The sequence below is a fragment of the Equus asinus genome, chromosome 4 (assembly GCF_041296235.1).
Source record: "Equus asinus isolate D_3611 breed Donkey chromosome 4, EquAss-T2T_v2, whole genome shotgun sequence".
NCBI classification, from domain to species: Eukaryota; Metazoa; Chordata; class Mammalia; order Perissodactyla; family Equidae; genus Equus; species Equus asinus.
In genome coordinates this window covers 120,432,750-120,504,838 of record NC_091793.1, presented here as the reverse complement: position 1 = coordinate 120,504,838, position 72,089 = coordinate 120,432,750, and the positions used below count along the sequence as shown (strand labels likewise).

Genomic DNA, 72,089 nt, shown 5'->3' with positions numbered 1-72,089 from the left:
ACAGGAGCTCAGCTATTTTCATGGCTCTTGCCTCAGAATCTTATAATACTTTATGGCTTCAGCTCCAGTACAGATCGGATTCCCGAATAGCGCTCATATTATAAAACCATGTAACACAGTTTTGACCTTATAAAAACATATAGTATGTCAAAAGCACCTTCAGTCCTGGGTTTTGTGGGGGGAACATGGGGTTATGCAGCACACCACCTGTTCCATCTAACATTTATGTAGTCCTTAATCTCCAGGGCATTTTTGTTTATAGAGAGGCCAAGAAGAGGCAATATGAGAGGAGAATTGGTTGCAGGGGTCATGGCACCATGAGAAAAATAAAATGGTGAGAGTTGAAGCCCTGGTAAACAGCATTTTATATTTGTCATCTGTGACCCATTTGTCTTTTGTAATCCTATTTATAAAAATAAACAATGTTATTAATAAGAGTACTTTAGCATCAAAGCGTCTTTTTGGAATTGTCTTCTTGGTGAGGTATTGCCGAGGCACTGCGGGGAGGTCCCGGTACACTCCATATCACAGGAGAACTAGACACCAGGGACTTACAGTTGTCCCTGAGGCCGATGGGATGAAATTAGACTCCTGGTAAATCTTCAAGGGGTCCTATAAACAAACCCACCTCTTACCAAGCCAAATTTGGAACCATTGGAAAATAAGTTATAGCAGACAAACTGGTGGATGTTATTAGTAACAAAGTTGATTGGAGAGTGTGGCTTTAGAAATTTGGCTAAGAGGGCTTGCTAATTTTTGGGCCCAGGATTGATAAGAATTAAGAACCCAGTCACAGGAGTGCTGGACCACAGCAAACTTTCCCCACACCACCTCTAGAAGTGACCACAGGGGGCACCAGAGAAGGCTGGGAAATCCCCAAAGGAGAGAGAAAATCCCAGAAGCTTTCTTTGTTCAAATTCACAGATCAGAAAAGTTGCTTCTCCTGTGAGGTCCCTCCCATGTGTTAAGTCCTGGGGAGAAGAGTGGACGTCTTGTCCTCTCTGTGGAAACACCTTCTTGTTTCCCACTAGTGTTAAGTTCGTTCCTAGCGTCCTTCCAACCTGTGTTGCTGCGCCTCTTCTCATTTTCTTTGTTCTCTTTCAACAGGGAGGGGGGTTCATGTTGTGTTGATCATGGGCAACCAATCAATGTTTTTCTCTACACTTCCTTCTTTGTGTGTGTGTGTGTGTGTGTTTTTTTTTTGAGGAAGATTAGCCCTGAGTTAACATCTGCCACCAATCCTCCACTTTTTGCTGAGAAAGACTGGCCCTGAGCTAAGGTCTGTGCTCATCTTCCTCTATTTTATATGTGGGATGCCTGCCACAGCATGGCTTGACAAGCAGTGAGTATCTCTGCACCCGGGATCTGAGCCAGTGAACCCCGGGCTGCCCAAGCTGAATGTGCAAACTTAACCACTGTGCCTCCGTGCTGGCCCCTCTTCTTTTTTTTATTGTGGTAACGTTGGTTTATAACATTATATGACTTTCAGGTGTACATCATAATATATTTCGAATTCTCTGTAGATTGCATCACGTTCACCACCCAAAGACTAACTACAATCCATCACCACACACACACCTGATCACCCCTTTACCCTCCTCCCTTCCCACTTCCCTTATGGTAATCACCACCAATCCAATCTCTGCCTCTATGTGTTTGTTTGCTGTTGTTTTTTTTCCTTCTATTTATGAGTGAGATGATATGGTATTTGACTTTCTCCCTTTGACTTATTTTGCTTAGTATAATACTCTCAAGGTCCATCCATGTTGTCATAAACGGCTGGATCTCATCCTTTTTTATGGCTGAGTAGTATTCCATTGTGTATATATACCACATCTTCTTTATCCCTTGGTCCCTTAATGGGCACCTAGGTTGCTTCCAACTCTTGGCTATTGTGAATAATGCTGCAATGAACATAGAGATGCCTATATCTTTACGTATTCATGTTTTCATGTTCTTCAGATAAATACCCAGTAGTGGAATAGCTAGATCACATGGTAATTCTATTCTTAATTTTTTGAGGAATCTCCATACTGTTTTCCAGAGTGGCTGTACCAGTTTTCACTCCCACCAGCAGTGTATGAGAGTTCCCTTTTCTCCACATCCTCTTCAACACTTGTTATTTATAGTGATTATGTCTTCTTAATTATAGCCATTCTGACGGGAGTGAGGTGATATCTCATTGTAGTTTTGATTTGCATTTCTCTAGTAACTAGTGATGTTGAACATCTTTTCACATGCCTATTGGTTCTTTGGAGAAATGTCTGTTCAGATCTTTTGCCCGTTGTTTAATTGCGTTGTTAGCTTTTTTGTTGTTGAGATGTATGAGTTCCTTTGCATTTTCTTCTAATAATTTATTTCAATAATATATAGTAGGCTTAGGGATATAATAATGATATTACTTATACCCATTTATGAGTGACCAAATGGAAACAAATACTTTATACATTTTGAGATCTATATATATAGTGACAAATCTTAATTCTCTATATTGAGGAAAGAAAAAGCAAATTCATACTTAGGTTGAAAACACGGAATATGTGAAAACCTAGGAACATTACATTGTTAAAAATATAGATGAAGTTTGATTATAAACATAACCTAGAAATTTGTGTTTCTCTAGAGGTAGTAATAGCTAGATAGAGGCAATTGGCTGGTTATTTGGGTAATTTTTTCTTTTCTAAATGTGATTGAACTCTTTTCTATGTAAAATTGTTTCTTGATTGCCTTTGGTTCCTTTGTCATAGTCTTACTATGGATTGAGCATTATAATTTTATGGTTTTCTATTTGGTTCTTCTTAAGTGCCTTAGGGAAAATCTTAGCCTGTGGCTTGACCACATTCTTCAGAGAAAAAGAAACTCTAAAACAAAATGCATAGCAGTCATAAAGCCCTGCAAAGCTCCCCACCTAACCTTTCACCACAAGTGGTATTTTCATTTATTTATTTCATGTGAGGAAGACTTGCACTGAGCTAACATCTGTGCCAATCTTCCTCTCACAAATGATATTTTTAACACCCGGTAGCACCCACTGAGTTGTTGATGTGGTGCCGAGTGACAGAGAGTTCTTTGAGGCCTGCACAAACCCGGCACTTATGGTCTTACACATACTTCTTGTTAAAAATTCTTCTATCTAGAAGAACACATGCAATTTTCTGCAAAAAGCGTGGCCATGGATGAGGTGGAAAAACAAACAAAAAGAAAAAGAAAATATGTACCTATAATTTGATGAAATGAGACATTAAATATGTCACCTGCAGGACAAATAATCATTTCAAACGCACACACTTAGGCTCTTAGTATATGAAAAGTAACTAAATAAATATATACCAACATGAAAATACGTCTGTGCAATGTAAGCGGTTTTTCAAAAGCAGTTTCTATGCTCTATCAAAAATGCCAAGTTAACCATTTTCCACCTGTCAGTTCGTTCAAAGCCTCACCTCCTACGGCCCCCTCCTTCCACATTAAGCTTAGGGCTTGTCTGAAGAAAACAGTGATATTTCTGGCCTGGCTTGCAGGGTAGTGTCATCTAAAATTTGGGAAAGAAAGATGTTCTCTCTAACCACAGTAACTTAATTTTTAAGGGATTAATTTCAGGACTTTACCAACCTCTATCCAGAATATTCTTCAGATCTAGTGTAAATCTTCTTCACTGTAACATTATGTTGTAACTTCGTCTTTCCTCAGTTAAGATAGAGGACTGAGCATTATATATTTCTTTCCATTTTGTAGAGAAAACTTATTAGGAGGTAAGTTTTTTTTCTTAAAGACTTTATTTTTCCTTTTCCTCCCAAAGCCCCCTGGTACATAGTTGTGTATTTTTAGTTGTGGGTCCTCCTAGTTGTGGCATGTGGGATGCCACCTCAGCATGGCTTGACGAGCGGTGCCATATCTGCACCCAGGATTCAAACTGGCAAAACCCTGGGCCGCCGAAGCAGAGCATGCGAACTTAACCACTCGGTCATAGGGCTGGCCCCAGGATGTAAGTTTTATGGCCCAGACTCTGCTTTTTCTGTTGTTTATCTCCACAACCTAAAACTGTGGCACTTAGAAGGTCAGCAATAAGTATTCAATGAATGAATGGATGGAGGGATAAATTATCTTTTCCAGGATAACAATATTCTTTTAAACTTTCTTCAGAGATTATATTCCACTCCCACTCACTCAGCCCCCTGCCTACCCCCAAATAGTTTCATTGTTTCCTCTGTATCCTGTCCAGTTGGTCCTATTAGATACAGTATTCTAGACCTTGAGAGCTGTGTTGGCACTGTGTTAATCACCATGATCATCATCATCATCATCAAAAACATTAAAACATTTATATTGTTTATAAAACAGTATAAACGGACTCCAATGAACACTCCATTCGAAGGTCTTCTTGAAGTCCTATAATCTGTTTTCATCCAAAGCAGATTATATTTTGCTTACAAATTAAAATCATTTTAGTTTCAAAATTGGGAGAAAGGAAATCTAAGAAAAAAGAGTGCTATTTCTTACTCTTGCAAAATATTTAAAAATTCAAGTTGTTTTTGTTTGGTAATTACTAGTGAAAAGTCAAGATCTGAACTGTGAAGAGAGGAAATGAAGGATTTATAGAAATTGTGTATTTAGAAAGTTTCTGGATACCTTAGCTGATCTTCAGGTCTGTGGTTGTTTTCATAACTTTACCAGGTTTTTATCTTTATCAAACCAAGACAAGGGATGGCTGATTTTCTGCCTTCATAGTCCTTTCTACCTCAGATGGAATAAATGAGCAATGTCACTCCATATAACATCTTTCCCTAATTTTCTCTCTGGGAATCTTTCCCACGTACCATGCTACCTTTCACCTGACATGTTACTTGGAGGAAGAGGGTTGTTTCCCAGAAGATCTATGTGCAAAGTCTTCTCAAATCCTAAACCTTATCGAGTCAAGCAAGGAATTGGAGACACTCTTACTTCTCCTTCATTTTAATATTGACAGCCAATATTGAGGATCAAAACAAATATTACTTATTATAAATTATAATTATAAATATCATTTTCTAAACAGTCTTGGAATCTATTTCTTATGAAGGAAATAAGTAAACAAATTTTATTTAGCAATAGAAGGTATATTTCTCCCCTAGAATTATTCCAGAGACTGTTGTGTATCATAACATTGGTATAATTAAGGGTTTGACTAGGTGTTTTTCTTTTGGGTTCAAGAAATTATTTATTATTATGTTCAGTTAATAATATTTCATCAATCAAACATACATTCAGGGTAGGATTTGGAAATTATAATCTTTCTGTCTTGCCTTACCATTTCTGAGAGATTGCTCAAAGAAGACAGACTTTACAAGACAAATTTCCTAAGATAAAACTAATCTTGGTGTTAAGGTCTTCACTAATTGTCATCAGAATGAATCAAGATATCTAGGGAATTAATGGACTAGAATTGAGAGTCTATAATAAACCTTTACATTTACATTTAAATTCAAGTGATTTTTGACAAAGGTGTCAAGACAATTAAGTGGCGAGAGGATAATCTTTTCAATAAGTAGTGCTGAGACAACTAGATGGCTACATGCAAAAGAATGAAGTTGGACCTCTTTTACACCAGCATAAAAACTAATTCGAAATGGATCATAGACCTGAGTATGAGAGCTAAAACTCTAAAATTCTTAGAAGAAAACACAGGAGTAAATCTTTGTGATCGTGAGTTACTCAAAGCCATCTTAGATATCACTAAAAACACAAGAGACATAAGAAAAAATAGATAAATTGAACTTCATCAATATTGAAACTCTTGTGCCTCAAAGAACGCCATTAAGAAAATGACAAACCGTAGAATGAGAAAAGATTTTTGCAAAACATATATATGATATGTGACTTGTATCTAGACTACATGAAGAACTTCTACCACTCAAAAACAAACACACACAAAAACCAAACCAACAACAGACAACCAAATGAAAAAATGACGAGGATCTGAATATAGATTTCCTCCAAGAAGATATACAAATGCCAATAAGCACTTGAAAAGATGCTCAACATCATTACTCATTCATAAAAGACACATCAAAGCCACAATGAGGTGCCACTTCATACCCACGAGGATGACTGTAATAAAAAAGACTGAGTATAATAAGCGTTGGCAAGGATGTGGAAAAATTAAAGCCCTTATACATTGTAGGTAGGAATGCAAAGTGGTGCAGCCACTTTGAAAACATTTTGGCAATTTCTCAAAAGGTTAACCACAGAGTTTCTGTAAGATCCAGCAGTAGGAATATACCCAAGAGAAATGAGGACATATGTCCACACAAAAATTTCTATTCAAATGTTCATAGCAGCATTATTCATAATAGCTAAAAAGTGAGTATAACCTAAATTTCCATCAACCGATACATAGATAAGTAAAATGTGGTATATCCATGCAATGGAATATTATTCAGCACTAAGAAATGAAGTACTGATGTATGCTACAACATAGATGAACCTAAAACATTATGCAAAGTGAAGGAAGCCAGTCACAAAGACCACATATTATATGATTCCATTATATGAATAGGCATATATATGTCCAGAATAGGCAAATCTATAGAGACATAAAATAGATTAGTGGTTGTCTAGGGCTGGAGGAACTGGGGGGAAATGAGGAATGACTGCTAACGAGTATGGGTTTCTTTTTGGGGGTGATGATAATATTCTAAAATTGATCATGATGACGGCTGCACAACTCTGTGAATCAGCTAAGAACCACTGGATTGTATATTGTAAAGGGTGAACTCTATGGTATGCAAATTATATCTCAATACAGTTGTTATAAAAAAGATATCTGAGGGACTGGCTTGCAATTCAGTTGGAAGGTCATTTATATTAAAGCCTGCCAACGGCTCCTCATGGACCCTGTGGAAGGGGAAGCCTTCACGCAGAGGCAATGCGGTGCCGAGGGGAAGCGCGTGGGCCTTGCAGCTGGATCGCCTGGATTTGAATCCTGACATGACCTCTTATTAAGTCATGGGAATTTGGGAATATTATTTACTTATTCTGTGGCTCAGCTTCCTCATTCATAAAATGGGAATAATAATGTTACTATATTATAGAGTTGTTGTGACGACTAAAGGAGTTAGATGCTTCAATAGTGCCTGGCACATAGTAAATTTTAGTAAACGCTATATAAGTATTTGCTATTATTATATAATCTACAAAATTTAAAACATGACTCTCTGGTGCTGACTTAATTCCAACTCTTTCTGCTTCCAACTTAGTGAGTAAACACATGAGAAAAGGAGCCAAAGTTTGAGTAAGGGAAAATAGATTTCCAAGGGATAGATTTCAGACAGATAATAACAGAACAAAATACAGAGGAAGAATAAAAGAGCATCCACATTTGCCTCCTCCTATTGCTACATTCTAAGAAATACTATCTTAGACTTTTGGTGGTGTAGGCAGTGTGGTCCATACTGAAGTTGAAATACAAGGATGCTCACTTGAAATTTATGTACTGTTGTAAACCAATGTTACCTAAAAAAAAAAAAGTCTTGTGTCTGTGAAATTTGATTAAATATATCCCAAGAAAGAGGCAAGGTATCTGCATGCACCTTTTGAGAGTTGTGGTTAGCAAATTAACTACTGACAGCTGTTGAGTTACTCAGGTTGTCAGCATTGGGTGGCTCCCACAATTCTGGCCTGAGTCACATTATAATGATCCAGTTCTTTATGATGGAAGAATGGAGAGAAAGACCGAAAGAGTATTAGCCAGAGGTGGAGTTATTAACTGGTGTTGGGAAGAGTAAGGGCCGCCTTCAGGGCTAAGGGCCTCAATTAGAAAGGATCACAGGGGAAAACTGCCCATGATGATTAATGTTCTTGGGTTAGCAGGAAGGTCAGGAGGTCAAGATTCCCACGTGGGGTATGTTAGTTGATTAGTATGATATGGTGACATAAGGGTACTAAGCCTAGTTCCAGGGAAGATTCTGTTAGCACTAGGAGGATCCATGTTAAGATTTGGGCCCTTTATATGGCTTAAATTGTTTTGAAGTATCTCACTTTGACCCCAGAGATCTTTCAATAGCCATTTCTGATATTCTGACGTGCAATTTATTCTTCAAAACCAAGGAAGCAATTCGTGACTTAAAAATTCTTTCGCTTTAACAATTGATACAATTGGCGGATTCATGTCCTCCTGATTTATATACCCATGGAAGAGACTGCTTCATCTTCCAGGTTACACATGAGATGTACGACTCACATTTCACATCACAGATGGGTGAGGAGTAGCTGGGTTATGGCTTCTTATTGATTGTTTTGCAGGATTTCTAATACTGTGGGGATCATTTTAAGTCCATTTTCTAACTTGGCCTTGATGGTCACAGTCACTTACTTAGTTGTTTATGTCATAACTTGGCCTAAAGCCTATGTTGGAAAGACCTGTGTGCCACTTGACTTCTCCTCTGTCACTGTAAAAGGGGAAACTGAGGAGTAAACCAAGACTTTCAAAGATACGATAAGATGAAACGTGTAAAAAACGTATATGTCTATTCTAGAGAAGATGGTAGAAAGGGTATTCTAGAAATGATCTGTAATTAGAACTTGTTAAATAGGAGACTAGAAAGAAATTCAGAATCGTCTGGATTTCAATTGACATTAGACAAAGGGAGAGCTACAGTGCGGGGTCCTCTTGGATGTGGCCTGCATCTCCCCTTCTGGACCCCCAAACCCTATTGGGCTGTTTAGAAGGTTTAGATGATTTTGAGGGATTGTGTAAACTGAACACCATTATGTTTAATTATTATATATATTTTACATAGGCACATGGTGTTTCCAAATGTAAGAAAAACATATGCTTCCAATAGAGAAGGAGGATAGTGTAAAAAGAAAGAACATCAAACTGGGAAGCATGGCTATCCGCCATTAACTGACTTCATGACTTTGCATAAGTGATTTAACCCCTGAGTTTTCTCTACAAATTAAGATATGGAGGGCTGGGAGGTTAGGGAGGGAGAATGGGTCGGTGGGCTAGATTGCTGAGGTTCATTCCATTACCAAGATACTATGGTTCCTTCTGGAAGTTCTTTGAAGCTGGGTCTATTGTTCTTTTGTTGTAATGGGGGTAGAGTGGTGCTATGACCTTTTAGGAAAATATGTGACGTTCAAAGAGCCAGCTGATTTTATTGTCAAGTCTTATTGGGGCTATTAGGATGGCCTTTGAGTAACTAATAGAGGTATCTAGTCCTCTCAACCTCCCCATACCCCATTTAGAGTGTCATTTAGCCATTAGGCTGCTTTACTGAAATTTTGTTTCTAAATTCCCTGGAAGAAAAGATAACCAGGAGATAAAATAATGAAGTCTTTACAGCATGAAAAGAGTTTACCAAGGGTAAATCAGAGCTTAATATCAGTTCAAACAGGTGATTCTCAAAGTGTTGTCCCTGGACAGCAGTATCCCAACACCTGGGAACTTATTATAAATGCAAATTCTCAGGCCCCCCTCCTTCACTCCAGACCCACTGTACCAGGAACTCTGGCTGGGGTCCTGCAATGTGTGTTTTTAGAAGCCGTGCAGGGGATTATGCTGCAGGCTACAGTCTGAGTCGCTGCCCTAATGATGATGTAGCTAACAGGTGGAATGCTTTTATTGGATTGCTTGGAGACTGGAAAGGGTGAGATCTTCTTAAAGTGGAACTCGAGGAATTGCTAGATCCACAGAATAGCGCTGATAGATCCATGAAGCAGGAAGTTCTCCCCATTTGAAGTGCAAGGCTTCCCATTCTATTCCTGGGCAGACAGAGCCAGCGCCTGACAACCAGCATGGTCAGGGTTCAGGCTGAGACCCAGGCTCACAGAGAGCCTGGAGCCTTCTGTTTCCAGCTCCTTTCTGCCCAGGAAGAAGTGTGATTGTTGCAATTGTGAAAAGAGCATGGATTCCAGTCCCACTTCTGATAGGCTCTTATCTAGCTGTGAGACTTTGGGAAATTATTTCATTCCTCTGAGCCTCAGTTTCTTCTTCTTGGAACTAACACCTCCTGTAAAGCATCGTGTGGTTTATGTGTCTCACAGACAGTAGGTACTCAAGAAACACTGGTTCCTTAGCTCCCTGGGTACCCAGGGTAGATCCTCAGTTGGTACAGAATGGAACTGATCGATGTCCATGCTGGGCTAGTTGTTAATTCCTTCACATATCAGCCCTGCTTGTAGGAATATAAGCACATTTTCTTATAGGACAGATGTGGATAGTCTTCCAAACACAAACCTGGTGTAAGTTTACAGTGTATTTAAACATGAAAAATAACGTTAATATTTAAATGATTGATGAAACAAGGCATTGCAAGTCTTTCTTTTGGAAATCGGTCAAGTTTAAGTTTTGGAAATATAGCTATTTCGCAGTGTCAACCTCTAGCAAAATCTTTTCTTGACATTGCCACAGAAGTCCTTGTCAAGAAATTAAATGAAGTGCCACTGACCATGGAGTCATGGTGCATTCTAAGAGGACAGATTGGCCGTGACCAGGCCTATGTGCACTTCCTAAGCAGCTGTTAGCCCAGGGTTGATTCATAGTCCCAAGAAGGTGCTGGGGCTGCGCCGTGCAGGATATTGGTACATTCATAATTTTCATTCGCCACCTTGACAACTTTCTCAAATATAAAATCCACTGCATAAAATTCTTGGATTCTCACCCTTAATTCTAAAAAAGTGAGTTGTAAAAGATCATTGTTGCTATGTCCATCAGAATATCATTTAAAAGCTTCACTTCTCCAGCCCCTTGTGCATTGCCTGCAGATTATCTACTTTGAAATTCTTCAGCAGGTCTGAGGAACTGTCTAAGGCAGTCGGCTGTCTCTCCTGTTGCCCAGGTGCAGTCTTACTCAAGGATCAGTGTTCTGTCAGTTAAACGCTGGTTAAATAAAACCATGTAAAATAGAACATAAGAGAAACAAATGACCTATGACGCATTTCCTCAGGTTGCAGCCTTCCCCTAATTTTTTCTAAAAGTGGGCCTGGGGGCAGGCCTGGTGGTGCAGTGGTTAAGTCTGCACATTCCCCTTCAGTGGCCCGGGGTTCGCTGTTTTGGATCCTGGGTGCAGACATTTGCACTGCTCAACAAGCCGTGCTGTGGCAGGCATCTCACATATAAAGTAGAGGAAGATGGGCACGGATGTTAGCTCAGGGCCAGTCTTCCTCAGCAAAAAGAGGAGGATTGGTAGCACATGTTAGCTCAGGGCTAATCTTCCTCAAAAAAATAAATAAAATAAATAGGTAAAAGTGGGCCTGTTCCAAGGCACTCCTTTTGGGGGGTACAGCTCATCCACTAGTGGAAACTATGTGCCATATCTGATTCCTGTTTCCTCCATGATCATATGCAGGAAGCCTATTTTTCAAACTTAGCTATCACTATTTACTCAATTTGTATTTTATGTCTCTTTAAGACATGTATACTTTAATATTTAAAATATTGCATTCCAAATTCCATCAGCCAACATTTCTCAAATGCCTATAACAAAAGAAATAGAAGATGAATTCTCTTCTTTAAAAAAATCATATGTGTTATTTAGGAAGGCAGAGTACATCCAGATGAAATGAAAGAAATTTTTTTTTGAAGGAATAAATTGGCAGGTGCTAAAGAACAATTTGCAAAAATGAACAATATTCAAGGGGGAACTAACTAGAAAAATGAACAGAACCAGGCAGGGTACTTAAAAAGGCTTCTGGGAGGCAATGAAATTTATTTTGGGTTTTGATAAAGACAAATTATTAGAGAAAAGTTGTGAGGGGACATGTTAGACAGTGGGGGTAATTGACTTTTGCTCAGGGGAAGGAAAAGAGACTTTATTTCAGATAGTTCTAGAACCATTAAAACATTAGCTCATTTCTTCTTACACTGTTAAGATTTATGAACAGGAAAACGTATTTAGCCAACAATCTATTATGTCTGCTCCTCACTTCTTCCTTCTAATTTATTGAAAATCCCACTTACATTTCCTTTTACAGAATAACCCCCAGATGCTATAATATTGACTGTTTTTAAATTTTTTTCCCTCTAAATTTTACTTGCTGAATAATTTTTCATCTAATTCATTTATGTAACTTTCGGCTTTCTTTTCTTAAATGACAGTAACTAATTGGAGACCAGGCAAAGGTTGTATACCAACTAAATGACTCCCTGTCTACCATCTGGGTTTTTTTTTTCCTCCTAAGTGGAACAAACTTCCTTCTGAAATAATTTATTGCAGTCACAAACTACCATTTATGGTTATTTTAGAGATAAAATTCATCCACTCAAGTTCATAGTGACATTTTATACGTGCTATCAAGTCAATGGTCTGGAGTGGAAACTGACATCCCCCTGTGTGCTCTAAAGTGGGGCGTCTTTTTTTTGCTTCTACTGCCTGTGAGAAATGGCTGGATTAAAGCAGGGAAATACTTCAACGATGTGGGGCAGAGGTGACTTCCTGTTTTGTTTTAGGGTTTGTTTCCTTCTCTTCTCAATGAAGGCTGTGTTTTCTGACAGTCTGCAATCCTTTCGCTCAGTGATTTCCCATTCAAAGGGCAGGGGCCAGGGCCTCTGCAGGTCATTCATTTACAACATGCCCTGAAAAGATGGCGGGGCGGGGGTGGAGGGAGGAAGAGAAGCGGCTCATTAGTGGAAGAAGCAGACCAGGAGGGGATCTGTTTTCTATTTTCTTCTCTAGTTTGGACTCATTTGTATGCAAATGGTTTTGTCATGATCATCATCATCATTATTATTACCTGTGCGGTGTAATTTTCCCACACATTTCTCTCAAGCGTTAGGGGAAATCGTTGATGAGAGGAGCTAAAGAATAAGTGCCATTTACTTTAGTGAGTAAAACAGAAAAAAAAAGTCCCAGTTCTTTAAAGCAGTTTTCACTCTTAAGCTTAATAAGCAAAACTCAAAAGTTCTAATTTTGCAAGGCAAAGGAAAAAAATGAAAAGAAAAAAACTGTTTCTTGCTTCTGGTGGCCGACTTGTAACTTTGCCCGGCATTTCTTCTCTTTTTATGAAAGGCAGCTCCCTCAACCTGGTTATTCAAAATGCAGACCTCTGTAGCCAGGAGCTCTGGGCTGATAAGGCTCCACCACTGCTCGCAGGGGTGGCGTTTTCTGCGACTTGGACGTTTAAAGTGACATCCCTTAAGTGTTTCTCCCTCAGGTCTGACTTTCTGCAGAGCGGGTGCTCACAGAGGTAAAGCTGTAGTTTGCTTAAAGGAAATATCTCCAGGGAGCGAGGGGCTCGGCTTGGGTTCCGAAGCGGGGAACTAGGGGGGGGACTCCTTCGTGGGGAATTGGGGTGGGCTCTTCAGTGAGGGGCTGGGGGCTCTTCTTTGGAGCCAGGGGGCTGCTGCCCAGTTTGGGGGTGCACGGCTCAAGTCAGAGCTGCCTTGGGTTACCGCATCCTCACTGCTCCTCAAGGCTTCTCTCCCCTCCGCCTCCAGCCCACCGACCCTCTCTCCCCCGTCCCGTATTCCCTTCCAGGGAAGCGAGCGGGCGTTGGAGGGCCGGGACTGCCCCAGGGGGCGGAGCTGCCCGTCTGGCCCGGAGGTAGGAAAGCAAAGAGCAGCGGGTCCAGGCACAGGCCTCCCGTCCAGACTTCTCCCGCCGGTCTCTCTCGCCAGCTGCGGTTGTCGCAGCAGCTGCTGCTCACACCAAAAATCGGATCTGTTCGCTCAGCCTACAAGACTTGCAAACTCTTGCTGCACCCTCCTCCCCCATTAGGAGTCTTTCCCCTCTGGTTTCCCTTCCTTCCTCTCCCGCCCCCACCTCGCCCCCGTCCTCCTCTTCACTTTGGAGAATTTCTTGCTTCTTTTAGCACCGTTTTGTAATCCAGGGGACGTGACACCCCAAAGCTCCAAATACCTCAGCTGAATCCTACTTTTGTTTTTATTTCTCCCTCGCTTTCTCTTGCTTTCCTCTCATCTGATTATCTGTGAAGTCTGATGCTTCTGCCAGAGGGAGCGAGGAATAAATAGATGCTGCTGCCCTAGAAGGCTGAGACGTCGGGAAAGAGCAGCCAGAGCGGCAGGGGCGGCGGCGGCTGGACTCGTCGAAGCTCGTGGGACCCCATTGGGGGAATTTGATCCAAGGAAGTTGTGAGATTGCCGGGGGAGGAGAAGCTCCCAGATCATTGTGTCCAGTTCCAGGGGGGAGGAGGAGACGGCGGAACGGGCCTCTCGGCGTCCTCGGCACTGCTGCATCCTGCCCTGTCCTGCCGGGATCATGGTTTGCGGCAGCCTGGGAGGGATGCTGCTGCTGCGGGCCGGGCTGCTCGCCCTGGCCTCGCTCTGCCTGCTCCGCGTGCCCGGAGCCCGGGCTGCAGCCTGTGAGCCCGTCCGCATCCCCCTTTGCAAGTCCCTGCCCTGGAACATGACCAAGATGCCCAACCACCTGCACCACAGCACCCAGGCCAACGCCATCCTGGCCATCGAGCAGTTCGAAGGTCTGCTGGGCACCCACTGCAGCCCCGACCTGCTCTTCTTCCTCTGTGCCATGTACGCGCCCATCTGCACCATTGACTTCCAGCACGAGCCCATCAAGCCCTGCAAGTCTGTGTGCGAGCGGGCCCGGCAGGGCTGTGAGCCCATCCTCATCAAGTACCGCCACTCGTGGCCAGAGAGCCTGGCCTGCGAGGAGCTGCCGGTTTACGACCGCGGCGTGTGCATCTCTCCCGAGGCCATCGTCACCGCGGATGGAGCGGGTGAGTCCTGACACTGCCCAGCCTCTCTCCCTGCCCTGCAGCCCGCTCACTTCTCCGAGTCCTTGTTACTCTCCTGTACTCTCTGATTCTGTCTTTTCTCTTCGGATCACGTCTCTTAATCTCTTAATTACTGTGAAGCACTATTCCTTTTGTCTCTCACCCAGTCACCCTTCCAGACGGATGCACGCTGTTCCAATAGGTGGCCTGTCTTCCTAAAACACTCCGTTTATTTAACTCCCATCACACTGCGGAACACTGACCCTTCACTTTCTGCTCTTTACATGTTGAAGTAACCACATCTTGTAAAGTGATGCTTTTTTCTTACTTTCTTTAGTGTTTTACCTACTTGCCAAGATTGCATGGTGAAAACAGAAAAGTGAAGAACCATTTTCTTCTAATCATTAAAAATGCCAAGATAATTGCAGTAACCTTACTCCAAACCACAGATGTTAGTGGTATGTGTTTGCTCAATATCCAATTTGAGCAATTACCTTCACCTTAAATTTCCCCCTCCTTTCAATGAGAGAAATTTTTCTTCCATTCCAGACTGAAATAGCTGTGAAACATTGCTATGCACTGCTAATTAGCTTCTGTGACTTACTCCAGCCGCAGAGCTGGCGAGTGAAACTGCTGGCCTCCTTTCACATTCCCACATGCCTTCAAGTCATTTTGTAAGTGACATATGGATGAAAGGAGTTATATTTCAGGCATGTTATCATCTACACTCATGTAATGTTATTTTTAATCCTATCCCTTATCGTACTCTTATGCTCTGCAAATAATTTGTCTTTAATACCTTATTTCATGTCCTTTCTCTGTGTGTGCATCAGCCACCCGTTAATTTTGATCTTTCTCTACCTTAAAAGTTTATTGCAGTTCTACATTTAATGGAATCAATCACAAGTTGTTTTCTCATTAGCGTCAGTTGGATTATGACTGTCATAACTCTTAAGACCCCAACTAAACATTGCTCATTATGGTCCATTCAATTATAACTGAATATCCTTCCTACCAATTAACCCAAAACTTGAATTTCACCCTTCATATGCTTTAAAAATAAACTCCATCTTTTATGATTGGCCCTCTTTCATATTCTCCCTGGATCAACTCTGTTCTTAGATGTGATGACCTGGTTGCCTCCTTCCCTGTTCATTTCTTGGGCATCAACCTTTTCGTCTGCGTCTCAACCCTCAACTTGCTCAGCCTAAGCTCATGTCTTTAGTCCACTTCTAGGTAGTAGTTCTTGGTTGTCAGGGAACTGATTTGGAAAAATTGCTTTCTGTGCACCTTGACCTGCTTAACATAAAGTGGGGGAGGTGATGGGGTCGGGGGATTGTCCAAAGATCTGCAAAACCAAAACAGAACAGAAAAATTCCAAGAGCTTTTTGATGATCACCTCACTTAGTTTATCACTCTTCGAATACATCTATTGCCTTGATTTTAATCAAGAACCAAGAACTGGCTGTATAAAGTAATGAGAAAGCAATGTATTTCTTATCAATCCTTGGGCTAAAAGAGCACTCTTGAGCCTTTATACTCACTAATGTCACAGGCCATGCAGGCTCTGGATGAGCTTGGTCAGTTGCTGCCTGGTCTGCCAGACTCTTAGAATCAGTTAAATGCTGGCTCATCTCAGGCCAAGGGCTGGGAATGAGGTGGTTATGGTTCATGCTGAAACGCATTCCTCCCCTTGAAGGAGAAGACATAGTCTGAAACCTCTCTTAGAGATGGACCTCAAATGAGAGAGGTTTGGCAAGGTTAATTGCTCTCAAAAGCCATAGTCAATATGGATGGGAAGCAGTTTCCTTAGGTGGCCCTGAATTCCCTATCATCGTGGACCAAACAATTGCCTCATTGAAGCGCTCAAACAGGACATGCATGGAAACAATTTGTCAGTCCATGGGACCTAATTTCTGAGCGTCTTTGAAATGCCATAATCTCTGCTCTACTGATAGCGTCCTTGCCAAAAAAATAAGTAGAGATAGGTGGCAGTTAGAAACATATTTTAGTGATGGTCTCTGTTCCCCCCTACCTTTACCATAATCTTCAGTGTGACTCAGAGACTGTGGTGGCAGGAGGGAGCTAAGGGGACATGGGGATGGGCAATGGAGGGGTGGAGTCTAGCCTGAAGGGTCCCCTGGCTTCCAAGGCCACCTTGCTGAAAATTACACTCCCTATGCTGGGTCAAACTTTCAGGCACCTGGAATTACTTAGAAACTACCACATGTGGCCAGTTTAATTTACAATGCAATAAACTACTTGGTTTAGTGGGATATAATAGTTCAAGAAGCAGGACTTTTTTCCTTCCTCTAAGTATAAACAGAGTCCCTCTGTCTTATGACTAGAATCTATCCAACTGAACATAAAAATGAGGTCTCTGAATAAAATGGGACCACCATTCACATCTCTTCAATGCCAAGAGGATTCGCAAATCCTATCATTCACATGGATATGTACCCTCATAGTGTGTTGTGACTCCGCAAACCAGTTTAGGGTATTTTACAAGGCAAAATCTTACTGCAATGGAGTATTGCTTCAAAATGCTTTTTGCTTTTGAAATACTGTGGGCAAACATACTTTTATTAAAGAAAAAATCATATCCTGACCAGTACTAATAAATTCATAAATTTATTCTTTTTCCGCATTTTATATTCACTATAGAGTTGTGACTACATGTACAATTGCTCCATCTGTGAATTCAGTTCAATTTAGTCATTCAGCCAGTTAATTAAGGCATTTGGTCAAATCTTTCATATTGTATGGTGAGTAAAGAGTATGGATTTGGAATTGGGCAGACCAGGTGTTGAATCTTGACTCTGCCTCATATCAACTGTTATAGGGAAATTATAAACCTCTCTGATTCAAAGTTTTCTGATGTGTAACATGAGGACAGTACCGCCTACAGCCCACTGGCATGGTGAAGATGAAATTAAGCAGCATATATAGTACCTGTACAGAGCCCTTAACAAATTGCTGCTGCTGCTGCTGCTGTTTTCCTATTATTATCATTGTTATATCAAATTGATATGTTCATTTTTGTTTGTTTTTTTTAAATGGTATGTTGGTCAATGCAGATACAGTCTAGAACTTTTAACAGTTCAGCTCTGGAAAACAAGCTTCACACGGGACCTAACTGGAAAAGCAGATCTTATTTCTTCTGAATATATAAGCTTAATATTTTATTTTATACAAATTGACCTGGACGTCAGGCTTAAGAACAAATCCCTTTGGGAGCAACAGGAAGAAGGAATGGGTCTGATGGATGTCTGTTAGTTACAAATAGTTTATCTCAGAAACATAGAAATTAAGTATTTAAGAAAATTTATGGTATGACATTGAACAGCTATTTATACAACTCCCAGGGTTCGCCATGCCAAGGTCTTTATAATCACTCCTCAGTCAATGCTGGTTTCCGTGGTTGTGTTAACTTGTCACTCCACCTCTTGCTCAACACATTTCTCCAGGCCCTCTCTCGCCTGGCCGAGCTGTGCCAACTTTCACATGCACAAACTGCTGTTTAATCATTTCTCCACTCTCTGAGGAACAGGCAGCCTTTTCTTTAGCCCTGGCTTACAAATATTTGAGGGGCCAAACGCCAAGAAGGAAGAATTATTTAGTGTGATAGGAGGAAAGTGGAATGGAAAGGAGAAATGGAAATTTTAGATTAAGACTAGAGAGAAAACATGATTCTAAGGATCCTTCATCATGTAGAATATTGAAAGGTGCTCTGAATGGGGTAGGAAAGAGTATCTCAGGGTGTTAGGGTATTTAATTTACAGCTAATGCATGATTCTGTTATCAGTGGTAATAGAATCTTACGTAGTCACCAAATCTTATTTTAATATTTCATTTTTTATTACATTCCCACCAAACTTCCAAATAGTTGTTGCAATAAATAGCAACTAAGTTGTACTTGGCCATTCTCTTTCTACTGGGTGAATAGAAAGAGGAGACCAAAAAGTACCATATAGACATATAGTTTTGAATAATTAAGAATTGGCTATATTTCCTCAATTTAAAGAAAACCACAGCTTTAGAGTTATAGTCTCTTAGTTGGAATTCCAGATTTTTCCATTAATGTTGTACCTTGAGCAAGTCATTTGATGTTGACATTAGGGATTGTGCAGAACAAAAGAAATACTCAGGTGAAGCGACTGATAACGGTAAAGCACAATGTAAGTGTTTAAGATCAACATGGTGATGGAGAGGACGTGTCATCTTCAGGAGAAGCATCATTAGCAGCAACAGGACAAGAACTAATAACATTTCACATGTTCTAGGTGCTGTTTTAAGGGTGTTATGCATATTGATTTATTTAATTATCATAATAACTACAGGGTGGGTACTATTATTCTGATTTTGCAGAAGAAGTTAAGTGACTTGTCCAAGTTCATACAGCTGTTGAGGGAAAGCAGATGCAAACCGGAACCTGTTCTATACCACGCTTCCTCTTTTATGAAGAAAGTGGTGATTCCTAACTTTAGAGAGAATGTCTTTTGACCATCGGTTTGCGGTTAAAGAATCCAGTTTTTTTCAGTATATTTTGGAAGCCCATTTATTCATAGCTTAAGAGAATAAAAGGCAGCCCTGGACAATGGATTCCAAGAGATAAGAGATAACAACTTCTCTGGACTTTTGAGATAGCAGGGAACACACATTCCAGATTCTCCCATCTAACCCTGACCCCTCAGTCTCGGCATGCCCCAGAGCGAACTCCTCATTTCCTTACCCTCCTACTGTCTGCTTTTCTACTATTTTCTATATTATTCAAGGCACCACCACACCCATCCTCCAGGCCCTGGAGTCAGTCACGTTTCCACCATTTCTTTCTACCCTACATTCAGTAGTCAAATGCTATTAGATCTACTCTGAATCCAGTTCCCTTCCCTCCTTCTTTAAGGCTACGGTCCTGTTTGGGCCTCACCATGTCTTACACAGATTACAGAAGTGGGATGATAATTGCCTCACTTACCTCCAGTATTGCGCCTCCATGTTCCAACAGTGAGATCTTTCTGAAACGCAATCTGTTGCTTAAAATCCTTTGGTACCTGCGTCTAGCCTTCATGATCTCATCCCTTCTTACCTGTCTGTAGTTTCAGTTCTCTTTGCTTACACTGGTCTCTGTTTTTAGCCCCACTGGGAGGCGTACAGGTCCCTTCGTGAACACTGTAGTTTCTCACCCGGTACCTCTGCACATGCTATCCTCTATCTGGAAAACCCTCCCCAACTCCCCTGGCTCCTTTAGGCTCTTCTTCTGGAAACTTCTATGACTCCTGCCTGAAATCCTTGGGGGCATAAAACCTACTAACAATACCTACTGTTTTAATTTAGGATAATTTTGTTAGAATTCCTACTTTCTGAAGACAATTTTTTGGGATTATTTTTTATTTGAAAACTTTGGTTTTTCTCTCGTATAATTCTAATAATTGACTTCTAAGCACTTTTTAAAGTATAGAAACATTTTCCTGTGAATAAGAATGAAAGAAGAAAACCAATCTCCTAGGTTCAGCTGTTTCAAAGGGTTTTTCCAAGAGAAAAATTTTATTTTTCATTTTTGTTTCAACTTTTCAACACTAAACAATTATTTTAAATGTGGGTCAACATAATTTCATCATTTACAGAGAGATCATTTTTGTATAAATCATATGCGTATTACATGTTTGTTAGACTTATTCAGGAATAGAAAAAATCTTTGCATATTACTGTAATACTTGGATACATTTATCATGAATAAAGTCTTTGACTAGAATAAAAGTCATTAAATTAATAGTGTTTGACTGAGTTGAGCCAAATGTTTTAGAATCAAGTATTTGTTGCCTGCGTATTTATTTATTTATTTGGTGGCTGCTAGCTTTCCTTGGATATAGGGATTATTTTTTGTTTTTCTTTTTGCTGGGGAAGATTCACCCTGAGCTAACATCTGTTGCCAATCTTCCTCTTTTTCTCTTTTTCATGTGGCCACCATCACAGCATGGTTGCTAACAGATGAGTGGTGTAGGTCCATGCCCGAGATCCCAACCCAGGCCTCCAAAGCAGAGTATGCTGAACTTAACCCCTAGGCCACTGAGGCTGGGCCTGGATATAGGTTTTTAAATACCAGCTGGTGAAAGTAATTCATTAATTGTAATTTTGGGTGCTATTTGTCCTAAAATAGTATTAATTCCTCCTTGTTTAATATATTCATGATATGACCTCTGAAGGAAAAAGAAGAAGAATATTATTTTCTACTAGGATAAATAGAGGCATTAAACTCATTTAACCTAAAGTATTAATATAAATATAAAACTCATATGAAAGTGCTGAGTTGAAGTGTCCATAAGAATATGTAGCTAGGCACAACATTGCTCAGCATGGCGATCTGCTAAGGCACTCAGTGTTATTCATTAGAGGCTGCTTTCTTAACTAGAACACAGAAGAACTTTATATAATTATGATTTTCATTACCATTTGTCATTCCCGTCTTCTGGGATTATAGGATGATGAAAAGAGTCAATGGCAATATCTAATTATTACCATGTGCATTAATTCCACTGGCTCGAGAAGTCCCTGGATGGTAGGCTTCCTTTCTCCTGAAGAACTGCTGAGTTTGCAGTTAGCAAAGAGCACAGCGAGAATGCTCTCTGAATGTTTTCTTTAGGCACTAAGAATTTGAATATATGCCAGTAAAGTGTGATACATCTATTTATTGAAGAGGCGTGTTTGGATCTTTTAGTCATCATGAGACAAGTGTTGGGTGAGTGCTAATATGTGCTCAGGCTTTATTGTGACAGGACGCTCATCATTCACAAATTTTGTGAAACTCAAATTTTATTTATTAAATCCTGGAATTTTATTCACAGTGGATGAGGATTCAAAAGAGTATATTGCCTTTCAATCACATGAAAGAGTAGACCTTGTTCTTATTCAACCTACAAATGATAGAGTGCCAACCTCATGACACCAATAAGAATCGAATTCCTTGAGATGCCTGGGTTCTTACCCAAATCAAATTTGTGACTGAATTAGATTTCTATATGAGAATCTTGAAATAATAATTAATGTGTGGTTCTTAATTTATTCTCTCACCTTTCAGATTTTCCTATGGATTCCAGTAATGGAAACTGTAGAGGCGTGAGTGGTGGTGAGTATATCATGATGTTCCTGGTTTTCGTTTGTGGTCAAATTAGTCTTTGATGTTAGCTAGATACTCAAGTCTTGATTGGGGAAGTTTGGCCCTACACTTTAAAGATAAACTTGTAAAAATTACTTCTTTATTTATATTTTAAAAAATTACATTGTGGTAAAATTGACCTTTTCTTTTGGTATACAGTTCTATGAATTTATTTTTTGTGTATGAGGAAAGTTGGCCTTGAGCTAACATCTGTTGCCAATCGTCCTCTTTTCGCTTGAGGAAAATTGTTGCTGAGCTAACATCTGTGCCAATCTTCCTCTGTTTTATGTGGGATACCACCACAGCATAGCTTGATGAGCGGTGCTAGGTCCACGCCCGGTGTCTGAACCTGCTAACCTTGGACGGCCAAAGCAGAATGCACGAACTTACCCACTATGCCACCGGGCCCCAACAGTTCTGTGAATTTTAAGGCGTGTATAGACTTGTGTAACTGCCACTACAGTCAGGATGCAGAGCAGTTCCATAACATCAGAAAAAACTCCCTCATGCTCTTCCTATAGTTACAGGCTTCCACCACCCTGAACCACTGGCGATCACTGATCTGTTCTCCGTCACCATAGTTTTGTCTTTTTGAGATTGTCATGTATATGGAATGATAAGAGCATGTAACCCTGTGATATTGGCTTCTTTCACTAAGCATAATGACTTTGAGATCCATCTAAGTTGTTGCATGTATCGATAGTCTATTTCTTTTTATTGCTGAATAGTTTTTTACTTGGATATATTACCATTTGTTTATCCATTTGTGCCTTGAAGGACGTTTGGGTTGTTTTCAGTTTTGGCAATCGTACAGAGAGCTATTATAAACGTTTGTGTATAGGTTTTTGTGTAAACATAAGTTATCATTTCTCTAGGTTAGATATCTAGGAATGGGATTACTGGGTTAAATGGTAAAGGTGCATTTAACTTTATAGAAAACTGCCAAACTGCTTCCAAAATGGCTCTTCAATTTTTCACTGGCAATACTTGTGAGTTCCAGTTGCTCTACATCCTCACTGGCACTTGATATTGTCAGTATTTTTAAAAAAACTTTAGGAGCCGGCCTGGTGGTGCAGTGGTTAAGTGCACACGTTCCACTTCTCGGCAGCCCAGGGTTTGCCGGTTCAGATCCTGGGTGCAGACATGACACTGCTTGGCAAAAGCCATGCTGTGGCAGGCGTCCCACATAGAAAGTAGAGGATGATGGGCATGGATGCTAGCTCAGGGCCAGTCTTCCTCAGCTAAAAGAGGAGGATTGGTAGTAGTTAGCTCAGGACTAATCTTCCTCAAAATAAATAAATAAATAAATAAACAAACAAATAGATAAATAAATAAACGTTAACCATTTTTAACAGGTGTGGAGTGATAGGTGATCATGGTTTTAATTTGTATTTCCCTAATGGTTAATGGTATTTTTCCTGGGCTCATTTGCCATTCATATATATCCCTTTTGGTGAAGTGTCTGTTCAAGTTTTTTACCCATTTTAAATTTGTCAGTTTTCGAACTGAGTTTTGAGAATTCTTTCAAGTATTTTGGATTTAAAAAACTATCTTTTGGTTTAATTGATTTTTCTCTATTGTTTTCCTTTTTTCAATTTTATTGATTGCTGCTCTTTAGTATTTCTTTGTTTCTATTTGCTTTGGATTTATTTTGCTACTTTTTAAATTTTTTTTAGTTTCTTAAGGTAGAAGCTTAGAGTATGATTTGAAACTTTTCTTCTTTTCTAATAATTTAATGCCATCAGTACCCATCTAAGAATGGCTTTAGTTGCAGCCTACAAATTTTGGTAGGTTTTATTTTCATTTTTCTTCAGTTCAAAATGTTTTATAATTTCCTTGAAGACTACCTCTTTGACTCAGGTATTATTTAGGATTATGCTGTTAAATTTGCTGCTGTTTGGAGGTTTTTATCATTATTTTTATGTTACTAATTTTTGTTCTAATTCCATAATGGTCAGAGAACATACTTTGTATGATGTCAAGTCTTTTAAATGTTTTAAGGTCTGGTCTATGACTCAGGATGTGATTTATCTTGGTGAATGTTCCATGTGCACTTGGGAAAAAACGTATTCTGCAGTTGTTGAGTAGAATGTTCTTTAAATATAAAACACATTGGTTGATTGATATTGTTTAGTTGTGTTATATTCTTGCTGATTTTCTGTTTATTGGATCTATTAATCATTGTGAGAGGAATGTTTGTCTTCAAATATTGTGAACTTCTCTACTTCTCTTTTCAGTTCTGTCCCTTTTATTTCATGTGTTCTGAGTCTCTGTTATTTGGTGCATACATATTGAATATTTTTATGTCTCATTGGTAAATTGACCTGTTTTGTGACATAATGTCCCTCTTTATCTCTGGTAATTTTCTCTGCTCTAAAGTCTATTTTGTTTGATATTAATATAGTGACTCTTGTTTTCTTTTGATTAATGTTTGCAAAGTGTATCTTTTTCTATCCTTTTACTTTTAACATACTTATATCATTACGTTTTAAATAAATTTCTTGCAGACATCTTATAGTTAGGTCATGTTTTTTTCGTTGGTGTTGGTTTTTTTATTCTTTCTGCCAATCTTTGTCTTTTAATTTGTGTGTTTATACCATTGACATCTATTGTAATTATTGATATGTTTGTAGTTACATCTACCATTTTATTATTTATTTTATGTTCTCTCTCTTTTTCATTCCTTTTTCCTATTTCCTGCTTTTGTTTGGGTTATCTGAATATCTCTCTCTGTCTCACTCATGTGTGCATGCACATACAGACACACCCATGCATGTGTGTTTTATATATATATGTATATAAAATCTCCCCATGAGATAATGTTATATTTTTTCTTTCAACCATTAATGTTTCTTTCAAACATTAAATTTGTTTTAAACAACTTGAGAGGAGAAGAATAGGCTATTGTATTTACACAGATGTTTATAATTTCTTTTTTTTTTTTTTGAGGAAGATTAGCCCTGAGCTAACATCTGCTGCCAATCCTCCTCTTTTTGCTGAGGAAGACTGGCCCTGAGCTAACATCCATGCCCATCTTCCTCTACTTTTTTATATGTGGGATGCCTACCACAGCATGGCTTGCCAAGTGGTGCCATGTCTGCACCTGGGATCCGAACTGGCAAACCCCAGGCTGCCAAAGCAGAATGTGTGCACTTAACTGCTATGCCACTGGGCCGGCCCCAGATGTTTATAATTTCTATTGTTCTTCCTTCTCTCCTGTTGTTCCAGGCTTCCTTCTGGTATCATTTCCCTTCATCTGAAGAACTTCATTTACATTTCTTTTAGAGCAGTTCTGGTGGCAACAAATTCTATCAGTTTTCCTTCATCTGAAAATGTCTTCATTTCACCTTTATTCCTGAAGGATATTTGCACTGGATATAGAATTCTTGTTTGTTGGTTCATTCAGTGCTTAAAAAATGTTATTCCACTTAACTTCTGTCCTCAGTTTCTCATGGGAAATTGGTAGTCATTAAAATCATTGTCCCCTGTAAGTAATACACCAGTTTTCTCTGATTGCTTTCAAGATTTTTAAATTTGTCTTTAGTTTTCTGGCAGTTTGATTATGATACATCTGGACATTGACTTCTTTGAGTTTATTCTGTTTAAGGCTAAGTGAACTTCTTGAATTTATAAGTTTATACCTTTTGTTAACTTTGGGAAGCTTTCAGCAATTATTTCTCCAAATATTTATTTTTATACCACATTCTCTTCTACTTCCAAGTCTGTGATGATATGAAGATCTTCGCGTCATGGATCTTTCAGTGTTGCCCCACAGGTCCCAGAGGTTCTGCTCATTTTTCCCTCAATCTTTTTTCTGTTCTTTAGATTAGATAATTTCTGTTGGTCTGTCTTCAAGATCATTGACTCTTTCATTGGTCATCCTCATTCTGCTGTTGAGCGCATCAAGTGAATTTTTTATTGCAGTTATTGTAATTTTCAAAGTTAAAGTTTCCAATTGGTTCTTCGTTATATCTTGTATTTCTTTGTTGAGACTGGAAAACCAATGATTTCCAGTAGTGGGGTACTATTTTAAGGATCACTCCCACTGTTACATTTGGTTGAAACAAACCAACAAGCTCTTTTGTGTGACAGTACAATTGGTGAACCAAAATTTCTGGCCAAGTGCATGTGTATGCTATCAATTTGTCCAGAAGCTGTGGTTTGGATAATACAGCACTTCAACGTGCGAAAGAGGAAAGAGGACATCAACAACACTATAAATAATATACAAAAATAGTTAAATGTGTAAAACTACCTAGAATAAATGTAGTGTTCCTGGGTTCAGTGTTTACTGTTCTTCTTTTATAAATGTTTTCCTGTTCCCTGGTATAACGGGAGTGATGAAAACAAACTAACAAACAGGCAGAACCAAGTTCATTCTGCTTATGAGAAAACACATTGACATATTCACATGTTCCGAAAAGAAAATATAATTTGTTCACGCTCAAAATTTTATACTTTGGAGAAATGTAACAGCTGAGGTTGATTATGATAAAACAGGAAATGAGGAAGACACAAAAACATTGTAACCCTCATAACTCCTCTTTCAAAAGTGTCAAGCTGTTTCTGTCCAGAATTTGGAAAAGAAATTCTTTCACTCTGGTTAATTTATCTTTTGCCTCAAAGCTTAACAATCTTCTTTCTCTTTTTTTGGAGATAATAACTCTGTCTGAGCAGCTTCCAATTTGTGTGTTTTCCTGCTGTAAACCCACTATCGTAAGAAGGAGTACATCCTCGCTAATCTCCATAACATGGAATATGGAGGAAAACAATTTTAGTTCTATTCCACTGAGTCACTTGGTCTGTCAAATCAACACAGAAAATTAAGGCGGGTATTCAAATGGTGCAAGGAAAAGATACGTTTTCACTTAAAACAATTTTGAAAAAGAATCCTCCCGGTTTTCTCCTTTGTGATGGTGACCAATTTTTGAGCTTTTATATTTGGAGAACATGAATTTCCCAAAAGAGGAGAGGTAGATGGTAAATTCTGACACAGATTGACTGTGGCCATGACCAAATTACTTAACTTCTCTGCATCTATTTCCTAATATAATATCAGATTATGTTGACCTCTGAGTTCTGGTATGTATTTCTGATCTATGTTCATATTAGGGATCCATTAGCAGTGTTCCCTGGTGTAAGTTGTGTACTCTCCCAGAGTTTTCACTAACATCTTTCTGACCCTTTTGCAAAGGTGCTTCAGAAGAACTCTTGTGGGCAGCTGAGTAACTGGAGATTCCTAATTGCCCACACCTGCCAGGCCTGCCCCAGCACCCCCGTCTTTTATTGGGATGGCCTATGCCTTTCCTTCTCCAGACTTCTTTTCTCCCCTTTGGCTTCCTACTAATTTTGGGAAGGAATCCAGTTATTTTCTTTGCAAATGTTTGCTGACTACAGAGGCTGAATCAACTTGGGGCAACTTCTACACTTTCGTGGAAAAAATCAAGATAGATAAAAAATAGTATTTTTATAATTATATAGTAGCATACAAATATACCCCCTTTTTCTTTTTTATCACTTTGCAGTATTTGACACTTTTGACAAGTTCCTAAGCATTTTCCTCCCTGAGCTATTACCTAAATTATCCTAATTCTCCTCCTCCTCTCCCCCAGCCATAGAATTCTCCAAGCTTCTGTGCTTCTCTCCTTACGATGATTTCTTCCTGTTGGAGTTCATCCAGCTACATAGGCTTAATTATCACTCTTGGGGCTACTTCTGATCACCCTGCCAGGTAGAGGACCACATTTCTCCTTCAAAAAGCACTTCCACCTGGGTAGCCTACTGGTACTTCAAATACAACATATTTGATCAGTAAAGTTATTTTTTCATTACAAATTTTCTCCTTGCGACTTTCTTGTTTATTATGTGGCACTATGGTTTTCCCAGATCCCCAGTACTGAAACTTCATGGTCAGTTTATTACTCCATCCACCCCACCATTCATCAAAACTTTAATGACCACCTCCTCGTACCAGGCGTACTATATGCTGAAGACATGAAATGAAGGAGTGAGCAGTTGACTGCATTTCCCTTTTCTTTGTGCTTGGCATTGAGTAGATACATGATGTTCTGAAAGATGGTGAAGCCCACTTTGTGTTTTTTGTTAATTGACCTCTTTAGAATACATCATAAAGCGTAACACTTCAGATCCCATAAGAGAAAACAGGCATTTTTCCTTGATTCTCTATATTTTCTATACCCTGAATGACTCTTAGATCCAGAAACTTTGTGAAAGGCAGTTTATTTAAAATTTTCCAAGGGCATAAATCCCAAAGGATTAAACTAAATTTCCTTTTCTCATTAATATAGTGTTAGTCCTCTCAATCTTAAGCAATTCCCTTTTACGGAGTGCAAATTACTATGAATTGAGACCTTTATTACAATATTTGAGGTTTGTTTTTTCAGCTAAATTGAACAAATGTTATTTTTGCTTTTGAAAGCCTTATTATATTATCTAAGTTCACCAATCAACTTCATTGCATTTTCCACATACTGTTCTAATTCAAAATAAAATCTAATATGGTATTCTTTGCTCTAAGTATATGTTTAGGAAATAAATATTATTTTAAGCACGTAATGAACAGCTGTTAAGTCATGACATACTTTAATTTATGGAAAAATGAAAGGAATTCATATAAATATGAATTTTTATGTTAATAGTACTTTATTCAGCTATAATTTACTTACTGTAAAATGCACAGTTCTTAAGTGTATGCCACATTGAACTTTGACAAATGTGTGCATTCATTTAGCTATCACCCACGTTAAGATACAGAACATTCCATCACCCCTGAGAATTCCCTTCAGCCCAGGCAATCACCCACCCCACTGTGAAGCAAGCACAGGTCTGATTTTTATTACCATAGATTAATGGTGTTTGTTCTTCAGGCTCAGGTCAATGAAATCATACAGTACATACATACTCTTTTATGACTGGCTGCTTTTATTTTTGCATAATGTTTTTGACATCCATTTAGTTCTGTGTATCATTTCATTCTTTTTTATTGTGGAATAGTACACCCTTATTTGAGCATAATACCAATATGATTTCTAAATTCCACCCTTTTTTATATAGTTCCCCCCCAAACTAAATGTAATACATCTAAATTAAAAGTTTCTATCTCTAGGAAAAAATTTAGCAAATTTTTATCCTCAAATTTATAGATGATTTTTTTGTTGGAAACTTGTCTCTTCTGTTTCATAAACTCCTCTTGAGTTTGCATAAGATATATTCAGATCTTTTCGGCTTGTTTATATATTATTATTGCTAATAATAGCTAACATTCCATGAGTGATTAAGTTTCAGGCTCTGTGCCAAATTCTTCATGTGAACTACTCTTTAAATTCTCACTAGAACCCTATGGGGTAGACAGCATTAGTTTAGAAATAGGTTTTGTAATTTGCTCAAGGCTGCACAGCTGGGAGGGGATGGCCCTGGGATTCAAATCCATGAGCCCTTAGTCACTATGCCATACTCTTTAGCACTATATAGTTTATTAGAATAGCCACGTGTATGGTCATTTCAGCTTCCTACGCTTGATCCTTCAAATTTTAGATATGTACACAATAGTTCAAATGGACCCCCTACAACAGGAGAGAAATTAGCTTGGTCTCCCTGAATTAAAAAAGCAGAGTCAGACACTATGGAAAAAATCTGATTGTTTTGCTTACTTTTGGTAGGCACCACAGTTCTATAGGTGGCAAGGAGCCTTAGTAAAATATTGCTCCTCTTTCTTGTTAGATGGTCTTTACCATCTAATGGTGGGTTGGGATTCCCAGTGAATCTGGAGCATAATTGAATTTGTAGGGCATGGTGTGCCAGGTATTGTGACAAGTATTTTATGTGTATTATCTCATTTAATTATCCAGTAACTCTGTAAGATACCACTTTTTAGATATTAAAAGTCATATAAATAGTAAGGGATGGATCCTAGGCTCCAACCCAGCTGTGTCTGACAATAAAAGTCCGTCCCTTTAGCCACGGTGTTTTCTGACTCTGCTGCAGTAGTATAGATCTACATGGTGGTATCGATCTACTTGATTGCTGATTCTGCAGCAGATGCATTGTTGTTCTCTTTTTACGATTTCATTGAGATCAGGACACAAGGGGTTCTCTATTTTTTTTAATGCCCTAGGGACAATAAGATCCTCTAGATTTTCAATAAAGTATCCATTTCATGACTTGCAATTTTGGGAGGGAGGAATGTGGTCCTTGGTACAAGATCTAGAGATGTTTCACAGTCTCTCTGTTTCTAGAAGGGTAGTGGAACTGACCTTCTGGAAAGCCAAATGATGTGTTGTCCACCTTCCATTAAGGTCTATCTGAACCATTTCCATAATTGCACCCATCCCTGTTGCCATTTTGATGACTTTGATGATAAAGTAGATCACCCATCTAATGCATTGACATCTTCACTTTGCTAACCTGTTTGTCTGTTCTACCTTGGCCATTCACTTCCATGGGGACATTCTGCGCCTTTGTCATCTAGCAGTAGTGCCAGCTCTGTAATCTTAATTTCAAGTATCCCGTTCTTTGCCTACCATTTCTTTTCTTTCCAGCAGATTTGCTGTAGTACCATCACTGCTAAAAATTTTGCTGCATTGGAACTGCCTATTCATCAGCTACCACTTACTATCTGTTCAACCCTAACCTCCTTGTCTACCTGAGATTTCATGGTTTACTGTAATAATCATTCCCTTGAAAATATCCTCCATTGCTTTGCCTTTCTTTTCTTCTGCCATACTCAGCTGGCAAATTCCCAACTCTAATTGCTGGAGAAAATCAGTCAACTGGGCTGACTGGTTTCACTTTAAGTTCAAGATAAGATTAAAATACAATCAACATTGCCTAGCAATCCCACCTTGTTTCTCTAGAAAGTTTGCCTTTCCATTTGATAAATAGCTGTGTAATTCTTTCTCTTCTCTCCTTACTCTTCCACACCCGGCCTCTCTTAGCCGCTCTTTCCCTGCAGCTGATGACTTCACTTCCTCCTTGGAGGAGAAAGAAGAGCCATCAGAAGGAACTCTCTCTTCATCCAACCAACAGATTTCGAAGCTTGTCAACATCAGTAGCCCTCTCTCCTTTTTCTTCTTGTGTAGCGGCTGAAGTATCCCTCTGGCTTTCAAAGTCCTCTTCTTCCCTTTGTTCAAGGTCCCATCCTCTCCATGACAATTGAATTTAATGGATCCCTTTGTCTCTTAACTCATTTGAGTTCTGAAGGTCATTTGACACAGAGGACTGCTCTCCTTTCCTCCTGTAGTTGTAACTACAACATTCTTTCAGAGTTTGAAGCTTAAATATCATTTCCTCAGAGGAATTTGAAGATCAGATTAGTTTAGGTCATCAAATTACACGTTCTCATTGAATTTTGTATTTTTCTTTCATAGCATGCATCAGATATGAAAATAAATTATTTGTGTGTAACCATTTGTTCAACGTCTGTATCCTATTCTGGATTGTCTGTTGCCCATCAGGTGTCCTACATGGCTGGTACAGAGCTTGGCATATAGCAGATGCTGATAAATATTTGTAGAATGAATTAATTAATATGTAAGTGACTGAAAGAGCTTAATATATGTTGGTTCTATTTTCATTTCCCATTGCATACTTAGAGAATCCTGAATATCCCAAGGTCATAGAGTGAGAAAACACTATTTTCATAGAAGAAAGATAAGTTTATTGTGTGATGGGTGTTGACATATGTTTAAAATTACTTAAAGACATGCTCATGGACATCTCTTAGGCAGTTGAAAATATAGATCTGGATCTCAGTAAAGAAGTTATGGTTAAGGATATAGATTTTCAAATCATAAACATTTTGTTACATCTGTTTAAAAATATGTTGTGGTCTGGTCCCATGTGTCTTAAACTGGGAGGAAAGAAGACAAGTGGGCTTCCAGGGTCAAATAGGAAACATGTAGTGCGTTTGGTACAAATTAAAATTATTTAAATTCTGACCTGATTAGAAAGAGTCAGTCTTGAAAGAGTTACAATGGAAATTGTAACACAAATAGAATGGTGTTTTCTTCTCTCCCCGCCCTCCTGCTTTTTGACAATAAATCTTGAGCACAGATCTAAGGTCTTTTCCTAACAAAAGCCGAAAAAGCCTCACTCATAGATAGTAGTATTCCAAAGTTATGGTACCTGAAAAGTTATAGGGGTTTTGGAATCTGGCAAAGTTAATCATAGTCTTACAGCTCTGTATGAGACCCAAGAGAAGTAAATTTCTAACAAAGGTCAAGGTTAGTTACAAAGTCATATCACATTTACCCTTGAATCCAAATAAGGTTGTGTTAAATAGGTCCAGTGAGTATCAAACTTCATAATTATGTTAGGGACTTATAATTCTTTAGATCTTGTAAAACCATATGACTCTTTAAAAAATGCTATTGTCTTTATTTGTTTTCAATAAATGAGTCAATTTTTTTGTTTTTTGAGGAAGATTAGCCCTGAGCTAACTACTGCCAGTCCTCCTCTTTTTGCTGAGGAAACCTGGCCCTGAGCTAGCATCGTGCCCATCTTCCTCTACTTTATATGTGGGACGTCTACCACAGCATGGTATGCCAAGTGGTGCCATGTCTGCACCCGGGATCCGAACCGGGGAACCCCGGGCCACCGAGAAGCCGAATGTGCGAACTTAACCGCTGCACCACCAGGTCGGCCCCAGAGCGAATTTTTATGAGCAAAAAAATGGAATAAAAAGGATGTGATCACTTTCCTCTCTGAACTATGTTTATAAGAAGCCTCGCTGTGGAGAGAGTGAGGCTGTTCATGACTCGGGCACCACGATGCACTGTAGGGCATCTCCCCTGAATTGCGGACTGGCTTCTATAAATGGAACTCTGAGTATGCTAATTTTGCAAACTCATATTTGTTCTTGGGTGATAAACTCATGTTTTTGCTAGGATAATAAACAGTCTTCAGTTTTATTAGCAAAGAAGGAGGAGATCATTGATTCCAGGAGAGTAGCTGAGAGAACCAAGCAAGAGGATGTGAGGAGAGCTGCGAAAGCCAGTTTCCTGGTCGTGGCCCATGAATGCTTGTGGGATGCAGGACTGCATGCTGTTCTGCAATTCGGAGCGTTATATTTAATTCTAGACTTCGAGGAGAATGAATTGCTAATATTAAAACCTTCCTCATATTTGAAGAACTCTTTGTCACTTAATTTATTTTGTTGCAGTCAGCTCCTTTAACTTTTTCATATTTTTTCCTTAGATAAGAACACTGAGGCAGTCCTTCTACGAGTTTTTTTTCTCACCAGTGAAATGCAAGCAAATCGATAGCTAATTGCTTTTGTGCAAAGCTCGGTAAATAATAGATTTCATCTTGCCGCTATAGAAAACAAAATTTGAAGGCATTGTACCATTGGGAAGCCAGGAAAGGAAGACTACTAGCAAAATTACTAGTGAATTAAAGTAGAAATGATGGGACCGGCCCTGTGGCCAAATGGTTAAGTTCGTGCGCTCTGCTTCAGCGGCCCAGGGTTTCACCGGTTCGGATCCTGGGTGTGGACATGGCACCACTCATCAGGTCGCGTTGAGGTGGCATCTCACATGCCACAATTAGAAGGATTCACAACTAAATAAAATATACAACTATATACAGGGGTGATTTGGGGACAAAAGGCAGAAAAAAAAAAGATTGGCAACATTGTTAGCTCAGGTGCCAATCTTAAAAAAAATAAATAAAGTAGAAACGATGATAATGGTACTGGCCCAATAAAAAGTCTGAGAAATCAACTATTGGTAGTAAACAAAAAGAAACTGTTACAGTCTGATTTGGGGTGGCTGGTCCAAAAAATGGAATAAATAATACATGCAGTGTATCCTTCTATGATTTTTTGCCATTTCCCAGTTCTTGGGTTTTGGTGGATATATGTGTAGAGGTGAGTAAACATACTTTAGAAGAGGAATAACCCTCCAGATCTATTGATCTACGATACAATTTTTATGAATACCCTCAGATATGAATATGTTTGGGTTGAGTTAGCATAAATAAATGAAAGGCAGTTCTTCCTCATTTGAGCCTCGTGCATATAAAATTTCACTCCTCCTTATTACTCTGTTATTTTATTGAGCTACTACTTGTTTCAACCAGACAGATATTTGATTATAGCAAGAGCTAGGGATTGGAGCATAGAAAGGACATTGCCACCTCTGAGGCCGGCAAGAGAAACAAGTACGTTGAGGATGAACAAAATTTAGTCCCAAGAATGTAATTGCTTAGCTCATTAGCTATGAGGAAATAGTTTAGCTATGGATATGTAGTTGTATACATAGTTATGTAAATACCTACTTGAAATCTTCCTAAATCACTTTATGATATAATTTTTGAGAAATCTCTGCCTGGGAAGCTTTATGGAATCCATTTGTTTCTGCTTCAAGCAAAGTTACGTGGTAACATTGTGTTCGTCTCCATCCAGTGACAGTTGCATATTTTTGCCAAGAATAGTTTTAGTAGCACATGTGCAAACTTTTGAAGAATTATAAATATGTGGATAATTTATGTATGTGCATTATTTTTGATAAATGAATGTCAATTTTTAAATAGATAGAAAAGTACAAGTTCATATCTATATATTGGTAAGACTAATATATAAATCCAAGACGATAGCATTTATTTCTTCAGAGATAGTCCCATTTCACTACAAAATAAAGACAACTACACAATAGAACTAGACAACTGTCTATTTTCTTTGAAATGGGAATACAAAAGTTTTGCTAATCAGGAAGTTATTTTTTGAGGAGTCTTCTTCAAAACAGCAACCAGCACTGATATTACCCATTGTTTATTGGGCAGAGATCCTTATTCCACAGAAATTGCATGTTAAAATTATCTGCAGAACAAGGGAAGTGCTGTGTGTAGCGCTGAAAAACCCCTCACCTCTCTCATGGACGAGGACAACCATTGTTGCTCCTACTGCTTTGTGGGACAGCTCCCATCCCCAGAAAAGGTGCTTATTTCTAGAACTTAAAAGCTGTGGTGAGGGTGCTACTCTCCTTGGGACTTCTACTTTAAAGAGTGTTATCTATAAGTTCAACTGGAAATGAAGTTTATTTTGATTAGAAAATACAATCTCAAGTGGTCGTCAAAAGCTTCTGCCTTTTATTGATCTCCAAGCTAATATAAAACACTTTTAACAAAACTTTTTTGTTGGCTTCCTTTCTGTGATTCATGTGTTCTTTTTTCCTTTTTCTGTGTCAAAACAGAAGAAACACATACCATTTTATTTTTAATGAAGCTTTCTCAGGGGTACTATTTTAAAGAAATCTTTACCTAAAGTAAAATGCCTTCTAAGGTAATTGTGTATTTTCTATTTTTACATTGACTTTAACGACTAACAATTTACCATGGTTATGATGTATGTAAGACATATTTCTTAGCTATGTAATCTATAAAAGATATAGTAATCACTCTCAAAGATTTTAAATGATTTATCCTATATATGAAACATTTTGAGACAATTAGAATTTTTATTACATATACCTACACTGCATAGAAAATGTATTCTGGTCACTACTTACCAGATATTTAAAAAAACATGGAACTTGGGGTGGCCTGTGGCTGAATGGTTAAAGTTCCACATGCTCCGCTTTGGTGGCCTGGGATTTGTGGGTTCAGATCCTGAGTGTGGACCAACTCCACTCATCAGCCACGCTGTAGCAGCGTCCCACACACACAGTGGAGGAAGACTGGCACGGGTGTTAGCTCATGGCTAATTTTCCTCAAAAAAACACATCAAAAAAGGGGAGTGGGCAACAGATGTTAGCTCAGGGTGAATCTTTCTCACACATACCAAAAAAGGAACTTCATATATGTATATATGAATAATTTCCTCCAATAAAAATACCATTAAGTTAAACGGCAGCTCTTCCGCCTGTAGAAGGGGCTCATGGCTCCTCCTTTTAAGAACTTCACTAAATTCACTGGGTTGTAATAAGACCTGCTTATCTCACTGAGCTGCTTTTAGATCCAGGAAGTAACATTTGGAGGGATGCTGTGCAATCTGTAGAATGTATGTGAATGCGGGAGGTACTCCACTGAGGTGAACCAGTCACCTGAGCGTAAGCAGAACATTGCCTCTCAGCAGGCCTTGATTGTGCTTTCATAAGCACTAAGCACGTCTCTTTGAGGATTCCGGGGTTGTGCTCTCCTCACGTGTGGTGAGTGTTTCCTCAGGATTTGGGTGGTTTGTTGGAGAGCAGGAACTTCTGAGCATCCTGACACTAAACAGGAGGTTCTATAGATAGAACAAATATGAATGTGGTCCCAGGAGAAAGAGATCAGATATATAGAATGGCTAAGAGGCTCCTCACCACCAAATCTGGATCTAATGCCAACAAAAAATATGAATAAACAAAAGAAAGCTAATGTTGACATTTGCTTATAGCTAAAATATTTCTTTTCCAGAACGCTGTAAATGTAAGCCTATTAGAGCCACACAGAAGACCTATTTCCGAAACAATTACAACTATGGTAAGGATAACTTCATGTTTGACCGATAAACTGCTCCATTAAGAAAGGAGTGTGTGTGTGTGTGTGTAAATTAGTAAAGCAGTTTAAGAATAGGCTTAGAAACAAATAAACAAGGACAACTTTAAGAGCATAGTCCCCCTCTTCCAAAGAATTAAAATTCCTAACAAACACTTGATTTTGAAGCATATCAGGCAGTAGTGCTGGCATCCTAGAACCATGCAGTTAAGGGCACGGAGATGTGCGTCAAAATAGATGCGAGGGACTCTTCCCTTTCTGAGGGGCTGAGTGAGTGGAGCCTCGCAGTCCTCATTTGGGCTTGAGTGCTGCACTGGGATGGGCAGAGGAGCCCTTTGATGCATGACACGAAGGAGTTAAGAGTCAAACTTGGTTTCTTTAGTCAGTCTATCTCACGGAAAACATCGACAGAGCTGGAAAGTGACACTTCTGGAGGTTGTTAGTATTCAATTAAGGAAATGTTTTGTTGTCTAGCTTGGCCTAGAAATGTGACCTTCTGATAAAATATTAATTGAAGAGCCACCAAGCGAAATGTAGCTGACAAACAACTGAAGGAGGGAAAAGCCTACTGTCCCTGTGCCAGGTACTGGGTTAGGTGGTTTCCAGACGCTATCTTGTGTAATTTTCTCAACTGCCCTGTGGGATGTATTATTATCCGCATTTTATCAGTGATTATTGAAGCTAAGTTGTCCTTTCCTTGATTATTCAGAATGTACTTCTGGGTACTGGCATGCTTCCAAGCCACAGATATCAATTACCATTCTATTTGGAAGAGTCAATTAATATGGTTTTTCAGTTGATAAAATAAGGGACAAATCAATATTTGCTGTTTTCTATGGGGATTTTATTGTGATTTTTTTCCTAGCATCCATGATCTTAATGAAGGTCATGTTACTATCTCTGCAGAAGACTGCTAAGGCTGAGTCAATGAATAAACATGGCAATTAAATAGATTTTTTAAGGGAACTTAATTATTAAAATGAGAGTTTTATTATTGAGTTTATGTGTCCTACTTTAGAGGATATGGGAAATATACTGCATATTTATTTCTACTTTTATAGTTTTGGGAATTGGAAGGAGAGAAATGAGTAAGACCGTAAGAGTAATCTTTGATCTTTGAAAATATTGTGTATTAAAAGGTATAAAGTGGGAAATTCTCAGTATGGTTAAATCTCTTTAAAATAAATACACCTAGTTTCCCAAGTTTTTCTTCAATAGAATCAGCTTTTATTTTTTTCTTACTGCTCAAGAGGAATCTAATTTCTCTCAGCCAATGATGGACACACTTTCCAAGGTTGAAAGGTTATGTTTGTCTAAGAAGTCAAATGCCTGCTTATCCGAGGACCCATTCCTCTACAAATTGATGTGGAAATCACAGGAAAAGGAGGCCTTAATTTTTAGGAGATTAGCTTTTAAATTGAAAAATGCTAAATGAACTTTTAAGTCAAGTTATACTAAAAACAAAAGTATAATAATTTTACATCAGGGGAACTTAGTTGAGTTTGTATTTATTTTACTTATTATCAATTTTTACTTTATCCAACTTCCTTAGTGCTATAATGGTTGGTGCTACTTTTTTTAAAGTTAAAATACTAGTGGTTACAAGTCATGGAAAGAGAAGCTCACAAGGTAGCTGAGTGAATATTATAACATGAAATGGGATGAGGAGACAACTTCTTTCTCAGAACCAAACAATAACCAGGTTGCCCATAGTTTAAGGATTTTCACTTGTCTGGGGCTAACTTAGAGCTTCTTTGGGGAAGGCAGGCACTCTGATTAAATAGAAGGAAAAACCCTGAAAAGAAAATACATTTTAAATTCTAAAATATCTTGATTTTCATCTTTTTAAAAATATCTGCATGTGTCTAATCAGAAAACAAAGTGGGAGTGGGAGCAATTGATAATTCAGACAAAACCTCTGTTTCCTTTGGATTAATTCAGTTAAAAGCCCTTGAGCTTTAACAAAATTACTTGAATAATCAAAGTAAGGCTTGTAGAGAGATATTTATTTTGGAGTGGGTGCATGTGCTAAAAATTTCTAATGAAAATAGTAGACACACTGGGTAAATAAATCACTAGCTTGAGAACATTTGCACAGCTCACTAATCTCTCATGGTTGACGAATGCTATGAAGCACATTCACGTAAGCCCGGACACACAAAAATGTCTGCTAGCTGGGGTTGTGGATTTTTTATCTGATTTTCCCAAATGACATTTCAAAAAGGGCAATCTTATCTTTTGTTAAAATACAGACGAGAAAGAACCCTAATAGAAAAGGACTCCACTCCCAAATCGCACGGAGCAGGGACAGCCGGGCAGATATATTTTGTCTGCTACAAGTTCTCATACTTGAGAGAGCTAATTCTCTGAAGATTGAAATATCTGTGAAGCAAAAATGAGGTTTTGTCCTAAAGTTTTTAGAATTAATTAGCAACAATTTCTATCGTATGTATCTTGTCCCGGTGGAACGTTATTGAAAGTTTCTGTATGGAGTGGGGTGATTGAGGGGGAATGGTTTATTAGCTGGCTTTATATTTTCATGGATTACTTTTTTTCCATTCCTTTGTAGTCTAAAACCCCTAAAATATGTGGGAAGGGACTCAGATGAAAGTGGTTTGCAGATATGTGCCTAAGAGGCTTTCAAAAAGTGGATTCATGTGGATAAGTTGTGTTTTCCTCTGCGTAACATCCATGGATGCTGAACTAGAGAAATGAGGGTCAAAAGCCATTGGCTTCTTACTAATTGACATTTTTGCTTCTTCCTAGGCTTTTCAAACTCCCCCCTTAAAAAAAAAAAAGCTTATTTACCAGAAATAGGAATTTAAAGAATTTGGCTCTTCCAAAGGGGAGAAATACAGAAAAGAAACAGTACTGTACTTTCTAGCTTCTGAGTCAAATACTTTGACTTTGCAACTGAATTGATTATTTTTAAGGCAGTTTCTCTTTATACTGAGAAGTGACACTGACTCTTGTGAGATAAATTGGGTGCCAGTATATCCACTGAGAGAGGTAGATTAATGCAGTTGACAGGTTTGACCATATTCCATAGCGTGTGAGGGGAGGGGATGTTGGAGTGTCTGACTTCAAAGCAGATGCAGGAAACAAATTCTAGTGGTGACAGCTCTTATTCCAAAAGAAAATACCTACAGGAGAGTATAAAAGATAATCTGTGCTGAAAGACAGGAAGAAAGGAACTGATGTCTGAATGGTGAGCGAAAATGAGGAAGGTGAAAAGATTGCAGAATCAGTCTGGGAACCCCGTAGAACAGGGTAGCTTTATACTACTGAAGAGACCCCCAATTCTTTAGAGAATCTATTAATAGACCTGATAGAAGAATGCTGACAAGCAAACAAAGCATTTTTAAGCACTGGGTCTGTACATACAGTGAAATTAATATAGTTTAAATTCCTGTTGGCAGCAATTGAAACTGCATACATACATATACACACATCCAAAATGAAATTTTTGGGGAAAATTATATTAGATTCACTCAATCTTTGATTATTTAAATGGATTTCTCACAATGAAATACATGCACACACTTACGCATATGTACACACAAATATATACGTCCGTGCAAATTGGAAGGGGATCAGGGCTGAATGTTAAGGGGGCTGGTGTGTTGTGCAGTGTTTCACTCACTACTGTCTAAGGCAAAAATGTCTGATTGACTTTTCTTCTCCGTTCATTGAGCACGAGGTGGATAAGAATTGATTAGAAAGAAGCCTACTTGCCTTTTTTGAATGGGGCACCCATTGCGTGTCATATTACCTTATCGTCTTTGTTGTCGTTTATCCAGTCATTCGGGCTAAAGTTAAAGAGGTAAAGACCAAGTGCCATGACGTGACTGCGGTAGTGGAGGTCAAGGAGATTCTAAAGGCTTCTCTGGTAAACATTCCAAGGGACACCGTTAACCTTTACACCAGTTCTGGCTGCCTGTGTCCGCCACTTAACGTTAATGAGGAGTATATCATCATGGGCTATGAAGATGAGGAACGCTCCAGGTAATGCCCTCCCTTAAGGATTCGGAATACTTTCTATGCCTGTCCATCCTTAGTGCATTTCTCTAGAGATCTTACTTTGGGATCTGTTCTACCTTCCAGGGGATTACAGATAGGTTTTAGTCAGGTCCCTCCATTTCATGTATTGGATAGCAAGGCGTCTGTGTGCAATTTGTGGGTGTGCATTTTTCTTGGGGGAGGGATTGTAACTCCATTTGTTCTTAAAGGGGTCCGTTAACTCCCAAATTGTTAAGAATTACTGTTCTAAACCTTGGCCGTCGTATTCTAAAATAAACAGGTAAGTCTTTCCTGGCAATGATTCTTTGTATATTTCACTAGTATGTTTTAATTCTTCAAAAATCTTTGCTTCTTTAAAAAATACAGATTGCTGTTGGTGGAAGGTTCTATTGCTGAGAAATGGAAGGATCGACTTGGTAAAAAAGTTAAGGTAGGCCTATGTTTTATGTTCAAAGTGATGCACAGAAATAAAAGTAGAAAACCAGCCATTTGTCATTTAAGCAAAATAGCTGCACTCAACTACATGAGGCATATTAAACCCTGAACTTGTGTATGTATTATTATTTCAAGCACTGAGTTTGTCTTTAATGTGTATTTCGTTTAAGGAGTTGGCCTTGAGCTAACATTTGTAGCCAATCCTCCTCTTTTTGCTTGAGGAAGAGTGGCCCTGAGTAACATTTGTGCCCATCTTCCTCCACTTTGTATGTGGGATGCTACCACAGCAGGGCTTGATGAGCAGCATGTAGGTCTACACCCGGGATCTGAGCTTGCCAACCCCAGGCAGCCAAAGCAGAGAGCATGAACTTAACCACTATGCCACTTGGCTGGCCCCGTAACTTTTACTTAGAACTGAGTCTCATGTCCATCCCTCGCTGCAAGACAGGCTGGGAAGTGAAGCTTTTTTAGCTGGGCATATTGCTTCCTTGAACAAATTTGCTGCTCTGTGAGTCAAAGAAGAAGGGGAGAATAAAGGATGTGTAGGAAACTACCAATGTTGTCCGGATGCCTGGACACCAGGTCCTATGTACAAGGTGTAGCCACGTTCATCTGTATACAAGAGATCTGACTAAATTAGGCCCTTAGAGCAGTAATGTAGTTTTATTTTTAAGCTAGTGACTCTTAGGCTCTGGAATGATGCAGTTTTTTAAAATCCCAGTAAATTACCTTAATATAGAAGGTTCCATTTCTTCCTACTATACTAAGCAACTCGATTTCAAAGAAAGGAATGTGGAGGAGTATGCATACAGGACCTAAAACTAAAGAGGAGTGTGTGTGTGTGTGTGTGTGTTTAATGGGCAGGGAAGGGGAAAAGGGGAGGGGAGAGTGGGAATTGTACCAAACATAATACATCCTCTTTCTCTGTGAGTTTGAAGAAGGCTTGGGAAACATTTACAGGGTAAGTTAAACACCCCTGGGCAGTTTATCTTATACATCTGGCACTTCACACAGCAGGCACATTTGAGTTTAAGTGACCTACAAAAATGTAAAGGGCATTATTTTGCAGGGAGAAACTACCCTCCAGTAAGCTCTTATTATCCTCATGTGTTTGTCAAAAATGAGATGTATTTCAAGTTCCGATATGTGAGAGTTCTCTATTTGTATCTCTTTTCAATTAGTTGGGTGTTTATTAAAAACCTTCAGTATGGCCTTCTTCACTATGCTGAAATCTCTTACTGTCCTTTTAATTCGGTTTTCTGCTTGCTAATGCAGAACAGGAATTTGTCCTAAATTCCTGTACCAGTTGGAAGAGCTTTCAACATCTCTGCTGCAATGCATGTAACAAGGCTTGCTGCTTCTCTTTGGTACCAAAACAATTATCATCATATAAAGACCCAGGGTACATGGCTTGTTTGTGTTGTTCCCTGGTAAGAGAAACATGTTTTCCATTGCTTTTACAGGGGACCCACAGAGTTATTATTGTGAAATCATTTATATTCTCAGTCTGGGTATAAATATGCTAAAGGGAAGAATTAAACCAATAAGTTGAACAATTTTTAATTCGTATGCAATATTCAGAGCTAAAGACCTTGGATGGAAAATCCCTCTTGGCTAGAATTACTAAGATCCTTAGTTTAGTTTTCCAGTCCATTTGAAGATGTAATAAAAAAGAGTTTTTGTGTAGGATACTGGTTTTTTTTTTTTTTTAAATGAGTTGACTTTTCAGCTGATTTTTGCTCTCAGTGGATAGAACAAGAATTAAATAAAGACTTTTTTTATAGCTTTGCCATGCAAATGGTTGTTTACCTAAGTCTCTGGTGCAGTAGGTTGTTCAAATCAAGATATTTGGCCTGTCTTGGGGAGATGAGAATCAACTGTTTTTTAATATGAAAAACAATAAGATGGCGGAGTAAAGTGTGCTAAAATGAAGAATTACTTTCAGTAACTGAAAAATGATAATTTATTATTTACTGAGCACTTTATACGTTGTTCATCCGTTAATCTTCAGAACAGTCTTATAAGCAGATTCTGTTATTAATTCCAATGTGTAAATGATGAAAATGAGGTCTGTCTAATAAGTTCAAGAAACTTCTCAGAGTAACTGATGGAGTTAGAATTGGAACTTGGGCCATCAAACATTACCTCCTTGCTACTCAAAGTGTGGTCCCTGGACCAGCAACTTTGCCATCACATGGAGCTTGTTAAGTATGAAAATTTTAGGCCTCATCACTGAGCCACTGAAGGAGAATCTGTGATTTTAACAAGATCTCCAGGTTATTTCTATATTCATTGAAATTTGAGAAGTACTGCTGTGGTCCTTATTCTTATTTATTACCTATAAAACCCATAATATAACTTCCTGTTAACTTACTACTTGTAAACATTATTGGCGTTGTTAATGTGAAATATTGGTAAACTTGATTGTGGTTATTAGAAACATTGGTAATGTCTGCTTTTTAAATCTTAAGAATGAGGGCAGAACCTTGTCTGTTCTATTAGTTGCACTTGGGAGATATTAGAAAACGACTTTTAAGAGACCCCATCCACCTCCTCCAAATTTCCAACTTCTTCACTCCTCAAATCACATAGGTTTAAAAAGACTATGTTTTTATGTGTCGTAAGAGAGGAAGATGAAAAATAGCCCTTCCTTCAAATTCTGTATGTCAATCTTCCTTTTGTTGATCGTCTGTGAAGCGCCAGACTTGAGTATGTTACGTCAGGAAATACCTGCAGATATCAACGGATATTTGGTCACCATTTGCCAATGTGGAAATTTTAAGTTTAGGTTTGCTATGACAGCATTACTATAGGTGGACAATTTTGTGCTTTTTAAAATCAGAAAATTATATCATATAGCATCAATTTTGTTGTTGCCCTGGAATGTAGGTTTCATACTTTTGGGGAAGTAGTAAAATGCTTTGGGATCTGATGTTGCAGTCTTACTCAGTTGTTAGAATAATAGAAATGATGACCCTGGTGATCCATGGATGTGACCATCTTCTGTTTTAAATTTCACAGCGCTGGGATATGAAGCTCCGGCATCTTGGACTGAATAAAAGTGATTCCAGCCACAGTGATTCCACCCAGAGTCAGAAGTCTGGCAGGAACACTAACCCCCGGCAAGCACGCAACTAAATCCTGAAACACAGAAAGAACGTCAGTGGACTTCCTGTTAAGACTTGCATTGCTGGACTAGCAAAGGAAAATTGCACTATTGCACGTCATATTCTATTTTTTACCACAAAAATCACGTGGTAACTGATATTACTTTTATTTTCTCTTTTGTTTTCTGCTTTTCTCCCTCCGCCCCCCCACACTGTTTTTGGTCTGGGTACAGATCCTTAAATATATTATATGTATTCTATTTCACTAATCATGGGAAAACTGTTCTTTGCAATAATAATAAATTAAACATGTTGATTCCAGGGCCTCTTTGCTGGAGTAAATGTTAATTTACTGTTCTGCACCCAGATTGGGAATGCTGTATTGGTTGCAAAGAGAGGTTTCCAGTATACACAACACACAGAAAGCTAGATATGCTGTAAAACATACTCTGCTGATGTAATCACAGCCCCATTTTCGTATGCCTTTTGGGCATTCTCCTCACACTTAGAAAGTTCTAAATGTTTATAAAGGTAAAATGGGAGTTTGAAATCAAATGCCTCGCAGGCAAAGCAATCAAGCACCAGGAAGCATTTAGAAGGAAATGACACACAAGATGAATTATTTGCAAGATTGGCAGGAAGCAAAATAAATAGTCTTAGGAGCCCGGGAAAGAACATTTTGCCTGATTGAGAAGTACAGCTGAACCCAGTAGCTGTTGGGGTGTTAACAGTAGCATTTTTCTCTTGGCAATACGTTTGAATTGTTTATGAATATATTAATCAGCATTAGGGAAGTGAATTATAACTAGACATCTGCTGTTATCAGCGTAGCTGCTTAATTTGCTTCCTTTTAAATAAACCCATTGGTGTAAGTCTTTTCTTCTTCTTCTTCTTTTAAAATAAATCTCACTTGCTGCACTGACCAGGAAAAGAAAGTATGTATGCATGTGCACCGGGGTGTTATTTTAAAAAAATGTGTAGCTCTATAAAATGCTGTAGTCACGGGATGGTAAAATATGCAAGGTCCTTTTTAAATTTTTTTGGCGTGTGTCTGTGTTAGTGTATGTGTGTGTCTGTGCACTAACACCCAAGCTGGACTGAATTACAGGCCTATGCACTGGCCTGCACTTTATCATTTGGATTTGTGCTGTTTAATGCTCAGTAAAATACGCCTAATAAAAGGAATTATGGTTGTCAGGAGAGAGGTCATTCTGACTTTTGAAACAAATGCAGATTCTCATTACCAAGCTGCAGCGCGCTCCCCATGGACCACAGGGAACAAACGCCGTTGTTCCACCCTTCCTCTGGCAGGGGTCTTGAGAGCCGGCGCCAATCGCTTGAAAACCTCATTTCCCTCCATTTACATGTTCGAGATTAGCAGAACCAAATTTCTAAGCTGTGGTTTGCTGCAAATAAAACACTTATGAAGCAAAATGGTGCTATGTTTCCTTCTACAAGGACAATCACGCAAGAATGGAATTCATTCAAAGTTTCCCAAAATGGTAAATAATGATGCATCTAAATTCTCTCTTTTGGAAGTAAGAGAACATCCTTGCCTTCTGACTGACTCCAAACCCCAACAATTTGCACAATCCCAGAAGAAGGAGTCCCCACCTTTGCCCACAGGAGGACTGCAGAGTCTTTGGAGCTGCCCTGTGGTTGCCTTCAGATAATTTCGCTGTCTGCCCTTCGGACTTTAGTCTCAGATGGCTAGGGCAGGAGCATCTCTTTCTAGATGCTGCTGGCAGAGGCTTAAAAAGGGAGTTTGGGCATCACAGGGGGGCAGTGAAGTGCCACTGCACTTTGGACTCGAAAGAACTGCACCTCAGGATCTCTCATCCTGATATTTATGCCTCAACTTGAAGGCCTGAGGACTAGAAAGTTTTGTTTCTGCATTGTCCTGTTTCTCTCATACTTTTTTCATGTTAACTATGGGAAGAAGGGCAAGAATCGACTGCATGAGATTTAAAGGAATTTGTTTCTCAAATCCACAAAATGTCTGACACCTCCAGAGCATAGTAAGAGGAATTTTAAGTGATGAAATGTTTCCGTGTACAATGAAAGCCACAATGTTTCCAGCTCCCATCCCTTTCTTTTTTGGGAGCTGGAGGGTAATACTTAGTTTCTGTGTAGAGATGTGATGCAATTTATGCTCAATACATATACAATTATGATATTTATAAGCAAAAGAGGACCAGATTCTCAGATTTAGCAGTGTTTTTTGCCACTTTCCGTTTTAACAATCTGTACTGGCAATGCTTGATTTTGCTTATTTATATGAGGCTCTGCCAGTACTTTATGGTTTCTAATGGTAGAAAGTCCTTTTGGTATTTCAGTTTGAGAGTTGCAATATCTTCATTTATAAACTATGTGCAGGCTTTCTCTGGGGAATGACATGATTTTTATCACGATGTTCACGTTTCTAACCAGACTGCTAGACCGTTTCTACTCTGCAATTGCCAGAATACAAATATATTTCATTAGTGTCTCCCTACAGGATTTTCTGACAGGTACTAACTTTCAAAGCCACTAACATTTTAATCTATATGCATCCTTGTCAGTAACCTTGAGATGTATAAAATTAAAATTTCTTTGGAAACTTATTCACCTTCAGGATTTTAATTTTCCTAGCCAAATAACAACAAAATGTTAGATGCATGCTGAATAAGCTAGTAAAAATTAAAATAACAGCAAACTTGGATTCTCCTCCTGGATGCGTGAGTATTTCCCTGTGTCACATACAGAGTGTAATCTGACTCGGTGCCATATGTTGCACTGAACATTTGGGGGTGGGGTGGGACAAATCCATGTCTTCCCACATCTGTTATATATCAAGAAAGCAAACATAAAAATTAAGTCACTGTGAGTAAATAGCACTACTTAATGCCTTCTGCAAGGAATTATTTGCTATTTTCCAACAAGTAAAATGACTATTAAGTATTTCAAGATTGCTGTTCATTTAGACCGAATTTTAATATTTAAATAATACCAGCATTCAAGAACATAGTAAAAATGAGGTAAAGCAGAGATTTCTAATGTTACTGAGATGCAACCCAGAGAATTTTTCAAGTTGGTTGCTGGCTGTATAAATATTTAAAAAAACAGTATAGTCGTACCTTTGATAATTATCTCCTTGGGGTAATAATGTCTAACAGTGGCTAGAGCCCTATACAAAACACTTGCACGTGTGTTACCTCATGTAATCCTTGAAGGTTTGTGAAGCAGATATTGTTATTTCCATTTTACAGATGAAGAAATCAAGGATTTAGAACTTCAGAATTAGGTAAGGAGCATAACTTGCTCAGATCCTCTTATTCTTATTTCCCAAGTTATGTTTTCCACCATTGCAATTGCTGATAAAAAGATAAACCCATCCTGACTTTGTGAAAAAGTGTGGTGTCAGGCACACAGCAGTTAATGCTTTTTTCTCAAACTTAGATCTACCAATAGTATGTCAGAGAGTCTATATAGCATAGCCCCAACTCTGACCCCAAACACTGCCACTTCAACTCTTCAGTTGTCCTCACCAACAAAATAAAAATTGCAATGCAATTATTCTCATATAGGATGAGCAAGTGAATAAACAATTAAAGAGATTCTTTCGGGATTAAAAATTTAAAGAAATATGACTCTCAGTGGGAAAAAATGTTATTTTCCTCCTGTTTCTGTTTTCTCTTGAATTTGGAGATAAGTATGGAGTTAATAGTGTTCCACAGGGCCAGGAGGAAAGTTGAAGTTAAAAGTGGATGGTTACTACAAGTAAAACCAGAATGGCTGCTTTCCACGGGCAACTCCTGTTTGTCATTCTTAGAGCATTTCCCTTATCCCTCCCTTTACCTGAGTCCTCTGAGATCTAGGAAAAAACTATTCTACATGACCTAATTCCCTCTGCTTTCTTTCATTAAATATTTTCGTTATGACGGGGATTTGACATATTGAAAGACAACTGAAGCTGTTTTTCTTTGGGTAAAATGTACACATCATTCGTTGTTTCTGCTTTGAATGGGGAGTGTTGAGAACTCAAGGAGCTATGAAGAAAGAAAAGATGGCTCAAGGAAGCTTGACCAGTCCAAAAGGAAAGGTTTTGTGGGCTATTGAGGAGGCTGTCTCAGAAATGAAAGGAAATACAGAAAAGAACTTCCCACTAACCACAAGGATGTGGAGGGGGATGACACCACTTATGGTATGGTAGTTCTGTGGCTGCCCCTCCAAATAGCCATCACCACCTCCCCACATGCTTAACATCATGAAATGGGATGATGTTACAATTGTAGGGTTGGATCTTAGGAAAGTTTGGGGCATCAGCAAGGGTAGGTCAGGGGTGATGTATAAACCTTAGGATAGCTCTGGAATGGTAAATAGTCGTGAAATAGAACAAAAATATTTCTTGTCAATACTGCATGGCAAAAAAAGCTAATAAAGCTGATCTGGTTCACTCTAATGTTTTTATTGCTACATTATTTTGCTGATTCTGGGGGAATCAGGGCTTTTCAGAGATGGGATCCCTGTACTAGCATTAAGATCAGAATTTGAGGTGAATTGTTACGACTTAACTGGGCCAAAGAATAGATTTTATTTGAACAAAATCCCTACTGGAAAACTCTTTCCCTATGACCTATGACTCAAGTGATACGCCAAAGATTTAAAAAGAACCACGAAACTCAGAAATATACCCACAAAGACTGCATTGTTCTGTCTGCACACGTTCATCTCTTTTCCTCTGGGCCATTCTCACCTATTCTGCTTCTCCTCATATTGCTTAGCTAATTAAATAAAAGACATGCCTACAGTAAGTATATTCAGAATTGTTAGAAAGTCAAGCATGAAGCAAATAGAAGAAACTGATATTCTTTAAGTCCGTTGATCAATATCTATGAAGCTTCTCTGGATTTCTTTCGGATCACCAATTCAGGCAGTCTTGTCCTGAGCTGCTCTCGCTCGCCCAATACCATCAGCCTGGAACTACAGCTGCCCACACTCCTTTTTCCTCAGCGACATTCAATCTTTCAGACTGGCCCCCTCATCATATCCTGAAAAGACCTTTGGAGTGAGGGCCACTGGATTGAAATTCTCGCTATTTAGCCAACTCTCAGAGTTTTAAGATCAGGTGAGTTGAGCTGGATGGAGCTCATTGAGCAGTGTCTGGAGCACGGGAGGCACTTAATAGTATCAGAATTATTCCACCTTTTACTCTTGAATAGTCTCAGTGATGTACACAGTTCTCAAACAGGGCTGTAGCGAGTATTTACCAAGCCAAGAAGAAAAAGTGGCTTCCAAGAGATTCCATTTCCTGCCCTACTCTCTCTCCTCCACCTTGAAGATGCCAGACTCAAAAAGTTCCCTCAACTCATCCTCAAGTTGAAGATTGAAATCTTTTTCCTTTTCCTCCTCCAGTGACGCAGATGTGTTTAAAACATAACATGATCAGGAGACTAAATGAATACTCATTTGATTTTAAGAAAGGTAAGATTCTGGAAAAACTATATCATACTCAATTCTACAAATATTTATATCACTGATACAAATTTGTATTCTTCCAAATATTGTTTATTTTGAAAATCAAAACACAAAAATATTTCTCCAACCACTTTTAAATATAGAAGATGGTAAACCTACAGAAAGCGGAGTATCTTTATGCTGGTTGTCTCTATAGAGATGTCAACTTCCGGATTAATTCCCTTAATCTTTGAACTTTTAAGTGAATTTGGGTTTTTATACTTTACTATTATCCATTGTAAGTAATACATTATTTCACATAAAGGAGCAAAGCAAGTGAAGCAATTTTCTCTTAATGTTATTGGTAAAAGTTTGGCTTCCCAAAGGTTGTTGTTCACGGTTTAGGTGAGCAAGGAGAGGCCACTTGCAAAGATACGTATTCTCAGTATGAGCTGAATTTTGTCAGAGGAGCTTCTTGGTGTTTTTCATTTCCTAGGGAGTTCCAGAAGTACTAAAATTATATTGAGACAAAGTGTTTGTGTTTTAAAAGTGCAGGCTCTGCATTCCAGGCTACACACTGAGGGTTCTCAAAACAGAGGCAGCTTTTACTGAAACTTGGGAAATAAGGATGACTCGTAAGGGCTTGGACTAGTACATATTGGCAAAATAGAAGATAACCAAAGTGCCAGCTGAAAAGGGAACAACCTAATCCAGGGTTAAGCAACTTTTCTGTAAAGCATCGCGTAGTAAATATTTAAGGTTTTGTGGACCATAGAGTCTCTGTTGCAAGTTCTGCCACTGAGGTTCAAGAGCAGAGATTGACAATACACACATGAATGAGCATGGTGGCATTCCAGTAAAACTTTATTTACAAAAACAGGAGGTAGGCTGGAAATGGCCCTCTGGCTGTAGTTTGCCCGTCTTTGTGGGTCTAATCAAATGCTCACTAGCTAGTCTGAATTATTTTATCATTTGTTGGACTTAATGAAATAGGTAGTTTTGGTGGCTTAGAGACAACAGCTGAGAAAGCTTGGGCTTGTGCTTAAATTGGACTTTGCCTAAGATTTTACCATTAGAGATTCAATATTTTGGGTCAAACATTGTTCTTATCAGGAATCTGCTTAGAATACAAGGGCTTAGGAAATGTATCGTCACCATTTTTGCAGTATCAATTAAGTAGGGCTAACAGAGGCCCTAGAAGCCGCCTGAGAGTGCACGCACGGTGCCTAGAGCACAGAAAAGGGGATTGAAAGGGGAGAGCCAGGAAAGACTCTCCCTTTGAACAAGTATTCATAGGATCCATTTGACCACCCAATAATATATTTTTTTGTTCCTGCAAAGGCACATTCTTTAGGAATAAAGTCCTGCATGACTGAGTGCTCAAATATCCAGACAGAGAGTACCACTTCGTTCACTGCACACCCATTCAACAAACACTGATTTTGCTGCAAGGCTCAGCGCTAGGAATTGAAGGTAAGAAGTGGAATGGGATAATCCAGCAGGGAAAATCCATATGTAATGCAAGATGGTAGAATCTACAAAAGAAGCAAGGACAAAGGGTAATTCTTTTTAAAAGTCCCTCAAACCGCTGGTCTCATATCTCTCTTGCCCTCCCTCCCATTCATTCTGGTCTGGTGTATTGAAATGTGTTTCTAGGGCTAATTATCCCTTATTTTTAAAGCCGGCATGCTAGTAATAGTGAAAAAACATAAATATGTTTGGTAGTTGTCATTTTTAAAAATCTTATTTACTTTTTGTTATTTCCTCAACATTTCCATTTAAGTTGCTAAAACAAAAAAAAGATACTACGAAGTGTTGCTTATGCCCTAAAACCCTCTTGTGTGTTTAACCCATTCACCATAAGCTTGATTTACAACTGCTTTCCTTGCTTGATGAATCCCACATGCCCCATAATTTAAACATCTTAATGTACCTCTCACTGGAGTGCCTTTTTATTTGAATGTAAATTGATTCTGAAACTGCTCCCAGTCAGAAGTTTGTGTGTGATATGCTGTAGCTTAGAGTTGAATATGGTCACTCTAAGGTTCCATCTGCAAGGTATGGGATTGAGGTTCAATTGCCGCCGTAATTAACCTAGCCCCGGTCAATTTAATCATAAACTATACACTCCAGCTGACTGCTTAACCTGTCACACATAAAGAAGACCATAGATCTCGAGCCACTCAACAAATGGAACGCAGTTTGTTCATATAAATACAAAAGAGTCATTTCTGGATTTGTGCAGCTTATTCTTTTTTGAGGACTTTTAGGCGTTTTCGATGGAAGGCAGACAAGATTACTGCAGCATTCTGGACTTGAAAGCAACCCGCTCACTTTTCTCTAATCCAGGTAAAACCAAATACAAACCATGTAAGATAGTGGCTTATCGATCATCTGTCGCATTCAAAGAGAGTGCGCTGGAAGACCCTGAATGACTTCCATTTGTAGATAGTTCTAGAGTTTAATAATTATTCCTGCTGTTGGCAAATGACACTAGGTTTTAGCACAAGAAAATGTTGTCACATGAAATACTTAGCTATAATTACAAAAGGTATGCTTTTTTTCCAAGTACTTGTTCAACTCTTTACACTTAGCCAAATTTGAAAGTATTTCAGACTTAAGGTTGAATATCATCTTAGTAAGTCAGTAAAATTTCAAGTCCTACTTTTCTCCTTCAAGCTCAGGAAGGAGTGTGTTGCCTCCAAATATGCCTGGGTTCAAGTGTTAGCTCTCCTTGGAGACACACTGCAGGCCCTTTCCCTGACCCCCTTCTCAGAGCCACAGCCCAGGGAGGAGGGGACGGTCTTGCAATGATGAGGCCAGGTGGACTGACAAACATGTGAATAGATGAGGCAATGGATGTACAACCGTGTCCAGAGAATTTAGGCCTGAGGCCAGAAAGAGTCCAGGGCTCCACAGAGGATGCTGGTACCCTGGCCCCTGTCTAGTGTCACCACAGCCAGAAGCCATGTTGAAGCAGTGCTCTTTCTCCAAAACACAGAGGATGGTGATCCTGACCTAGGTAACCAGGCCCAAAGCAGGACAAACTGCTTTTTTGCCTCTGGATATTAAATTGTGGCCTTAAAAATTCCTGAGGCTTGGCATGGTTAGAGAGGGCATAACAATCATTTCCTCCTCACCGGAACCATGCCATGCAGTAAGCTTCTTCTTCCCATGGGAGAAAGAGAGGGAAAACAAGCCTGCTTTAAAGACATGCAAATTTAAATTGTAAAATAGTTCTTTACATTTATCTAGCACTGTTAATTTCAAGGGACACTTTGTCACTCACTCATTCAAGCGCAAGTCTTTACTGAGTGCTACTGTGCCAGATGCTATGATCAGTGGTGGGTGTTCTTGCATTGTACATTCCAGTAGGGCAGGTACCATCTGATGCAGGAGGCAGACAAGACAAGTGACAAACTGTGAGAAGTGCTAAGAAGGATAAATAGGATGCAATAATAGAGGCTATCTAGGGTGGAGGTGGAGGGGGCAAGGATCCACTTACCAAGGATAGTCATACAGTTAGAATCACTGTGGAGTTAATGAGGCTAAGCTTAAGGGTCCTTCACTTGTCCTGGCCTCTTCCAAGGTCTGGAGGAACCCCGTGATCATGTGTTTTTGTAAAAGTTTACGAATTTAAGATTTAAAAATTTTCCACCAAAAAGGTTCCCTCGAATTGTGTAAGTTTCAGGGTTCACAAAGTCTGGATTCACGCTTGGAAGTTCAGGGAAGAGTTCTCTGAGGAAGACACATTTCGGTTGATTCCAATAGGATAAGAAGGAGCCTGCCATGCCTGACGTGGGGTAGTAGTCCAAGCGGAGTGAAGGGCCATTCAAAAGTCATGAAGGGGGAAATTGCCTAGCCACTTGGAGGACCTGTGGAGGGAGCAAAATGGGGAATGGGGAGAGAAGTAGGAGGGAAAGTTGGAGAAGTTAGCAGTGGCAAACATGTAGGGCCATGGTGGCCATATTAGGGAGACTGGTTTGTGGCAAAGTGATATGTAAAACTATTGGAGTCTTCTAAGCAGGAGAATGATGTGATCAGATCTATGTTTTTAAAACATTACTCAGATTCCACAAGAGAGTGGATACGGGGTTGGGGGCATGATCGGAGAAAGGAGGCTGTTGCAACGGTCCAGGTGAGAGTGATGGTGGTCTGGATGAGACTGGTGGCAGTGGTTACAGAGGGGAGCAGACAGATTTAGGATACACATTAGATTTTGAAATCAAAGGACTAGCTGATGCTTTGGATGTAGGGAGCTGGGAAGAGAAAAGAGTCAAAGATGACTTGAGTAATTTTCTGACTTGAGCCACTGGATGGATGGTAGTGCTACTTACTAGGGTGGGTAAGGCCCAGGAAAAGGGAAAAATTGGGTGGGTGTGTTGTAGGGGAATAAAGAGTGTGATTTGTTGTACTGAGTTTGAGATACTTATTGGTTACTCAACAGGAAGATGTTGAATAGGCAGTCAGATATAAGAGTCTGGAACTTAGAAAAAAGCTATGAGTAAAAATTCGGAAGTCACTAACAACTATTTGGTAATGGTAACATTTTTAAGCTATGTAAAGTTCCTATTACTGTGTTTTCTACTTTTTCTTTATTGCATAATTTAACCGAGACAGGATAAAGCTTCTAAATTGGGTTGAGTAGAAATACTCAGTTGAAGAGTTAATTTCATGTGGAACTGGAGGATGCTTGACAAAAAGATGCTGGAGGTTGGGCAGAAGTACTACCAGAGAGTTGTAATAATCACAAAAAGTTGTATTAAGAATATTTGGGAAGGCATCATAATGGACGTGACTTTATATGTATAAATACGTCAATGTTGCATCCCTTTGAAAGTGATATAAAAGCAGGATAATGGAGCTAGATGTGATTCTGCATTATTTAATCCCACTCCAGTGCGCAGGAATGAATTGAGTATGTGAAAAATATGTATACCATCTTAGTAAATCAGACTTTAACTTTGTTCTCAGAGTTAGTTTACACTTCTTAGTGTCCTGTGAGAAACAATTATGCAACCAACACTGAATCATTCCAATCAATGAACAGATCAGGCTTTTAAAGCATGCGTGAAATGTGGCCAACATTGTGTTTGCCTGTGCATTAAGACCTTGAATTTAGGAGGTTTCAGTTTGGAGATGTTTTCCCAGAGTTAAATACACATTGTTGCAAATAAGCAAGGAAGAGAATTATTGGCTAATCTGGCTTGCTAATTTCTTCCAAGTGTAACTGAAAGTTCTAAGTGTCGACTATAACTAATCACTATCTGAGGGTTTAGGACCCTGACAAATCTGTATTTGTGCGTGGTGTCTATAGCATAAGAGACAATTTCAAAGAGCTGTGAAATGGAGATGGAAGGGGAAAGTAATTTATTATGCTGGGCTTCTAAAAAATTCTTATTTTTTCCTTAGGGAATATAGATTAGTATACAAAATCAGTAGTTGCAAATGCAATAAAAGTTGTATTATTCTTAAACAATTTTATTAATTCATTCTGCTTTTAGAAAATACTCAGGTATTGAAACAACTTTGGAATTCAGGAAGGAGATCATTAGGCTGCAAAGTAAGATTCCTAGGGAATCACATCTGTAGCTAGGCAACACGAAGAATGCCAGGGTCCACCCAGCATTCAACTCTACGTGAAATTTTCCATGAGTGGATTTCGTATGAATGAGTTTCCATCTTATTTCAGAATGTCTTTTTTCAGATTCTTCTCTGTTTTTTGATAAGAGTTGGTGATCTAGGAGTTTTCACGCCTTATCTTTGTGGGACTTCTGTCCTCCATTACCCTCACACACTTGATTTCTGAAATACTTATTTTGAAGCTTAATAGTATTTGATTAGGAGTCTAATCCAGAAAAAAAAAAGGTAGGCGTGAGGAAGGTAGCAGAAAATGCTAAGCACAACAGGCAAGCCAACATAAGAAGCTAGAGGTGAGGGGCTGGCCCCGTGGCCAAGTGGTTAAGTTCACGCGTTCTGCTTCGGCGGCCCAGGGTTTTGCCGGTTCAGATCCTGGTCATGGACCTAGCACCGCTCATCAAGCCATGCTGAGGTGGCGTTCCACATAGCACAACCAGAAGGACCCACAACTAAAATACACAACTATGTACTGGGGGGCTTTGGGGAGAAGAAGGAAAAATAAAAAGTAAGAAAAACAAAAAAAAGGAAGTTAGAGGTGAAAATAATACTTTTTGGGTTGTCATTAGAGTGTTAAACCCAAAGAAGTACAAATGAATAGTGAGATAAAAACATTTTAGAGAAAGGTAGAAAAGGAGGCAAAGACTGTGACAGGACTATAATGGAATGATTCGGGTGACCTGGCAGATAGTGCTGGAAAGCAAAGTAATGCAACTGCCAATTCTGCAAGTCCCCTTGTAGAATTTTTGGTATGTAACCTAAACAGGGCATGTAGAACAGTTACCCTAAGCTGTCTCCTTGTGAGGTCTCTGCCTCCAACTCAGACTTACTTCAGTCATCAGCCAACAGTAATGTCCAAAGTCAAACCTAGTCCTTCAGAAGTTAAGTGTTAGCACCTGGGAAGTCAACGACACCAAGCATGAACTCTGAAAAGTGACTCATCCCTCCTTATAGCGGGACACCCCAAGGGTCTGACGGTCATCCACGCTGTTGTAGCCAATCTTGTGGCCCAGCTCCTGGAGATGCAGCGGTAACCTCCGAGCTTTAACATGCATCTCAGGGAATGGGTAGCATGTGGCTCTAGAGAGCGGCTGCACCAGCAGAACGTGGAGCTTCTGCCTGGAAACTGTCCCTTGCCCCCTGCCCCACCCCGCCCCTGATAACAGGGGCCCCACCCCAGGAGCTTCTCCCATCCTGCCCCTAGGGTCCCCTCAGCTTACTCACTTACATGTAGCTGTTTGCATGGTTTGGGTTGTCTCACCACTTAGATTGGAACTACCGAGGGCAACTAAAAAACTCAGTATGCTAGTGGCTACCGAAAAATACCACTGTTGACTGTATCCATAAAATACCCTTATATGTATCATTTTGTTTGCTTGCCTTTGCTTAAAAAAAGGACACTTTTTATTAAAAGAAAACCCCAAATGAATGTGAGGTCTTTATCTCATTGTTGCCAAGTGTGGCTTTTGTTAAAACTTGAGGAGTGAGAAAATGGACAACTTTTCATCAGCTACTCATGGAAAAAAAATAGCTTAAATTTGTGACTTTCTACAAGATTGATTTAAATTTGGGAAAACTGGCTAGACTTTCCCCTGTCTGTTGAGCTCTTTAATAAGGACGCAAGGTAAATGCATCGCAGCTAATTTTGCCCCCCGTTTCATATATTAATAAAATTAGTTGTACGTGCAGTTAGGTTGACCATGCCTTCTAGACCCCGCAGCTGCTTCGGCATGCTAATTGAATTGTCAACAATAAACACAGGAAAGGAGGCACTTTAAGCTACCATTTCAGGCCACAAAACATTTGCTTAAAGGCTGCCTGCTGTTTCTCCTAACTATGCGTGAAAAGCAATTAAGAAAAGTCTTGTATAACTGTAGTCTGCTAAATCAAGGATAAGCTGTATGTTGGAAGTAACAAAAGACATACAAAACGCTTGCAAATCTTCTCAGGCCCAAACTGTGTGCAGTGGTGCTTGTAAGAATGTGTGGCCCAATTAATGGAAAAACACTTAACTAAAAGTTAAATTGCCCTGTTGCCTTTTGCCCTATAAACTAGCGTCTAGCTTTCAGCATGAGAACCCTAGCTGAATGCTTATTTTACCAAAGTGGAAACACAATGAGCCAGATATGAGCCAGTCTAATAACTTTACCAGTCCTGAGCCAACTTTTAATGCTAAGAATTTATCCTGAATGAATGCATACCTCTTTGTTATTTCTTATTGTGGCAGTGAAAAGGTTACTGAGTTCCCACACGTGATGGTACAAAAGACACTGTACCAACACAACAGCTCCATTTGACACCCGTGGAAGGAAGGGACTGCGGACGAGTAGGCTGAGTTAAAAAAAATACAGCAAAATAAAGGTTGCATTTGCTGGCAAGTAGATTGCCGTGGTAACATAAACTATTGCCAGTTTTTAAAATGGTGCGAAGTTATTCTCTTGTTAGTAATAGGTTACAGTTTTGACTTGTATTTTACCACTTAAAATTATTTATAAACTGTTCTAAGCTGCAAATGACATCTCCGTTTGAGGTGTTATGGAAATAATGTCTGGGGTAAAATACCTAAGAGATGTCTTTTATCCCTGACGCTGTTCCCTGGTTGGTATAGTGTGGGTAGCATCAACGTCTGTCTCAAACCAGGAGAGGCCATGAAAAATGGCCCATAGGATCTGAAGGCATATTTAAAGTCGCCAGTCAACATTTTCTTAGAAGGAAGATTTTGAAAATACTGAAAGGAAAAGCTTGAAAGCTGCTAAAAATAGAACAACTTAGAAAAATGTTAAAAAATTAACTTAATAAAAAAATTAACTTAAAAAATTGTTCCCTATGAAAACATATTTTAAGCCTACATTTTAAAATTGAAGGTGAACAATTTGCAATCATTCTTATGGTGACATGCACATAGTGAAGATAGATACAAGCTTTAAAATGCTAATTTATCAAAGTTTTAAAATTAACTTTATAACTTAGAAGGCTAGAGTTTATGGGAAGTGTAGGTGTGTACGTATGTCTATATATATGACTATTAGAAGGGAAAACGTTTTCATCAGCTGATTTCAATTGATCCTTAATTTTGTTTTTAACATTAGGGTATGACATATTGTAGTAATTTAATTTTTTAAGGATTATTTTTGTTATGTCAAGTGTGGACCATAAGTGCCTTTACTGTAGACAGCAACATTCTTTGTTCTGTCAAGTAAAAAGCAGCTGTAATAAGATTGAGTTCTTTGTTTCTGTCTCTATTTCTAGTAAATCAAGGATATGTCCTAGAAAATGTTTACTGTGACCTTTTTTTTCTCTTACAGTGCCCAGTGAAAGCTAATCATCTTTAGGAAAACTAAAGTCTAAATCATACAACATTTTCATTGAAATTCTGTGGATTATGCAGGCAGGATGGATTTGACATTTCTTCCTAACAACAGAAGTATTGCAACTACATATTAAGATTCCTGCAGAATGGGTAAATATGATATTAATGAAGCTGCATCACACACACACACACACACACACACACAGAACGCCTCTGTGTTTAATCAATTGGTTCAGGTCAAACATGCTGAGTATCAGGAAGAGGTTGTAAACCTAAGTGGTAGGAACATTTTTTTATTTCTCATTTGCTCTTCTCATTTTTATTTTATTCTTGCTTATAGAAATCCTGTGGCAAGAATTACTGGTATTCAAACCATGTTCTCTGAAGTTAACTGTCCTTGCTTATCGATTTGAAACAGCTGTAAAACCCGAGGGGCTCAAATGCGTTTCCAAACAGCGCCGTGTAGAAATGCCTACGATCTATCCTACACGATGGGAGTTTGTTTTGCATTCTTGGACTAAAACTTGTTGGGCCTCTGGGTTCTCCTTGGGCCTCAGTAAAGGCTATGTAACTCCTGTGTGTACTTTTGAAAATATTCAGACACCAAATGAATGGTTAGCAAGGGAGAGAAAGTGAGCCAGCACAAGATATCGCCCCTAAATGCTTGCAGTCAATTAAAGCCCTGTTCAAGGTTAGGCTGGCACTCCTCCAGCTGTGGTGTTCCATGTAAAATAAAATATTGCCAGCTGTGGTCAATTATTTGATTTCCCAGTGAAACTCGAGAAACGTGTAATCACTGTTAATATGGTAAAAATTGATCAAGTGTGACATGCTATGTAATTTACTGATTGCAATAGCCTTGTAGGTACCAACTCTGAGAGCAGTACCCGCTGATTAGTTTCTGGATTTCTGGAGCTGGAGTAAGAGTTAGCTTAACTTTTATACTTCAGATTTAGCTTTATGTCACAGGACGGAAGATTGGTTAAGAGACCTATGATTTATTCACTTGAGAGAATAGTATCAACTATTAAAATGTTTTTGTAAGAGCGTTCACTAATGCAAGAAATTCTTGTGATATAATTTAAGTGAATAAAGCAGGACTTAAAATTGTACATATAATGATTACAGTTGCGTTAAAAAAATCTGAGGTTAAATAAGGCTAGCACATCAAAATATCTTTTTCCTGTGCCCATTTCTTTTAAGCCAAATGTATTGATTAGAAAGGTACAGTTGGCAGTCTGTGTATGATTTGGGAAAGATGCAGAGGAAAAGCATCAAAAATTGTAAAGAGAGATCTGAGAGCTCAGGCATTCACTTTACAACTTGTGCCAAGAAATTAATTCTCATGCTACATGTGCTTTGGTGCTAAACATTCTTGGAGATCTTAATACACTGATTATCTTTAAAGGAGGTAATAACGATGAGGCTGGATAATTGTGTATAATCACAGTCAGGAGGGTGAGCTCTGGAGCTAGTCATAAATCCAGTGTCAAATCTGTCAGATTTCAGCTTTCCAGCTATAAAGGGGGAGTAATAACATTACCTACCTAACGAGACTACTGGACAATCAACTGAGCTGATGCATAGAAAACACTGAATGTGCTGCCGGCCCCTGGGAAAGTTCATAAGTGTTACCTATTTTTATGAGTTTTAAAATGTACATTTGTATTTTTCACATTATTAACTACAATCTGCAGGTTTTATTTTTATGATAGAGTATATAATCAGCATTTTAAAGATCTTTTTGTGGGCAGAAAATATTTTAAATTCTCTCTGATGAAGATTCCAGAGTCTTCTCTTTTGCTGCCTTGCTGGGTCTAGCAATCCTGCCCTTTGTTAACCTGACTAATTGACGGGCATCTGTCAAGATTCACTCCAGCTTAGCCTCCTCTGTGTTTTGCTTTTGGCCTTTAGATTCCACCAAAATGTACACAATCATTTCGCCATATTCAACAATCATGTAATTTAGAAGCAGAAAAGTCCCGTTTTAACGTTGGCTCAATATATCTGACTTAGTAGCAGACTACTCAGAAAACCGCCAAGAGCTAAGGCAGAAGTTCATGTTTCACCTTCTGGGGGTGACAGTGCCAGCTACCTTCCATAGAGGCACTTAAAAGGCCCATCATATTTTAAATTCCAACTTTTACTATTTTATATCTTCTCAGATTTATAGTTTGATTAGCAATAATGACTCAAATGGGGAGTAGCGGCACTAAGTCTCTGAGTTTCCTGTGTATATTTGGTTCATTTTAAGAAACCAAACAAAACTTCTCCCTCAGTGTGCACAAGCCCTTTGGTGGTGCCTCAGAAGAGTGGCTAGGGCACGCTCTCCTGCTGGGGTTGCTCTTGCAGGTCTAGTAAAGATCCCTGCCTTGATGCCACCTCAGCCAAGGGGGGTCCTCCCAAAAGTCAGGCCAAGGATAAGGATCTGCCACCACCACGGCCTAGAAGCTCTGTCTCCCCTTGACGACCCAGGTGGGTGCAGTGGCCATGCTCCTTGTCTGGTCTCCCTACTACCACCGTGTGTATTTTTATTTCCTGCCATTGGGCTTTTGGTCAAGCCCTCCTGGGTCCTCTGACAGGTGTCAGTCGCTAGGAAGCTCAGAAGGATTTGGAATCGCCTCGTGCAAATTTACCCACTTCTTGCCCAGCTCCTTTCAGGTTCCGCACATCAATAGTTTGTGGGGGGAAAGTTCAAGTACCACCTCACTGAACACTCCACTAATGTCTAAAAACACAGCTTGTGACACTTTTTAAGGAATACACTAGCATGTGTCCAACATGGACTAGTGTCCAAATTGTCTCGATAGTGTTTCCTTCAACTTCTGTTTTCCCCTTTTGCAGATAACTTCCAAGACAAGAGTCAAGATTTTACAGAACATCTAGATAGTTTTTGCAGCGGGCCTCCATTCCCAGCACTGTTTAGCATACCATGAGCAAAGGAACAAATGTGCTCTTTTCGTATTTCCTTTCAGCTCATGTAGCCTGCTGCAAGCACAGAGGACATATTTAAAATGTTTTATTGTTGTTGGGCATAAAGACAAGCTGGCACTCAAACTCCTTATAAATACCATATGGTTTTTGGTGATTTTCCCTCAACTGTAGCTTGGCAATTCTTCCTGGGGTAACCAGATAACACACTGGGTTTTTGGCTAATTGTACTGTAATTGATTTTCTAATCAAGGTAAGTCATGCAACCAAGATGGAAATACTGAAGCTTGAATACATTGTTCAACCCTTACATTTCTTAAAAAGATTATACTACTTCTAACTACATGCCATATGATTACTTAAGTTGAAAGAAATTCCCCAAATCAAATCAGCTGGTGGTAAGAGAGGTGGATTAAGCTGGAAAATGTAGAAATTTGTGTGACTGTGTGTTATTTTATCCAAACATAAACTTCACTCATGAACCCCCAAAGCAGGGTCTCATTTCCATTTGGAAAATTGCAATTGGTGTTTTTCTCGTTGTCTGTTTTGGTTCTTATGAAAAGAAAGTGGAAAAATGGCCTGATGAGGTGGCATAACGCATCAATCCACACTCCGTCTCTGACTGTTCTCCCCACAGCGGTCAGTCCACAAAGTCTCTAACACTTGCTGCTATTAATAAAAGCTGAAGAAAATGATGCCTTTGTCTGAAGACATTAGCAGGATTGTGGTTGTGTTCCAAAGGACTGGAGGCTGAGAGGAGGGTGTGAGAAGGCCAGTTGCCCAGGGCACCAACCTAAAGAGTTGCTAAATTTAAGGGGGAAGGCACCCAGCCAGCCATCAATGAGCCACAATTGCTCTGTCGCCAATCTAGGTGTCCGTGTTGCTTGAAATAGTTCTGCTTACTTTAAGCTGTTCTACCACATGTGCTCAGAAATTCTAAAGACCATTTACACACTTTATTGAAGCGAGTTTTTAAAAATTGGACATGCAGTCTTGCTCTATACTCATGTTAATGACTACTTTAGAATTAAAGTTATTAAGACGTCTCAACATTTTGAATTTAAACCAGGAAACCAGCACCATCTCCTGCCTCCCCTGACCCCCAAACCCTCCACAATAGAAAAAATAGTTTTCCTATTTAGTTCTTATTTGAGGATACTGCAGTGTTTCAGCATCCTGGCTGAACGGTAAAATCACCTAAAAATCTGAGCCACATCAGAGTCCAATTGAAACAGACCTCTGCGGGTAGGTCCCAGGAATTTATATGTCCTAAGTGCTCCCGGCGTGATTCTGATACTCAGTGAGGGTTGAATGAGAACCAGGTGGTAATGGCTTCTCTTATACTCTCAGCATTTAGCTCACATCTGAAACACCTGGAGGGCTTGTGAAAACAGATCGTTGAGCCCTGCTCCCAGAGTTTCAGACTGAGTAGGTCTGGGATGGAGAATTTCCATTTCCGTCAAGTTCCAGTGCCTGTCGATGCTGCTCCAGGGACCACACTTTGAGAACCACCTCTCTAATATCTAACCACCTCTAACGATCCTGACTCATTCTGCATATCCTAAGGTATTTTCACTCCTAGAAAACTTCCAGAAGTGCTATTCTTTACGGTAGAGATTTGGAGAAGGGGCATCGAATCCGTGCCAAAAGCATAGGAAGTGGGGGGAAGGGACTTTAAGAAAAAAGTTACGATGAGAATGTTATAAACATTAAAGAGGGGAAGTTTCGAATTTTAAAAGTACAGGCTGGGCAGAGAAGTTTGAGGAGAGAAGATTAGGGGAAGCTACAATGGGTGTAAGAGGATTTAAAGGACATTTTAAAGAGGTGTTGTTGGGGTCTCCATGTCTCCCTCAATGTGCCAAGAAATGTTAGCATGGTTTTTGGTTGAGTCACCTACCATGAGTGCCACTCCTCTCTGGGATGAACCACGTGTATCATGCTTTTATAAGCATGACATTCTTCACTTTTTTTTCTTCTTCTTCTCTCTAGGAGAACCACAACAACCTAACTTCAACTCCCTAAAGAAATAAGAATTAGAAGGAATGGGGTTTCAGAGACTCGAAAGACTGAACTACTGGGGCTTGAGGAAAAAGGGATTTGCTTGTGTCTAGGAGAGACTGTGTTCAGGGCTATCTACGATGGGGGTGGAGGGAAAGGTGGAAACATTTATCCAATGCTTGCTGTCTCCCATTGGTCAAAAGAGGTCCGGGAATGTGAAAGCCCCTGCACTGCAGTTGTGTGTGTTTGGGGGGTTGGGGCGGGAGTGAAGAGGTGCCCAGGAGGGCCCCAAAGAGGCAGGGCACCTCAGATGGCGGTGAGTGCCTGTGGCACAGGCAGGCTACCCCTGGGGAGCCGTCAGAGTCATGCACTGCTGGCACAAGATACATCAGGGCTGGGAGGCTCCGGCTGGTACGGAAGAGGCGTGTGATTTGGTTTCAGGGAGGGGCCATGGATGCCAGCGGAGTGGTCCATAGTGCCCACCGCAGAACTCTCGGTCGCTTGTGTGACAGGAATCTACACGTAAAATAAAAACCAGCCACAAAATCCTAATAAGCCATTTGTTTCAAAGTTCTCTCCAGATTTACTAGCTCTGCAAATTCAATAGATGGAGGCAGGCACCCGCTTTGTTCATAGTGCCCATCCATACTGCAGGAGACCTTAGCGAGCACTAGAAAGACCCCAGAGCGCAATGGGAAGGTGGGCTCTGGTTATCAAGGAACGGGATAACTGTCTTCTGGATTAGTGAAAGTGGGTACGACGGAGATGGAGAAGTGGAATTCAAAGGTTGTTTTAGAAGGATCCGATGGGAGTCACTATTCCTCGGCAGCACAATTAAATTTTTAGCCACGTATATTTGCAAACACTTTAAAAGGGAACCCCGTGGGCAGTGAGAAATGAACTGGTCTAGGAGTCAGAAAACCTTCGAGTCCTGATTTTGTTGATAATTAGTGACACGTAGTCAAGGCACTCTGACTTCCTGAGTCTCCCTGTCTTCTTACAAAACGATGATCACTAAAGTCAGCCCTGACAAATATTCTGCGAAACAGCGATGAAGAATCTGATGTTAGGTCCCAGGTAGGAACCTAGTTTTTGAAGCATAAAATAAATTTGTAATTCTTGCCTGTCTTCAACTAAGTTTCAAATTAGGGAGAACTCAGGTTTGTTTCCTTGGATTGGCAGTGAGGCCAAAATGAGGTTTTACAAGCACGAAGAATCCGCAGAGCCTTGTCGTGAGGTAGGAGCCTGAGGGACAAATGTTATGACGGTTCAATTTTGGTAAACAAGAAATGTGGCTACATTCGCACAACGCTGTGTCAGAGTTCAGTGACTATTCTGTTTCTTTTTCTTTTCTGGAGGTGGGGAGAAGTTTACAGTCCTCAAAAGACATGGACTGAGGTAGATGAGACAGACTGGAATCTTTTTCATAACAAACATTATTTGTATTTTTCTTCTGTTGCCCTCTATTGTTTCTGATACTGGCAAAGCAGAACAAAAAAACTTTTTTAATGAGATTCGGCCATTTATTTTATGTGAACATTAAGCATATTTGTTCCTTATTCTTGGTCCTATTTCTACCTCACCTTCAAAGGTAATGTGTTTTGTAGCTAAGGTAGAAAGTTTTTTGTTTTTTTATGTGATGAAGAAGATTATCACTGAGCTAACATCTGTGTCAATCTTCCTCTATGTATGTATGTGGGACGCCGTCACAGCATGGCTTGATGAATAGTGCATAGGTCTGTGCCTGGGATCCAAACCTGCAAACCCCAGGCTGCCAAAGCGGAGCGTGCAAACTTAACCACTATACCACCCGGCTGGCCCCAGAAAATTTTTCTAAAAAATGAAACTTCTGATAGAATAAGTACAAACTATAACTAGGTTATTAAAAATTTAATCAAGAATTTTAAATCAGGTATAAATATTAGCTATTTTACATAATTGAATTATTAAACCAATAAGAAAATGTTATTATGAAATAATTAAAAATCATCCTTTACAGATCATTTGTGGCTTATCAATGGCATCCTGCCAGACATACTGAGACTTAATTTTCGTTGGATCATCAATATAAAATTTGTCCTACAAGTTCCTAATCCCATCTCCCGTCCTTTCACCGAGCTTTCTCTTTCTGTCTTTCTCTTTCCTGTGTCTTGAAACTCTCCTGACTGGGTTATTTTTTCCTCCACAGATATGCTGAAGATGTTCCCATCTCGAAAACAATTAGATCCTGTCTACCCACTGCTGTATCTTTCCTTGTTTCTCTTTCTCTTTTCTTTTTTCCCTGCCTTTCCCCTTTTTTCCCCCTTTTTTCTCCCTATCTGCCCGTCCCAGTCTTCCTGCTCCCTTCTTCCCTGGCCTCTCCCTTATTCGTTCTCTGGGTAAGTGCTATTGCAGGTAGGTGTGCCTGCCACGTCTCTAGCACTGGGATTATACAGGAAAACAGGAATATACAGGAAACATTGGGTTTGCCTGCATGGGGCTTAAAATCTGGTGAAGAAGACAGACATTCAATAAATAAGCAACTGAGTATCATTCCACACCCCGCCCCCCCCAACCGCCATCTCTAATGCATTGCCTTTAGGCTTGATGCTCAAGCCCCAGCCATCAATGACCTCTTAGTTCCAAAAGCAATGAACCTTTTTTGTTTTATTTACAGTTAATTTCTTTTTTTTTTTTTAAAAAACTCTTGATCTCCACCTTGACTGCTTTCTTTTCTTTTTTTTTTTTTTTTTTAAGATTTTATTTTTTCCCTTTTTCTCCCCAAAGCCCCCCGGTACATAGTTGTGTATTCTTCGTTGTGGGTTCTTCTAGTTGTGGCATGTGGGATGCTGCCTCAGCGTGGTCTGATGAGCAGTGCCATGTCCGCGCCCAGGATTCGAACCAACGAAACACTGGGCCGCCTGCAGTGGAGCGCGCGAACTTAACCACTCGGCCACGGGGCCAGCCCCTACAGTTAATTTCTTACTGGAGTTTGTCACTTCATTCTTCTGGAAACTTCTTTTTCTTTTCCTTTTGGCCCATTCTTCATTGGTTTCTTATTCCCTCTTATCCCACAGGCCCTTTTGGTACCTTTTCCTATACTCATCAACGAAATGGGTGGCATTTCATAGTGTTGTACCATCTAGTCCTTTTTTTTTTTTTTCCAAAGATTTTATTTTTTTCCTTTTTCTCCCCAAAGCTCCCCAGTACATAGTTGTATCTTCTTCGTTGTGGGTCCTTCTAGTTGTGGCATGTGGGACGCCGCCTCAGCGTGGTTTGATGAGCAGTGCCATGTCCGCACCCAGGACCCGAACCAACGAAACACTGGGCCACCTGCAGTGGAGCGCGCGAACTTAACCACTCAGCCACGGGGCCAGCCCCTCATCTAGTCCTTTTATAATTTGTTTTTTCTGATTTCCTGAGGCAAACCTACCTATTATCACACACTCTGCTTTAACCCCTGCACTGGTAACTATATATGCAACCACATCTCTTTCCCGTGGACTAGTTCTGTCTTTTCATCAGCCTGGTGGCATTCTATCTCAAACTTAATAGGTTCTAAACTGAACTCATTTTCTGTAAAATTGTGTCCTCTTCATGTGTTTCTTGTCTTAATTTAGAGAATCACCATACACACAATCACCTACACTAGAGTAGGTGGTTGTAAAAAAGAGCAACAAGATTTTTAAGAACTGGCTTTTGTAGGTAGGATGCAAATTGAGATTTAAACAACAAGAAGGAAACAATCACATAAATGTCTGGGGGACAGAGTATTCTAGGCAGAGGGAATAGAAAGTGCAAAGGCCCAGCGGTAGAGAATGATTTTGAGTTCACAGAACAGAGAGAAGACCAGTGTGGCTGGAGGGTAGTGGGCGAGAGGGAGGGCAGAACCAGCTGAGCTTGAGAAAATGGTAGGGTTATATCACCAAGATTTTTGTAGGTCATGGAAAAGTTTCATTTTATTCTAAGTAAAATGGGAGGCCATTGAGGGATTCTTCAGCCAGAGAGTGACACTGAATTTATACTTTATAAAAAAGATCACTTCTACTACTTTGTGAATAACGAATTCTGGAAGAGCAAGAGTGCCAACACGGTGTCCAGCTAAGGTGGCTGTTCAGTAATCCAGGCAGGAGATGATGAAAGCTGCAAATGAGGCAGGGCCAGGAGAGCTGGAGGGAGGAGAAGCTGGGATATATTTTGGAAGTAGCCTCGATAAGACTTGCTGATGAATTTGATATGGAGGGTGAGGCAAGCAAAGGCATCAAAGATTACTCCTAGGTTTTTGGTCTGAGTAGCTGTGGAGCCATTTTGCTGAGATGAAGAGAATAGGGGAGGAACAGAGACTTTTTGCAGGGAGGGCAGATAGATTACATAACTGTGATGTGTCCTTAAGATCTCCAAAAGGAAACGTCAAGTAGGCAATTGGATAAATGAACCTGGAGCCTAGCAGAGTAGTCAGAACTGGAGACCTAAATGTGGGAGTCATTGCTAAATAGATGATATTTGAAGCTGTGGGAATGAATAAGGTTGTCCAACAAGTGAATGTAGGTAGAGAAGAGCAGAGGACAAGAGGGCTGAGGATGGAGTCCTGGGTTACACTAAGGTTTTGAGGTCAAGTAGGAGAGAAGCAAGTAGACTAGTTAGGCAAGGACAGTGAGGAAGGGGAAGACCAGGAGAATGCAGTGTCATTGAAGCCAGGAACAGAGCTTGCTTTACTAGAGAGTGATCAGTGCTAATGAAAGGTCAAGCAAGTAGGGAATAGAAAAGGGACCCCAGGATAGAATTTGTCAGTGACCTGGACGAGAGCAGTTCCAGAATGGAGGTGGTCCTGGCTTTGAGAGTGACCTCTTCAAATTGCGTTGACATACTTTACTTCTTGTTGTATTCTTCATTAAGCTTACAAATGGCTGTATTAATATTGCCATGGTCCCATATAATAGCTAATAATAGTTACTATTAGAACTTATTAGACAGAATAGTGTTTGCAAAAGCATAGGGACATAAAAAATGGTGTGACCTTTCAGAAACTGGCATTAGTTGAATATGGCAAGAGTGTGTAGTACGTCGGGGAGAAAGAAGGTGGAAGAGGATTGAAAAGATTGAAGGTGAAATTGGACAAGTAGACTGGACAGATAAAAAAGAGTGGAGTTTTATAGTTTTGTAGTCTTCCCAAGTTTTGTCATTTTCCTCACATAGATCTTGTACATATTTTGTAAGATTTATACCTGAGTATTTCATTTTGGGGGGGCTAATGTAAATGGTATAGTGTTTTTGATTTCAGATTCCACTTGTTCATTGCTGGTATATAGGAAAGTGACTGACTTTTGTATGTTAATCTTATATCCTGCAACCTTGCTATAATTGCTTAGAGGAGTTTTTCTATAAGGAGGTTTTTTTTGTTGATTCTTTAGGATTTTCTACATAGATGATCATGTCGTCTGCAAGCAAAGACAGCTTTATCTCTCCCTTCCCTACCTGTATATCTTTTCTTATCTTTTGCATTAGTTAGGACTTCCATTACAATGTTGAAAAGCAGTGATGAGGGGGGACATCCTTGCCTTGTTCCTAATTTTATTAGGAAAGCTTCAAGTTTCTCACCATTAAGTATAATGTCAGCCACAAGTTTTTAGTATAGATTTTTTTTTATCAATTTGAGGAAATTCCCCTCTACCCTAGCTTACTGGGAGTTTTTATCATAAATGGGTATAGGATTTTTTAAAATGATTTTTCTGTATCTGTTGATATGATCGTGTGATTTTTCTTCTTTAGCCTGTTGATGTGATGGATCACATTTACTTTCACCTTTTATTTTTACTTTTACTTTTCCATTTTACTTTTACTTCTACTTTTTACTTTCAGTTTTCCCCCTTTCTCTTTCCTTTTCCTTTTTCTTTTCCTTTTCCCTTTAGTTTTACTTCTACTTTTACTTTTTCTTTATACTTCTGCTTTTTCTTTTTACTTTTACCTTTACTTTTTACTTTCTTACTTCTACTTCTACTTTTACTTTTTACTTTTTACTTTTACTCGATTGATTTTTGAATGTTGAACCAAGCTACCTGGGATAAATCACACTTTGTTACGGTATATAATTCTTTTTATACATTGTTGGATTTGACTTACTAGAATTTTGTTGAGGATTTTTGCACCTGTGTTCATGAGAAATATTGGTCTGTAGTTCTCTTTTCTTAGAATATCTTTGTCTGGTTTTGGTATTATGGTAATGTTGGCCTCATAGAAGCGGAGAAAATATTTTCTAACTCGTTCTGTCTTCTGAAAGAGATGATAGAGAATTGGTAAAATTTCTTTCTTAAATGTTTGGTAGAATTCACCAGTGAACCTATCTTGGCCTCCTGCTTTCTGTTTTACAGGTAATTAGTTATCGATTCAATTTCTTTAGTAGTTATATACCTATTCCTGCTGTATATTTCCTTGTGAGTCTTGGCAGATTGTGTCTCTCAAGGAATGGTCCACTTCATCTACATTATCGAATTTGAGGTCATAGAGTTGCTCATAGTATTCTTCTGTTATATCTTTCATTGTAGGATTTGTAGTGGTGTCTCCTCTTTTATTTCTGATATTATTAATTTGTGCCTTCTCTTTTTTCTTGGTTAGCCTGGCTAGAGGCTTATCAATTTTATTGATCTTTTCAAAGAACCAGCTTTTGGGTTTTTAAATTTGTTCTTATTTTTTCTCCTGCTTACTTTGGGTTTTATTTGCTCTTTTCTTTTTCTAGTTTCCTAAGGCAGAAGATTAGATGGTTAATTTTAGAACTTTTCTAATACATATATTCAGTGCTATAAATATCTATCCAAGGGCCGCTTTTGCTGCATCCTACAAATTTTGATAAGCTGTTTGCATTTTCATTTAGTTTTAAATATTTTTAAATTTATCTTGAGATTTCTTCTTTGACCCATGTGTTATTTAGAAGTGTGTTGTTTAGTCTCTGCATATTTCAGGATTTTCCAGCTATCTTTCTGTTATTGATTTATAGTTTAGTTCCATTGTGGTATGAGAGCAGACAGTGTGTGAATCTATTGTTTTAAATTTGTTAAGGTGTGTTTTATCACCCAGAGTGTATTCTATCTTGGTGAATGTTCCATGTGAGCTTGGGAGGAATATGTATTCTGCTTTTATTGGATCATACAGTCTATAAATGTCCATTATAGCCAGTTGATTGGTGGTGTTGAGTTCAACTGTGTCCTGATTTTCTGCCTGTAGGATCTCTCCATTTCTGATAAAGGGTGATGAAGTCTCCAACTATAATAGTGGATTCATCTATTTTACCTTGCAGTTCTAACTGTTTTTCCCACGTGTATTTTTTTATTATTATTATTAATGTTATGATAGATTACAACCTTGTGAGATTTCAGTTGTACATTTTTGTTAGTCATGTTGTGGGTACACCACTTCCCCCTTTGTGCCCTCCCCCAACCCCCCCTTTTCCCTGGTAACCACCGATCAGATCTCCTTATCAATATACTAACTTCCACCTATGAGTGGAGTCATATAGAGTTCGTCTTTCTCTGACTGGCTTATTTCGCTTAACATAATACCCTCGAGGTCCATCCACGTTGTTGTGAATGGGCCAATTTTGTCTTTTTTTATGGCTGAGTAGTAATCCATTGTGTATATATACCACATCTTCTTTATCCAATCATCAGTTTCTGGGCATGTAGGTTGGTTCCATGTCTTGGCTATTGTAAATAATGCTGCGATGAACATAGGGGTGCAACGGACTCTTGAGATTTCTGATTTCAGGTTCTTAGGATAGATACCCAGTAATGGGATGGCTGGGTCATAGGGTATTTCTATTTTTAACTTTTTGAGAAATCTCCATATTGTTTTCCATAGTGGCTGTACCAGTTTTCATTCCCACCAACAGTGTATGAGGGTTCCTTTTTCTCCACAACCTCTCCAACATTTGTCGCTCTTGGTTTTGGATGTTTTTGCCAATCTAACGGGTGTAAGGTGATATCTTAGTGTAGTTTTGATTTGCATTTCCCTGATGATTAGCGATGATGAACATCTTTTCATGTGTCTATTGGCCATATTCATATCTTCTTTTGAGAAATGTCTGTTCATGTCCTCTGCCCATTTTTTGATCGGGTTGTTTGTTTTTCTGTTGTTAAGCAGTGTGAGTTCTTTGTATATTATGGAGATTAACCCTTTGTCGGATAAGTGGCTTGTAAATATTTTTTCCCAATTAGTGAGCTGTTTTTTTGTTTCAATCCTGTTTTCCCTTACCTTGAAGAAGCTCTTTAGTCTGATGAAGTCCCATTTGTTTATTCTTTCTATTGTTTCCCTCAGCTGAGGAGTTATAGTGTCTGAAAAGATTCTTTTGAAACTGATGTCAAAGAGTGTACTGCTTATATTCTCTTCCAAAAGACTTATTGTCTCAGGCCTAATCTTTAGGTCTTTGATCCATTTTGAGTTTATTTTGGTGTGTGGTGAAAAAGAATGGTCGATTTTCAATCTTTTGCATGTGGCTGTCCAGTTTTCCCAGCACCATTTGTTGAAGAGACTTTCTTTTCTCCATTGTAGGCCCTCTGCTCCTTTGTCGAAGATTAGCTGTCCATAGATGTGTGGTTTTATCTCTGGGCTTTCAATTCTGTTCCATTGATCTGTGGACCTGTTTTTGTACCAGTACCATGCTGTTTTGATCACTGTAGCTTTGTAGTATGTTTTGAAATCGGGGATTGTGATTCCGCCGGCTTTGTTTTTCTTGCTCAGGATTGCTTTAGCAATTCGCGGTCTTTTGTTGCCCCATATGAATTTTAGGATTGTTTGTTCAATTTCTGTGAAGAATGTTCTTGGGATTCTGATTGGGATAGCATTGAATCTGTAGATTGCTTTAGGTAGTATGGACATTTTAACTATGTTTATTCTTCCAATCCATGTGCATGGAATGTCTTTCCATCTC

General features: G+C 39.2%; 1 protein-coding gene across 2 annotated transcripts; it reads left to right on the top strand.

The window, feature by feature from the left end:
• Positions 1-12,963: 12,963 nt before the first annotated feature.
• Positions 12,964-48,319, top strand: FRZB (frizzled related protein). 2 transcript variants are annotated; one of them, XM_070508216.1, is made up of 7 exons: positions 12,964-13,167; positions 13,915-14,676; positions 21,749-21,796; positions 36,236-36,301; positions 40,117-40,321; positions 40,703-40,766; positions 43,793-48,319. In XM_070508216.1, the coding sequence occupies exons 2-7, from the start codon at positions 14,199-14,201 to the stop codon at positions 43,907-43,909; spliced, it is 978 nt and encodes a 325-aa protein (XP_070364317.1). In that variant the 5' UTR covers positions 12,964-13,167; positions 13,915-14,198; the 3' UTR covers positions 43,910-48,319. The 2 variants fall into 2 exon arrangements, with proteins under 2 accessions (XP_070364317.1, XP_014691098.1); XM_014835612.3 differs by lacking the exon at positions 12,964-13,167 and having other exon boundaries at positions 13,496-14,676.
• Positions 48,320-72,089: the final 23,770 nt, after the last annotated feature.

What these genes read in the sequence shown, in the direction of transcription:
- FRZB (XM_070508216.1), top strand. Translation starts at nt 14,199, where the DNA reads ATGGTTTGCGGCAGCCTGGGAGGGATGCTGCTGCTGCGGGCCGGGCTG. An exon ending in CTGTAGAGGCGTGAGTGGTG is followed by an intron (nt 21,797 to 36,235) that starts GTGAGTATATCA and finishes TTTCTTTTCCAG; the next exon opens with AACGCTGTAAATGTAAGCCT. An exon ending in GAAGATGAGGAACGCTCCAG is followed by an intron (nt 40,322 to 40,702) that starts GTAATGCCCTCC and finishes TAAAAAATACAG; the next exon opens with ATTGCTGTTGGTGGAAGGTT.